This window comes from Spinacia oleracea, chromosome 6 (genome assembly GCF_020520425.1).
Source record: "Spinacia oleracea cultivar Varoflay chromosome 6, BTI_SOV_V1, whole genome shotgun sequence".
In the NCBI taxonomy this organism is placed as follows: Eukaryota; Viridiplantae; Streptophyta; class Magnoliopsida; order Caryophyllales; family Amaranthaceae; genus Spinacia; species Spinacia oleracea.
Window position 1 is genome coordinate 4242929 of NC_079492.1, and position 72089 is coordinate 4315017.

The 72089-nt window shown below is 35.8% G+C and overlaps 1 long non-coding RNA gene across 1 annotated transcript; it reads left to right on the forward strand.

The window, feature by feature from the left end:
- Window positions 1-25063: 25063 nt before the first annotated feature.
- On the forward strand, window positions 25064-26567 carry LOC110794154 (uncharacterized). Its single transcript, XR_002534948.2, has 3 exons — window positions 25064-25282; window positions 25571-25649; window positions 26190-26567. It is a non-coding gene; the product is annotated as an uncharacterized lncRNA (long non-coding RNA).
- Window positions 26568-72089: the final 45522 nt, after the last annotated feature.

The following is a 72089-nucleotide window of genomic DNA, read 5'->3' on the forward strand; positions in this document are numbered from 1 at the left end:
AATCTTGCACCGTTGATTAGGATCCTTCATCACCCATATATCAACACCATATTTTGGGTAAATGTAAATTATACAAAGAGATCCTTTTAAGAGCTCCATGCTCATGTGGAAGTAAATGTCATCATATTTTGGTTGTTGCACTTCTCCAATATTTTGTTTTGAAACCATAAACATAAGGTTCAAAGAAAGCAAAATCGTCACTTTCAGGGTCCATGATTCCAAATTTATCGTAACCAGAATAATAACAATACTGCAAAATTTGGATAACCATGTAGTTGTCATTAATAGTATCATTTGTAATGGTATGAGACGCAGCGGATGCGAAATAATGTAGATAAAATGCAAAAAAAAAAAGAACGATAAAATGAACCGAGACGAGTATCCGTCCCATTTATTTTAAAAAAAAAATTAGCAAATTACACGCCTTATTTGTACCTATGTTTAAATGCCTAATTATTTTCAACATTGATTAGGATCCATCATTACCCATATATCAACTTCATGTTTTGGGTAAGTGCAAATTATACAAAGAGGTCCTTCTAATTTAAGAGGCCTAAGCTCATGTGGAACTAAATGTCATCATATTCTGGTTTTTGCACTTCTCCAATATTTGGTGGTCAAACCATAAACATAAGCCTTAGAGAAAGAAAACTGCTTTATTTTTACCTATGTTTATATGCCAACTTATTTTCGTTTACAAGTTATACCAGATAAAGTTCTCATAGTCTAATTCCAACTGAATTTCACTTTCATTCCTCGACTATACCAATGGTTTTATAAACTCAAAGCAAAATTTGTGTTCGTTGAGTAATTGAAATAACCTTGCACCGTTGATTAGGATCCTTCATCACTCATATATAAATAACATGTAATGCGTAAATGCAAATTATACAAATAGATCCTTTGAAGACCCCCAAACTCATGTGGAAGTAAATGTCATCATATTCTGGTTGTTGTACTTCTCCAATATTTAGTATTCGAACCATAGACATAAGCCTCTGATAAAGAAAAGTCTTCAGTTTTAGAGTCCATGATGCCAAATTCATCATAACAAGAATAACAGTAAATACTACAAAATTTGGATAACCTTGTACACATCATTATTAATATCATTTATAAGGGTATGAGAAGCAACGACTATGAAATAATCGAGAAATTAATGTAGATAAAATGTAAAAAAAAAAAACAATAAAATGAACCGGGTCGGGTACCCCTGCCCATTTATCTATATATTATACTAAAAGAGAGGAAATCAATGTGGAGCTGACAAATGTCGCTCTCTGATTTGCCTCTCTTTTAATTAAAATAAATATATTTTTTAAAAATATTCTCTGATAAATATAGAATAATATCAAACTCTTAATTAAAGAAAATAAAATTATATCGTCATATATACTCAATACTCATATTCATCTTTAACTTTATACTAATTTATACGAAGTACTACGTATATATTAACTAATGTGTGTAGCTTACCATATAGCAACAATCATTTTCATATTAATGTTTAATATGGAATATGGTTTTTCTAAGCTAATAACCTATATACACCTAAATGCATATGATAAGAATGATCCATTATTGAAAAAAGAAATGCCTAAATAAGCAATTACACCCCATAGACTTGACGAAGTTAATTTTATCAGTTGTGTGAAAATTGTATTTTTGGAACTTACCGAAAACAATGCAAAGAAAAATACATGTGGGATATTTATCCTTAAATAGATATTATTTCCATGGATGCCATCATTGGTAAAATCAATCTAGCGTAGAGCAACAAACTCAACAAGATATTACTCCCTCCATTTCTTTTTGATGTATCCATTTCAGAAAGTGGGGAGTTTTTAAGAAAATTGGAATCTTAGTTTGTATTGGTATAAGTGTAATGATTGAGTGTAAGAAAAATGATTGTATGTAAGAGATTATAATAAAAAAAGAAGAGAGAAAATAATAAAGAAATAAGGTAAGAGAGAGGAGTGATAATGATGGGTGATAAAGGAGGTGAGAGAGTGGGTATATGGGGAAGGGAAAAGAATTAAATAATAGGGGTGGGGAAATTTAGGTGGGAATATGGGTAGAATCTTTAGGTATTTTGGTAATTAGATAGAAATATAAGGGTATTTTAGGATAAAATGTATGTCCAAAAATAGAAACGGATACAACAAAAAGAAACGCTTAAAATGGAAACGGATACAACAAAAAGAAATGGAGGGAGTACACTCTTTAGTCTCCAACTAATCAACACCAGACATACGCGACCATCGCAATTTATTGTCTTATTGAGACAGATGCTAACCGCCATGAGTCCATGACTATTGAGAGAAATTAAGTAATGATTTTGAAACGGACTAAAAAGAAAAGTGATATTGAATTTGAAACGGAGGAGAATCAATCTCCCATAGTCCATATATACGATATTGTCGACATTCTTTAACATTGACATCATTTGAGAGCAAAGAGAAAATCAATGTGGAGTATATAAAGGAGATCGATGGCGGTTGTGTGATTGTGTTTGTGCATAGGTTAGAAATATCGGAAAAATAATTAAATAAATATTTTATAGGCTCGCATGAAAATTGAAATATTAATATGGGAGTACATATTGTATAACGAGTATCAATATGAATGGCAATAAAATTTTAAAAAATAAATCGCAACAATCTTTGACATAAAATATTTCACATGATCCAAACATATATATTTTCCCACATACAATATTATGGAAAACGTGTATATTCTCTAATCTATATTAACAAATTGAACAAAATGTGTACTAAGATGTACTACCTACGTTTCAAATGATCTTTACGGGTTACTATTTGCATAAATATTAAAACAAATATGGAAAGTGTGTAAAAAGTTGAGTGCATATAATAAAATATGGATAAAGTAAGGTAGATGTGTAGAAATGTGGGTAAGAGGGGTAAGATAGTAAATTTTTATGTCATAAAATAGAACAAAGAACAATTTAAAAAACATTTATGAAACAGACTAAAAAGAAAAGTGTAAAAATCATTTTGAAACGGAGATAGTATATTAATATTGAAATATGTTTTTGTATGGATATTTTGTTACAATTACACCCAATAAAAATAGATTAAATCGTAGTCTATTACATTTTTCACTCTTTGATTTAATCACTTGATTAATATATAATTATTTTTGGTGAGAATCGGTCACAAGAGAAATATAATTACAGAAGGAGGAGTGAAATTCGAACCTCGGATATATAAAAAGAAAAGAACCGCAATAAAACAAATAATGAGTATGATAGTAAGAGTAAGAATTAAACTAATAGACAATACATACGAAGTAGATCACAATGTATGTAGTACATAGTTAAACAGTATATAGATTGTGTTTTATCTTACACAGACCCTAAAACGTTTAGAGTAAGATTTGAACTCGAGACCACAACTAGGTTAAAGAAAAATGTTTTAAATTTTAAAGATTTAAAAAAAAAAAAAGTAATTGGTATAACAATTACTCTTCTCTTCATATGAAAAATTACAATGAGAATAAGTCAAAGGGATTAAGACAATATAATTGCATCAATATGATTAATATCAAATATTTTTAATAGCCCTTTTTCTTTGGTATGACTACTTTTAAAATTGTCTTAAAATGCTCATGCGTAATACCTGGCCTATATTGACAAAATGATTATCTAAAATATATAGATATCAATATTTTAAATTACTACAAAATTAGTAAATTTGTGGATTGGAGCGGGTTAAATGAACAACTGTTTGTATCCACCCTAATTAGATGAGAATTTTGTTGGTGGAGGATTTAGGAAGTGGCGGCAGAAAGGACCGATGATAAAAATTGCATTCGTCTAAGTATTTAATCTCCTTGCAATAAGTTTCATATGCAAAGATTGATAGTTTTTGTTTTTGTTTTTTACACCTATGTATAATATTAACTCCTACATAGTGTTATTCAAAATTCCTATTCAAAAATTTAGTGATGAAAATAGAAACATTGCAGTATAGTTCATCATCCAAACAAGAGAAAATAATTTGTTCAAGTATTACTTAGTCGTATCGATGTTGGACATCTGCCCCCAACTTGTATTATATATTATGTTTTATTCAAAATTATATTCTTCAATATCACTAATGATTCATCAACCTTAGTCTCTTATATTTTGAATCCTAATTAATATACTAATAACATATTCTATGAATTCTTACTCATAATAATAATAAGTGGTATTTGAATGGAGTATGAGATTGTTTTGAAACAATGTTAACAGTTGATCAGTAATGGCTAATTGTTTGAAAAATAATTATTTCTGATTTTTAATATTGTGTAAGATTTCTATTTAGACCAACTTTTGTAGATTGTCTATCATAAATAAACTTTATTTGGAAACTTGACTTAAATCGATTATTGCCTTTGATTATAATTTCTTATGTTTTTTCTGCTTGATATATTTTTCAAATGAGACTATAGTAAATGGGTCGGGTTGACAGGTATACTGGGTTACATCATGTTCAAGTTTATATTGGTTCAGTTTTTTAGTGTTTAGGCTCAAACAATGTGGATAAATCAATAGCGTGATAAAATGGGTAAAGGGTTGTGCTTCGGGTCATGTGAATTTGGTTTCAAATTATGAAATCACAATTTCTAATATATTGAGGCCTTGATTAGGGGACGGCAAAGTCAATAACTAACTTTTAGAAGTGTTAACAATTTAAGATCAGTAGCGGGAGTAGCGGGATTAAACGGGCTATAGGTTATAAACGATTCGAATTAAATGGGATACAAGTTGTAAATGGTTCGGATTAAGTGGGTTACGGATTAAAACAATTCGGGTTGTACGTACACAGGTTTTCCCTGGGTTCATACGGTTCGGATTGAAACAGATTGGGTCATTAACGGATTTTGAATCCATTCGGCTCGGATTCTAACGGATAGGGTTGCTGCGGAACGGTTTATTATCGGGTTTAGGATCTTAATCGGGTTAATATTTTCCGGTCGGTTTGGGTTGAATATAATCGGGTCGGGTTTGCGTTCCAACTCGCGAGTTATTAACGGTTCAGGTTCTAAACGATCGGACCAACCCAACGGGTTCAATGGTTCAGGTTGAGAATTTACATCTCTTATAGTATAGGATGATACTTGTTTGTTATACCTAACATGAAATTATAGGTGATGCATGAGAAGGAATAAAAAAGATCTACGTATTTTTCTATGTTTCTTTTCTAAATTAATTTAACTTTGCACTTAATATTAAAATATATAAATCGTGCATCGCACAGGTCCTATATTAGTTTTAAAATAAAATAGCAAATTACACGCTTTATTTGTCTCTATTTTTACATGCCTAATTACTTTGTTTTTAAATTTATACCAGATAAACTTCTCGTAGTGTAATTCCAACTGAATTTCACTTTAAATCCTCGACTATACCAATGTTTTAATAAATCAAAGCATTTAATTGGTGTTCGCTGAATAATTGAAATAAGCTTGCACCATTGATTAGGATCCTTCATCACCCATATATCAACACCATATTTTGGGTAAATGTAAATTATACAAAGAGATCATTTTAAGAGCTTCACGCTCATATGGAAGTAAATTTCATCATATTTTGGTTGTTGCACTTCTCCAATATTTGGTTTTCAAACCATAAACATAAGGTTCAGAGAAAGCTAAACCGTCACTTTCAAGGTCTTTGATGCCAAATTTATCGTATCCAGAATATTAATAATATTGCAAAATTTGGATAACCATGTAGTTGTCATTATTAGTATCATTTGTAATGGTATGAGACGCAGCGGATGCGAAATAATGTAGGTAAAATGCAAAAAAAAAAAAAACGATAAAATGAACCGAGACGAGTATCCGTCCCATTTATTTTTAAAAAATTAGCAAATTACCCTCCTTATTTGTACCTATGTTTACATGCCTCATTATTTTCAACATTGATTAGGATCCATCATCACCCATATATCAACACCATGTTTTGGGTAAGTCCAAATTATACAAAGAGGTCCTTCTAATTTAAGAGACCTAACCTCATGCGGAAGTAAATGTCCTCATATTCTGGTTTTTGCACTTCTCCAATATTTGGTGTTCAAACCATAAACATAATCCTTAGAGAAAGAAAACTGCTTTATTTGTACCTATGTTTACATGCCAACTTATTTTTGTTTTCAAGTTATACCAGATAAACTTCTCATAGTCTAATTCCAACTGAATTTCACTTTCATTCCTCGACTATACCAATGGTTTAATAAACTCAAAGCAAAATTGGTGTTCGCTGAGTAATTGAAATAACTTTGCACCGTTGATTAAGATCCTTCATCACTCATATATCAACACCATGTTATGGGTAATTGCTAATTATACAAATAGATCTTTCTAAGAGCCCCAAACTCATTTGGAAGTAAATGTCATCATATTCTGGTTGTTGTACTTCTCCAATATTTAGTTTTCCAACCATAAACATAAGCCTCTGTTAAAGAAAAGTTTTCAGTTTCAGAGTCCATAATGCCAAATTCATCATAACAAGAGTAATAGAAAATAATTCAAAATTTGTACAACCTTGTAGTCATCATTATTAATTGATAAGGGTATGAGACGCAACGACTTTGAAATAATCGAGAAATTAATGTAGATAAAATGCCAAAAAAATTTAATAATAAAATGAACCAGGTCGGGTACCCCTGCCCATTTATTTTAAAATAAAATAGCAAATTACACGCTTTATTTGTCTCTATCATGCCTAATTATTTTCCTTTTTAATTTATACCGGATAAACTTCTCGTAATCTAATCCAAACTGAACTTCACTTTAAATCCTCGACTATACATATGGTTTAAAAAAATCAAAGCATTTAATTGGTGTTCGCTGAATAATTGAAATAAGGTTGCACCGTTGATTAGGATCCTTCATCACCCATATATCAACACCATATTTTGGGTAAATGTAAATTATACAAATAGATCATTTTAAGAGCCCTACGATCATGTGGAAGTAAATGTCATCATATTTTTGTTGTTGCACTTCTCCAATATTTGGTTTTCAAACCATAAACATAAGGTTCAGAGAAAGCTAAATCGTCACTTTCAGGATCCTTAATTGATGCCAAATTTTATCGTAACCAGAGTAATAATAATACTGCAACATTTGAATAACCATGTAGTCGTCATTAATAGTATCATTGGTAAAGGTATGAGACGCAGCAGATGTGAAATAATGTAGATAAAATGCAAAAAAAAAAAAAAAACACGATAAATTGAACCGAGACGAGTATCCGTCCCATTTATTTTTAAAAAATTAGCAAATTACCCGCCTTATTTGTACCTATGTTTACATGACTAATTATTTTCAACATTGATTAGGATCTATCATCATCCATATATCAACACCATGTTTTGGGTAAGTGCAAATTACACAAAGAGGTCCTTCTAATTTAAGAGGCCTAAGCTCATGTGGAAGTAAATGTCCTCATATTTTGGTTTTTGCATTTCTACAATATTTGGTTTTCGAACCATAAACATAAGCTTTAAAGAAAGAAAACTGCTTTAGTTTTACCTATGTTTACATGCCAACTTATTTTCTTTTACAAGTTATACCAGATATGAAGGAAATAATGCCCTTGGTCCAAGTATGCATTCTATGTTAAGTCTAATAAATGCGGTTCATTATTAATTAACAAGTTAATAATTCAGTGAGATCAAGTGAGCTGAATGCCTAGCTAGAGGCCGCTTCAGTTCAAGTGGAATTAATGATATTAATCCACAGCTTACTCTTGACTGAACCCGTAGGGTCACACAAATAGTACGTAAACGGATCAAGTATTTAATAGCATTAGATACTCCATCTATGGATATTCGGAATCGACGGATCTTGGTTTCAGTGGGAGCTGAGATCGTCACAGGCAAGAAATGAATACTCCGGAAACGATGATATTGCCGGAAACGGAAATATGGATCGTATCGGAAATATAAATATTATCCAAGTCGTAGATGTTGCCGGAAACGGAAACATGGTACGTATCGGAAAGTATTATCGGAAATGGAAATATTACCAGAATCGGAAATATTGCCGGAAACGGAAATATTGTCAGAATCGGAAATATTATCGGAATCGGAAAATAATTCCGGAATCGGAAATATTAAATATTGTTCGTATCGGAAATGAATTCCGGAACCGGGAATTTAATCGGAAGCGTATCGTACGAATTAGCATCGGACGAGGCCTGCCGGACGAAGGCCCAGCACGAAGTCGGGCCATCGCCCAGGAAGCCAAACGCGCGCCCAGCCAAGGCAGCGCCCAGGCCCACCGCAAGGCAGGCCCAGCGCGCGCCTAAGGCCATGGGCCTCGCTGCGTGGGCTGCTGCTCACACGCACGCATGGGCGGCCCTCGTGGCTGCCGTGTGTGTGTGTGAGTTTGTGTTCATGCACGATTCCTAAAACTATTAGAATTAGTATATGATTAAACTCCTATTCCTAAAAAGATAAATTAATTAATTAGAGTTCGTATAGGATTCTAAGTTTAATTAATTCGTATCCTACTAGGATTCCAATTCCCTTTCCATAACTCTATAAATACGTGCCTAGGGTCACATATTTTCAGAGATTAATTCAAGTATTCAAAGTGAGTTTTGAGAGAAAAATTCAGTCATATTTCTTACCTAAGAGTGCCGAAAATTCTAGTACCTTAAGGGCGATTCTAGTTGGTCAATCTTAAGGCGGATCCGGACGTGCTGTGGACTATCTACGGAGGGACGACACTTGGAGTCCTAAAGACTTGTTCTTGTTCGGTTCGGGCGCAGCTAGGGAAGGCACGCAACAAAGAGTATGCATCTAAATTATGCTATATGATTATGTGTAAATAATATGTATTCCTGGCTAAATGGTTTTTCCGCATGATTTATGAATTGTCATATGTATCATAACCTAACAGTGGTATCACGAGCCCCTTATTATTTTCATAATCTAAATTGCATGAACATCGTTAAATATTACAAATTTGCAAGAATTAAAAGGGGTGATTAATTTTCGTAATTGTTAATTAATTGCAAATTGCGTTTATTTAATTATACGTACGCAGTTTTTCGGCAGTTTCTTCGTTACTCATCCAAATCGAGTGATTTTTGTGTCAATTCCGCATGTAAAAGGCATTCTAAAATTTTGACAAAAATATTTTTTTTCTGCCGAACCCAGAATTCTCAAATTCGAAGCCTAACTATGACTTTTCGAAGGTTTTAGTTTTTCGAATGCAAAATTTCGTAAATTTAAGATGTTAAATTAAATATTTGCGTTTCTTGTTGATAAATCTTGAATTTTTGATTGACCTACTGTATATGTTTAACAAGTTTGAATGCCTAGCCTTGTTAATTATGCAATCTAATTTGTAATTATGATTAATTTGTTGAAAATTAGAATAATTTAGAATTAATTTGATTTTCATAATTAATTATAATTTAATTAGAAACCTATGATTAAAAACCACCATAAAAATTGTAAATTTATGATAAATTTTAAATTTTTATGACCTAGGCTTGAATCCATAATAATCGGAAATCAATTGAATAATAAATTTTCGATTTTTCGCCCTAAAATTATGAAATTAATATTATTTATTAATTTGTCATTAATTTTAAAAAAAATAAATTTTAAATTTTTATGCGATTCGTTCATATAACTTGCACGCACAAAGCAATGGACGCTTCGTGTTACCCTTAAGGGGTGTTGTATAGTGCGGGCATGCGACGACGAGCAAGGGAGCTCGTCGCCCGTGCGGCACGAATGCAATGAGCAAGGCATGATGCACGAGCACGAGGCAGCAGCCCTGCCTTGTGTCGTGGGCCACGAGCTATGGACGTATGGGCATGGGCGAAAGGCAAGCCATGGCAGTCGCGTGTGGGCAGCAAGCGAGCTGCGCCACAACGCGCACTGCCTCGCGCAAGCGCGCGCAGCCTCGCGCGCAGCGAGCGCAAGCTCGCGTGCCACGAGCGCTGCGCCCAAGCGATGGAGCGCGCACAGCGTGCGCTGGCGAGCGCGCACAGCGAGCGATGGCTCGCGTGCGTCGAGCGCTGGCGCGCGCGCAGGAAGCACCACAGCGTGCGATGGCTTGCGATGGAGATGCAGCAGCTATGCGACGAGCGCATGGGCTGCGCGCACATGGCCAGCGATGGCTGTGTGCGTGCGGCCCATGGGCGTGCGATGCGTAGGGTGTTTGCGTTGCGATTAGATCGTTTTGAATGTTTAATTTGAAATCTTTCAGTTTACGTAATTTTAATTAATTTTAAAATTAATAATTTAAATTATTTTCTTGGATTTTGATTTTGAATATTGTAATTATAATAAATTTTATTTATTCTAATTATTTTACTAAAATTAAAATCATGAATTGATTTAAATACGACTGAAATTAAATTAAACTTTTGGATTCAATTATAAATTTATATGAGCTTTAAATTTTAATTAAATTTGTATGTTTCCGGTTAGACTAGAAATACATTTTTATGTTTAAAATTAGTAAAGCATATGAATTTATTGGTTTAAGTGGGAGCCCTTTTAGTCATAAACTCTTGATTAGGTCTACAAATCCTTAAGGTTAAAACAACTTGATTAGAATTAATAAGGACTGAATAATTGGTAGATTATTGGTGCCCTTGATTAATTGCTGCAAATGTTTACGTGATGCATAATGTGTTTTACTAACCAGCTATGTGGGCCATTCATGATAATGAATGGGTGAATGGTATATATTGTATATGTACTGTTTTGCAGGTTATGAAGTGACTAGTATGGCCCAAATAGGATAGAAAATATGGTCTGCGTACCATTAATTTGAATGTAATTGGTCTAAAGTACCAAAGTTGTTTTTCAATTCAAATATGGTCTGCGTACCATCAAATAGTTGTAATTAGTTATAGCTTATCCTATTTGAAGAAAATGGTGCCTCCCACGGAGATTTTCAAGACGGACTTTGAAGTCAAAGCTTCAAGATGAAGTCGGGCCATACTAGATCACATTTATCTTATGCATGCTTTAAGTTATTTATTGCTTTAAATATGTCTTAATTATGCGTAAGATTGTGGCTTGATTATGTTGCATGATTAAGGATTTTAGTTCACTTAAAATCTAACCAACATAGTAAGAGCCTTAAGTTCCAAACTTAAAAATTGAGTTAAAAGGTGCCATGCCAAAATATACACTTGCTTGGATATCCTTTACATCAATCTAGTAATAGTTTTCGCTCAGCGAGGTGTTACTTATTGGTCCTAAAGGGGCAAGGTACACAAATAATTGTGAGTACATGTTAGTTTTGGTGAAACTCAACGATATAAGTAAGGAGTCCTTTTATGTCGTGGCAAAATCGATAGGTTTACCTAATAAGTTCTTAGACGTACCTATCAACCAAGAATAGTTTCTAGACTATTAGCAAAAGGCTTTTGCTTACCTAAGATGTTCTAGGATTAAGTCGACAAACTGTGCTTAGTTCTTCAATGATTTTAGGATCTTGGAATCATTTTATTCACACCTGCCGGAACAATAAATTCGAATAAAATGCTAATAACTTGTTGAAATTGCATGATTGCTTTAATTTTCAAGTTATTACTCATGATAAATGTTTAGACTTTGCATGCTTCAATGTATGTTTTAATTATTGTTTATAATTAAATATCTTACACTGCAGTAAATCCTTTTAGAAAGGTAACAGTAAATTTCCTCGATTGGTAGTGAATCCAAGAACGATTCACGGAAATGAGAGAAAGTGAGAAATTTAAAATGTACGTTTCTTTTAGCGACTTTTATGGTTGTTTTCGAATATCAAAATCGAATGGCAAACCAATTGGTGCTTGTGAATTCAAAATACAATGTAGTTTTGAGATCATAAAGCATTGAGTTTAATACGCTCAGCTTTACCAATGGTTAACAACCTAATATCTTTGTCCATTTAATTCTCGAATGAGTCTAGTCCCTAGACATTCGAATAGATCGATGATTAGAGAACTTTAGAAGCTTCTGGTAAGATCATCTAGTTGAAACATAATATTCAACATAAATTAAAATGGTAAAGAACCTTGTTGGTGACATTGGACATGTCTAACAAAGTATAAAAGTCAACACTAAAGAAATTCAATTTTTAAGACTATAAGAAAGGGTACAAGAAATAGGAAAACGAGGAACAAATGAAAGGAATTTACGATTCCGTTTCTACCTATAAGTTTATGTTTAAAGAGAAGTGACCTAGCAATCAAACTTCCTTGGTATCATATACCGCTTGAGGTTTTTACTTCGGTAATAACTCAAATAATGGAAGCTAGGCTACACTAATGACCTACAAGTGGGAAATGAAGCATGGCAATGCTACATTAGTTGTAGGGTCATCTAGTTTGTTTCAAGTCCTTTAAAAGGCTGGAACTTAATGGCTATTTTGTTCCATAATCAACATACCTAAATTTCTGTTTTCAAACACAGAAAGACTCACATTCAAGAAAAACAAAAACAATGTTTGTTTGTTTATTTGAATGAAATGGTCAATTACAGGTTGAGTCAATATGCTTGATTAAAACAAACAACTCTTTAAAGAACTTTACTAGGTTCAAATCAACCCCTTGATTTGAGTTCCACTAATCTTTGGCATTGTTGCTTAGACCATATCAACAAGTTAACATTCAAAAACTCTATTTTTATGGACTTTTGAAAGTTCATTGATTTCTAGATCAATTTAAGACGACTAGTCTTACTTGTTGAAAGTAACAAAAGATATATTGTTAGAACGCCTAGACAATAGAGTTCAAAACTAAAGAAAGATTTTATGACTTTATTATTTCACATAGATTTGAGTGAATGTAGGTTTATTTACTCAAATGTGATATAAGTTGAATCTGTTTGGCTAGTTCAAAGATTCAGAAGTATAAATCCCACTTGGTAAGAAATCACAAAGATCTAGGTTAGATCATGTTGATGATTACTTAAATCAAGAATGATCATCAATGATTGTTAGTAAAATTCACAATCTAGCTCCATAAGATATGGCATATCTAAATTGGAATGATCGAAGTCGATTATTACTTGATTCGATCAATGATGGATCATAAAGACTTTTCCTTTAATTTCTAAAACAAAATGCTCAACTACCACCAAACTAAACTAAATTCGTCAAAGCTATAGAAAAGAAATTTCAGAATATCTTTTCGATAATATATATCTAGAGAGTTGCTAAACTCAGTGGGAGCTTAGTGTTTGTTATTCAACAAACTAAGGGCCAAGTCTAGATATATGTTTCATTATGATTTATTCAAATGAGACACAAGGGTATTGTTTCTACCACGAATTCTTGAGAACATAATGTTTGTTTGCTCGAAATAATGTCCTTTTGGAGATTCGTTTCCAAAATGACAAGTGGGAGAAAATAGACCTCGAAAGTCTTCGAGGCGAACAACAAACATAAACGGACATTCCGGAGGCTTTTCGAAGTGCTTCAGAAAATCCGAACTTATTCTTTAAGGACTTTAGAAGTGGCTTTAAAGAATAGACATCTCTTAGAAGACTTTACAAGTGCTTCAAGGAGAACAGAATATTCAAAGGACTTTCAAGTCGCTATTGATATTCTATTGTTTGATGTTCTATACCCAAGTAGGCATAGAGTTCAAATCACTGAAACTATGAGATTCTTCTATTGGATAGTGAAGAAACATGGAGTTCAGGTCACTGAAACTATGCAATTCTTCTATTAGATAGTGAAGAAACCTACAACTTGCAGTCAAACTATTATAATGTAGATTAATGAGTTTGTGACTTGTAAGAAAGCTATGACGAAACCCAGATTCCCTAAAATGGTTAGAGGCCATATATAGACTCAAATGTTTTAAATGGTTAGAGGCCATAAAACATACTCAATGTTTTGATGACAAAATTGAAATTTTGTTGATTTGCAAGAATAGTTTCACACCTATTGGTTGCAAGGATAAAAACCATCAAACCTGAAATTGTGTTCACACACTAAGCTAGATTAGTTGCTAAAGGTTACAAGCAAATTCACGGCGTGGATTGTATTGAAACCTCATGCATAATCATAATGCTCAAGTCTATAAATCAAGCAATGATTGCATATTGGTACATATGGCAATTGGATAACAAAACATCTTCCTCAGTCAAATGTTGGAAGAAACTATATACATGGTATGTCATAGGATTTGTGGATCCAAATAAATGCTTGAAAAGGAATGCTAGCTTATGAAATCTAAGTACAGATTTAAGCAAGCAATTGGGAATTGGAACTGTATTTTAGTGAAGCTAATAAGTATTTTAGTTTCATAAAATGTACATGATTCTTATAGATATATAAGAAGTTTAGTGGGAGTACATAAAAACTTAATTGGTCCTATATGTATCACACACATATCTCTCTATTGTAAAATAACATTCAAATGCTAATGACTTAGATTTGAGATTATTCATCAATGATGGACCATGGCGAAACTTAGTACATACTGGGTATTAAGATCTATTTACAAAGATCTTATGATATTGTTTTGGATTAAGTAATGGCATTTACTAAATCAAACACGAAAGTCTCCATTGGAGATATTCGACCCATGTGAATAAATCTAAGTAAAGGATGTTTGAACTATGTATAAGCATTTACTAAGTTAAATATCAAAGAGTCTAAATGAGATTCTTAACCTATATTATATGTCAAAGAATTTAGCTAGATTTAGTATCTACTGAAACTAGATGAGCTAAAGTTACAAGAATAGAATTCAATTGGGAATTATTCTGCAAAAGAATTTATCATGTATGATATAATATGAGGATCGCCAAAAACGTATTGTATGACTTTAGGCATGACGAACATATACCAATCTCTATTGATCTAAGTAAAGATCAACTAGATTGAGATCAAGAATACTTATGGTACTTGAAAAGGTACATAGGAATAGTTCTTGATTCAAGGAAATAAAGATATGCTAAATATTGATGCTACACGCATAAACACTGGCAAAGGATCAAGCAAGACCCTTTGGAGTTAACCATTGATAAGGACGAGCTATAGAGCATCGTGTTTTGAAATGGCAACATGGATTGGAGACCATGAGTTGTTGCGTGGGAAATTAAAATAATAATTTCTATGTTCTAAGATATAGTTGGAGAGTCTTCCACATATCTATGAACTGCTTGGATAGGTAAATCCAAACAAAGCATCACTAGCAACCTATACAGTTGAAGTAAAAGTGATTATTGCCTAAGAAGCAATAAAACAGGGTTGTTTATGTTAAAGAGTTCTTCACTGAACTTGGGAAGATCACCTATCTGTTGGCTTGATGGTTCTTCATTGAAAAATGCGTAGGACCACTCTTGAAGCAAGAAAAACGTCTGCTAACTTGATGGTTCTTCATTGCAAAATGAGTAAAACCACCATCGAAGTAAGAAAGACTAGATCACATAATAAACAAACTCGAAAAGATCTTATCATCATATCTCGAAGAACATTCGATAAAAAGGATATTAAGATTGGCAAAGCATGATAACTAAACCTATGCAACAAGTGAGAAGCAACACTCACGTTGTAGCACTGGAAATCAAGCATAGCTTTGAATTCCATGAATTGTTTTAAAGATGGGTTCGAGGCCCATGGTTGTAAAACATTGGGGTTGAACATTTATCATATATGAAATGTATTTTCATATTCCATTTAATCTTGGTTTAGTATTAAATGATGAGTCCCTTCAATTTGACGATATATTCAAGATAGACTGTCAGGACCAGTCCTGTGACTAAGAAATGTCTATCAAGTGAACTTGAATGTCAAAGGTTGAAAATGGTCCCTAGTCGGAGTTTTCTATAAAATTGGACGCATAGAAAACGTTAGACGATTAGAATGCAAGATGACTAGTAGTTCTGTTTCTTGAACTATGTGGACATGGCAATGTCATAATCATTTGCATAGATACTTACTTTGGGAAGACTAGTATCGGACAACACCTATGAAACTTTACTGTAAGAGATGAAAATCTGTCATAAGTAAATTTCATTAAAATTATTAGACACTAAATCCTCAATACCTGAGTGATTTGAGATTACTTGTTTGAGAACTGGTTGCTTTGACGTTGACCAACCGTCGCACCGTAAAAGGAGGCTATAAAGGCAACGCTCAGGTAATCACCTATCAAACGAAGTCTAATCTCAAGATCGCAAGATTGGGATTGTCCTCCCATAAATCGGGATGAGATGCTTAAAAGTTGTACAAGGCCACTCGGAGAGCTAGAAACTGTGAAATGCATGGCCGTGCTCGGATGAATCATAGGCTATGATTATCTGTTTATTTGATCAGTTGAACTCTGAAACCGAGGAACACCTCTGGACATAATAAGGATGACGACTCTTACCTTATGTTCAAGAGCAAGCATCGAGCGACAAAGGAATTAGGAAATGCACACTTGTCCCTAAGGACAAGTGGGAGACTGAAGAAAATAATGCCCTTGGTCCAAGTATACATTCTATGTTAAGTCTAATAAATGCGGTTCAGTATTAATTAACAAGTTAATAATTCAGTGAGATCAAGTGAGCTGAATGCCTAGCTAGAGGCCGCTTCAGTTCAAGTGGAATTAATGATATTAATCCACAGCTTACTCTTGACTGAACCCGTAGGGTCACACAAATAGTACGTAAACGGATCAAGTATTTAATAGCATTAGATACTCCATCTATGGATATTCGGAATCGACGGATCTTGGTTTCAGTGGGAGCTGAGATCGTCACAGGCAAGAAATGAATACTCCGGAAACGATGATATTGCCGGAAACGGAAATATGGATCGTATCGGAAATATAAATATTATCCAAGTCGTAGATGTTGCCGGAAACGGAAACATGGTACGTATCGGAAAATATTATCGGAAATGGAAATATTACCAGAATCGGAAATATTGCCGGAAACGGAAATATTGTCAGAATCGGAAATATTATCGGAATCGGAAAATAATTCCGGAATCGGAAATATTAAATATTGTTCGTATCGGAAATGAATTCCGGAACCGGGAATTTAATCGGAAGCGTATCGTACGAATTAGCATCGGACGAGGCCTGCCGGACGAAGGCCCAGCACGAAGTCGGGCCATCGCCCAGCAAGCCAAACGCGCGCCCAGCCAAGGCAGCGCCCAGGCCCACCGCAAGGCAGGCCCAGCGCGCGCCTAAGGCCATGGGCCTCGCTGCGTGGGCTGCTGCTCGCACGCACGCATGGGCGGCCCTCGTGGCTGCCGTGTGTGTGTGTGAGTTTGTGTTCATGCACGATTCCTAAAACTATTAGAATTAGTATATGATTAAATTCCTATTCCTAAAAAGATAAATTAATTAATTAGAGTTCGTATAGGATTCTAAGTTTAATTAATTCGTATCCTACTAGGATTCCAATTCCCTTTCCATAACTCTATAAATACGTGCCTAGGGTCACATATTTTCAGAGATTAATTCAAGTATTCAAAGTGAGTTTTGAGAGAAAAATTCAGTCATATTTCTTACCTAAGAGTGCCGAAAATTCTAGTACCTTAAGGGCGATTCTATTTGGTCAATCTTAAGGCGGATCCGGACGTGCTGTGGACTATCTACGGAGGGACGACACTTGGAGTCCTAAAGACTTGTTCTTGTTCGGTTCGGGCGCAGCTAGGGAAGGCACGCAACAAAGAGTATGCATCTAAATTATGCTATATGATTATGTGTAAATAATATGTATTCCTGGCTAAATGGTTTTTCCGCATGATTTATGAATTGTCATATGTATCATAACCTAACAGTGGTATCACGAGCCCCTTATTATTTTCATAATCTAAATTGCATGAACATGGTTAAATATTACAAATTTGCAAGAATTAAAAGGGGTGATTAATTTTCGTAATTGTTAATTAATTGCAAATTGCGTTTATTTAATCATACGTACGCAGTTTTTCGGCAGTTTCTTCGTTACTCATCCAAATCGAGTGATTTTTGTATCAATTCCGCATGTAAAAGGCATTCTAAAATTCCGCATGTAAAAGGCATTCTAAAATGCCGAACCCAGAATTCTCAAATTCGAAGCCTAACTATGACTTTTCGAAGGTTTTAGTTTTTCGAATGCAAAATTTCGTAAATGTGTAAAGACTTCTCATAGTCTAATTCCAACTGAATTTCTCTTTCATTCCTCGACTATACCAATGGTTTAATAAACTTAAAGAAAAATTGGTGTTTGCTGAGTAATTGAAATAACCTTGCACCGTTGATTAGGATCCTTCATCCCTCATATATCAACACCATGTTATGGGTAAATGGAAATTATACAAATAGATTTTTCTAAGAGCCCCAAACTCATGTGGAAGTAAATGTCATCATATTCTGGTTGTTGTACTTCTCCAATATTTAGTTTTCGAACCATAAACATAAGCCTCTGATAAAGAAAAGTTTTCACTTTCAGAGTCCATGATGCCAAATTCATCATAACAAGAGTAATAGTAAATACTACAAAATTTGGACAACCTTGTAATCATCATTATTAATTTCATTTGTAAGGGTATGAGACGCAACAACTATGAAATATTCGAGAAATTAATGTAGATAAAATGCAAAAAAAAAAAAACAATAAAATGAACCGGGTCGGGTACCCCTGCCCATTTATTTTAAAATAAAATAGCAAATTACACGATTTATTGTTCTTTAAGATTACATGCCTAATTATTTTCTTTTTCAATTTATACCGGAAAAACTTCTCGTAGTCTAATTCCTACTGAACTTCACTTTAAATCCTCGACTATACCAATGGTTTAATAAAATCAAAGCATTTAATTGGTGTTCGCTGAGTAATTGAAATAAGGTTGCACCGTTGATTAGGATCCTTCATCACCCATATATCAACACCATATTTTGTGTAAATGCAAATTATACAAAAAGATCCTTTTAAGAGCCCCACGCTCATGTGGAAGTAAATGTCATCATATTTTGGTTGTTGCACTTCTCCAATATTTGTTTTTCAAACCATAAACATAAGGTTCAGAGAAAGCAAAATCGTCACTTTCAGTGTCCATGATTCCAAATTTATCGTAACCGGAGTAATAATAATACTGCAAAATTTGGATAACCATGCAGTCGTCATTAATAGTATCATTTGTAATGGTATGAGACGCAGCGGATGCGAAATAATGTATATAAAATGCAAAAAAAAAAACGATAAAATGAACCGAGACGAGTATCCGTCCCATTTATTTTAAAAAATTTAGCAAATTACCCGCCTTATTTGTACCTATATTTACGTGCCTAATTATTTTCAACTCTCATTTAAGAGGCCTAAGCTCAGGTTGAAGTAAATGTCCTCATATTCTGGTTTTTGCACTTCTCCAATATTTGGTGTTCAAACCATAAACATAAGCCTTAGAGAAAGAAAACTGCTTTACTTGTACCTATGTTTACATGCCAACTTATTTTCGTTTACAAGTTATACCAGATAAACTTCTCATAGTCTAATTCCAACTGAATTTCACTCTCATTCCTCTAATATACAAATGGTTTAATAAACTCAAAGCAAAATCGGTGTTCGCTGAATAATGGAAATAATCTTGCACCTTTGATTAGGATCCTTCATCACTCATATATCAACACCATGTTATGTGTAAATGCAAATTATACAAATAAATCCTTTTAAAAGCCCCAAACTCATGTGGAAGTAAATGTCATCATAATCTGGTTGTACTTCTCCAATATTTAGTTTTCGAACCATAAACATAAGGTTCTGGTAAAGAAAAGTCTTCAGTTTCAGAGTCCATGATGCCAAATTCATCATAACAAGAGTAATAGCAAATACTACAAATTTTGGACAACCTTGTAGTTATCATTATTAATATCATTTATAAGGGCATGAGACGCAACGACTATGAAATAACTGAGAAATTAATGTAGATAAAATGCAAAAAAAAAAACAATGAAATGAACCGGGTCGGATACCCCTGCCCATTTATTTTAAAATAAAATAACAAATTACACGCTTCATTTGTCTCTATGTTTACATGCCTAATTATTTTCTTTTTCAATTTATACCGGATAAAGTTCTCGTAGTCTAATTCAAACTGAATTTCACTTTAAATCCTTGACTATATCAATGATTTAATAAAATCAAAGCATTTAATTGGTGTTCGCTGAGTAACTGAAATAAGCTTGCACCGTTGATTAGGATCCTTCTTCACCCGTATATCAACACCATATTTTGGGTATATGTGAATTATACAAAGATATCATTTTAAGAGCCCCACGCTCACGTGGAAGTAAATCTCATCATATTTTGGTTGTGGCACTTCTCCAATATTTGATTTTCAAACCATAAACATAAGGTTCAGAGAAAGCAAAATCGTCACTTTCAGTTTCCATGTTGCCAAATTTATCGTAACCAGAGTAATAATAATACTGCAAAATTTGGATAACCATGTAGTCGTCATTAATAGTATCATTTGTAATGTTATGAGACGCAGCGGATACGAAATAATGTAGATAAAACGCAAAAAAAAAAAAAAAAAACGATAAAATGAACCGAGACGAGTATCCGTCCCATTTATTTTAAAAAAATTAGCAAATTACCCGCCTTATTAATACCTATGTTTACATGCCTAATTATTTTCAATATTGATTAGGATCATCATCGCCCATATATCAACATCATGTTTTAGGTAAGTGCAAATTATACAAAGAGGTCCTTCTAATTTAAGAGGCCTAAGCTCATGTGGAATAATGTCCTCATATTCTAGTTGTTGCACTTCTCTAATATTTGGTTTTCAAACCATAAACATAAGCCTTAGAGAAAGCAAATTGCTTTATTTGTACCTATGTTTACATGCCAACTTATTTTCGTTTACAAGTTATACCAGATAAATTTCTTATAGTCTAATTCCAACTGAATTTCAATTTCATTCCTCGACTATACCAATGGTTTAATAAACTCAAAGCAAAATTGGTGTTCGCTGAGTAATTGAAATAACCTTGCACCGTTGATTAGGATCCTTCATCTCTCATATATCAACACCATGTTATGGGTAAATGCAAATTATACAAATAGATCCTTCTAAGAACCCCAAACTCATGTGGAAGTAAATGTCATCATATACTGGTTGTTGTACTTCTCCAATATTTAGTTTTCGAACCATAAACATAAGCCTCAAATAAAGCAAAGTCTTCAGTTTTAGAGTCCATGATGCCAAATTCATCATAACAAGAGTAATAGTAAATACTACAAAATTTGGACCAACTTGTAATCTTCATTATTAATATCATTTGTAAGGGTATGAGACGCAACGACTATGAAACAATCGAGAAATTATGAAATAACCATGTAGTGGTCATTAATAGTATAGTTTGTAATGGTATGAGACGTAGCGGATGCGAAATAATGTAGATAAAATGCGAAAAAAGAACGATAAAATGAACCGAGACGAGTATCCGTCCCATTTATTTTTAAAAAATTAGCAAATTACCCGCCTTAATTGTATCTATGTTTACATGCCTAATTATTTTCAATGTTGATTATGATCCATCATCACCCATATATCAACACCATGTTTTTGTTAAGTGCAAATTATACATAGAGATCCTTCTAATTTAAGACGCCTAAGCTCATGTGAAAGTAAATGTCCTCATATTCTGGCTATTGCACTTCTCCAATATTTGGTTTTTAAACCATAAACATAAGACTTAGAGAAAGCAAACTGCTTTATTTGTACCTATGTTTACATGCCTAATTATTTTGTTTTGCACGTTATACCGGATAAACCTTTCATAGTCTAATTCTAACCGAATTTCACTTTTATTCCTCTAATATACCAATGGTTTAATAAACTCAAAGTATTTAATTGGTGTTCGTTGAGTAATTGAAATAAGCTTGCACCGTTGATTATGATCTTTCATCACCCATATATCAACACCTTATTTTGGGTAAATGCAAATTATACAAAGATATCTTTCTAAGAGAACCAAGCTTATGTGGAAGTAAATGGTATCATATTTTGGTTGTTGCACTTCTACAATATTTGGTTTTCATACCATAAACATAAGGTTCAGAGAAAGGAAAGTTGTCATTTTCAGGGTCCATGATGCCAAATTCATCATAACCAGTGTAATAGTAATACTGCAAAATTTGGATAACTTTGTAGTCATCATTAATAGTATCATTTGTAAGGGTATGAGACACATCGGATGCGAAATAATCGAGAAAGTAATGTAGATAAAATGAAAAAAAAACAATAAAATGAACCGGGTCGAGTGTCCTACCCATTTATTTTTTAAAAATTAGCAAATTACCCTCTTTATTTGTACCTATGTTTACATGCCTAATTATTTTCTTTTGTAAGTTATATTGGATAAACTTCTCATAGTCTAATTCCAACTAAACTTCACTGTTATTCCTCAACTATACCAATGATGTAATAAACTCAAAGCATTTAATTGGTGTTTGCTGTCTAATCCAAAGAAGATTTCAACGTTAATTAAGATCCTTCATCACCCATAAATCAACACCATCTTTTGGGTAAGTGCAAATTAGACAAAGAGATCCTTTTAAGAGGCCTAATCTCATGTTGAAGTAAATTTCGTCATATTTTGGTTGTTGCACTTCTCCAATATTTGGTTTTCAAAACATAAACGTAAGCCTCAGAGAAAGCAAAGTCGTCACTTTCAGGGTCCATGATGCCAAATTCACCATAACTAGAGTAATAGTAATACTGTAAAATTTTGACAATCTTGTAGTCATCATTAATAGTATCATTTGTAAGGGTATGAGACGCAGCGGATGCGAAATAATCGAGAAAGTAATGTAGGTAAAATGCAAAAAAAAACGATAAAATGAACCGGGTCGGGTACCCGACTCATTATTTTAAAAAATTTAGCAAATTACTCAACTTATTTGTATCTATGTTTACATGCCTAATCATTTTCTTTTGCAAGTTATACCAGATAAATTTCTCATAGTCTAATTCCAATTTAACTTCACTTTCATTCCTTGACTATACCAATGGTTTAATAAACTCAAAGAATTTAATTGGTGTTCTCTGAGTCATTGAAATAAGCTTGCAGCATTGATTAGGATCTTTCATTACCCATATATCAACATCATGTGGAAGTTATACAAAGAGATCTTTCTAAGAGCCCCAAACTCACGTGGAAGTAAATGTCATCACATTCTTGTTGTTGCACTTCTCCAATATTTAGTTTTCAAACGGTACATAGGCCCCATAAAAAGAAAAATCGACACTTTTGGACAGCCCCGGCCCTGAACCGGCCTAAAATGGGACACGGAACAGGGCCTCGAGATGTAAGGGGCTCCAAAAATCCAAAATTGGGTTAGAAATTTTAATGAAAGCCCAAAAAGTTGAAATAAAAAATTAAACTGCTCAATTTTTTGCCTATTTCTTTAGTTTACCCTCCCACTTTTCCATGCTTTCTTGACTTCACGTATTGGTGTAGGCAGTAGGCCCTACCATTTTCTTAATTTTTTTTCAACAAAATTGTACTTTGTAGTTTGTACTGTCTATAAGACTATAACTATCACTTGCATATGGAGTACTCGGTAGAAAATTTTCTTTTTTCATTATTGCTTCTTTAAAGTTTATAAAGTAATTTTTTTCCTAGGCCTATTTTTTAACTCTAGCACAGGGCCCCATATCGTTTGGGCCGGCCCTGCTTTCGGGTTCCAGGATGCCAAATTCATCATAACCAGAGTAATAGTAATACTGTAAAATTTGGACAACCTTGTATTCATCATTGATAGTACCATTCATAAGGGTATGAGACGCAACAGATGTGAAATAATCGAGAAATTAATATAGATAAAATGCAAAAAAAGTCCATAAAATGAACATGGTATTTAACGTGGGAAAAATCCTCAAATCGAGTCATAACCTTGGCTCGAATTATATTATAATACAATATAGGTTCTAAAGCTACATCAACGTATCAAATTTGGATCTTAAAATTTAAATATATGAGATATTATATAGCTCTTATGTTTCTTAAATTTAACCTTTTTTTCTTAAACATAATTTTTCTTCAATTTTTTCCGAATAAAGTGAAAAAAATGTTAAAAGTAACAAGATCTATATGTGTTTTGTACGTCCATAGTACACCATGCACCATACTTGTCAAATTAACTAATGATGTTTTGTACAAATTTAATATTTTACTATGGCGTTATTAATACTTTGTATCTAATTCTTTGGTTTATATGTTTCAGTTCTGCCTATCAAAGACCTTATGAATTACTGCCATTTTAATCTCAATGATTCTGGTTATATATTGAGTTGGATTTATTAACTCCAAACGAAAGACATTGTTGTTTGTACATGGAAGAAAACAGACACAGAAAATTCGAAGGAATATTACTAGCTAGGTTCAGCCGAAAGAAAGTTTTACACGATGGTTATATCGAATATCCTCGAGTAACCAGAAGCCAGAGTTACTCAGATGTTTGATTCAATTTTTTTATATTTGTCATTGTAGCGATAATTTTGTATAGGAGATCGAGAAATACGTGAAAATATTTGCGCTGTAAAACTAGTAACACGATCAAACTACTCATGGTGGGATTTTATAACTCACCTGTAAATTTAGCACGATGTTCGTCGTTTTAACTAATTTCTGTTCTAGAACTTCGTCTATACATTACTTCATTTCTGATAAGATAATGGGACGCATTATACGCACGTGCAGGCTGCTATGACATATGATTAGTGGCCTATTAACAACCTTTCCGAGATGAAACCCCACATTCAAAAATTAGAACAAAGTCCAATCATTTTCTTCATCGTTAGTTGATTTTTTATACCCATGTGAGGGGTGCAAGTTGCACCCAGGTGCATGTATATTGTTCTATAATTACTCAACCACCGTCAATGTTTCACCCTTACTCATTTTTTTTATTGAGGCTTAATCTAGGAAAATAATAATTGTACAATTATAAATGAAGTAATCACTCCCTTTGTTTTTGCATCCCCAATTAGTAGAAGGTACAACCGGTTGCGTGTAGCTCTACATGCAACCGGGTTAAAACTACATCGTTTTGAAGCTTCAAAAGAGTCTGACAGTTATTTCAAAAAGGAATAAATTTAAAATTCAAAAACCTGGCAAAAAAAAGGCAAACAAAAAGGAAATCAAAAAAGGAAAAAAAAGTTCCTCGTTGAAATCGTCATAACATAAAAGAAATTAAAGGGACAATAAACCACCCTAAAGCTATTAAAAGAAAAGGAGCAGCCACAATTGCAGAAATCCGTGAACACCAAATTTGATACGGAGTATTCTTCATATATTCAAGTAAGTGTACATTTATGTTCCTTTGCCAGGCAATTTCATTCTTTTGATAATTTTGTGTAATTAGTATAAAGTTTCATTTTTAGTTGTTTATAGAATTTGGTAATTAGAATGCTTGTTCTTTGATTTTTATTATGGTAATTCAGACTATATATTTAACAAGATTTTTTTTGTAATTCGTAATAATGTTCTTCTAGTTACTTGAAAATTTATGTGCTTTCATTGTTTGTTTGATTTTAGTTAGATTTTTTTTACCTCTTATTCCTAGTTTTATATATTTGGGTTTTGCAGAAGATAAAGGGAAAAGGATTGTAAAGAAGAAGAGTGCAAAAGGGGTTAATCTATTCCTCAAGAACAAACGTTGGATCAAGTGATTCGTTCGCCATCAAAATATTTTTTTTAATAGATGTGTAGTATAGTTGATGTCGTTTTTTTTTCCCTTCGAATAGTCTGTTGTTGTGCTTTTCCATGTTGAACATGTGCTTTTAGGTGGTTATGTGCTTTTGATAGTCATAATATGTCAATATGATATTTGTTTCATTATAATATATTTATGTTTTGGATTGTATTTTTCGACTTATAATGTGTTAGTTGTGAATATTTTTTAACCATGATATGAGGAGATGATACATACTGGAGTATTTCTTAGAGGTTTAATGGGGTTTCCTTTGGCTAGAAGTGATTTTTTCATTGGGCAAATAATGTAGTTTTGTTTAGGTAAATGTATTTTTGGGTGAGTCAATGTATTTTTTGACCTACAATGTATTTTTTGACCTATAATGTGCCTTTTGTCATACAATTTATTTTTTATATATATTGCAATGTACTTTTTTTATTTATTAAAATATGTATGTGCTTTTAATAATCTGAAAATGTTATTCTAGTGCTAATCTTTAACTTCTACTTGCAGATGGATACCATGAGGAAATTGAGATTATATTATTGTGCGGAGATAATACTTAGCAATAATAATTCAAAGTTGGACGAGGTCATCAAAAAGAAAATAAAAAGGAAAAGGACAATGCAAAACAAGGAGCTGATCATGAGAAGAAGAGAAAGTCTTAGTGTTAACTTCTAGTGTATTTTTTTTTTTTTAATTTACTTTGCTTAATTTCGAACTTTGATTTTGGGTTATTTGTTATCTCATTTTGTAGGCAACAATTTATCTTATCCTTTTTCATTAAACTAGCACTTCAAGATCACGTCCATTGCGATGAAATAGTCATTTTGTAGCCAGGTTCTTTCTTGGTTTACTAGTATTATAAATGATCAAATACATTTCTTGGAATAGTAAGTTTGCAGCCATTGTGTAAGGGATTTAGTGAATGTTATACGAAGCTCTACGCACCTTGTAATTATGAAAAAACACATTATACCAAACAAAAGCACAAAATATGACTAAAAGCACCTCAAGAGGAACCTAAATACATTTCAAGAATAAAAGCACATGATGTTAAATAAAAGCACATAACACAGTTTAGCGCTAAAACACATCATGTTGTATGTATTTGTATCAGTGAAGGCAACCGTAATGGTTGAGATTAAAAACTAACTAGGGCAAAAAGGCAAAAATGGAGTAGGGATAAAACAATGTAAATTTTTTAAGATATTGATGGAAATAATAAAATAGAATCTTTGACTTTTTATAATATTTAAAGTAACTGATTTTTTTTTAAATTAGATTAGATCCCGTGCATGCACGGATTTGATCATTTTTTTCACAAAATATTTAACTGAATATCTCCCAAACTACTGCATGGTTATAACATTTTTAACATTCTCTTTTAAATTTATTCATCTAACGTGCATATTTAAAATGCTGATATGGTAATTCGACCAAAATATGGAGTGATATATTTTCCATTATTGATATAGCGATTTGACTAAAATATTACCAATTTAGAATAATTATTATTACGTATATCTATTATTGCCATAATTTATAAACTAATTTGTTTCCATACATAAATAATTTATTAAAAAAGGTAGAGAATAAAAATAAAATAAAACAGATACATTTTTTTGGAAAAGTGGTTTTTGGCGGGAAAAATCACACCAGGATTTGACACGTGTCATTCCTGGTGTCTCTTTTAGTATATAGTAATAGATTTCAAACCATAAACATAAGGTTCAGAGAAAGCAAAATCGTCACTTTCAGGGTCCATGATTCCAAATTTATCGTAACCGGAATAATAATAATACTGCAAAATTTGGGCTAAACGACGTAGTTTCAACCCGGTTACGTGTAGCTCTACCACGCAACCGGGTGTACCTTATCATTTGCGATTCACTTTTATTCAATTTGTTGTTTGTTGTAAAAAAAATTAAACATTTTACGCAATATTCTTTGAACATCAATGCAAGATAAATTAATAAAAACAACTAAATTAAAATCAAGAGATCGAAGAATAATCACGATAGTAATATGTACAATTACGATGATTGGAATTAAAAGATTATAACCATTACAGTTTACAAATTTCTTTTTACATCCTAGCTACGGGGTATAATAATAAATTATCCGAATAACATCTAGCGATTTCTTTTCTTTTTTTTTTTTGACGGGAAAATGCAATTTTGCTTCTTATTCAATAGCCAATTTGTCCCTGATTACAGAAGCTAATACCTCAGGTGGACACTCTTCCAACCAAACCTTCACCTCATTAAAGGAAAGTGACAGTTTTGCAATAGAGTGGGCCACTGAGTTGCATTCTCTACGAGCATAAACAAAGGAAACCAAATTAAAATTCCTGGTCTTAGCCAGGATATCCTCTACCACAACTTGAGTGCTTGATCTCTCCTTCACTTGTGTATTCAGAAGCTTCACCAGGGGGAGACAATCAGATTCAACTATCACAGACCTGTACCCTGCATCATAGGCATAAGCTACTGCGAACCTCACTGCTTCTGCTTCAGCCTTAACGGCCTTCATCGATACATCCATCCTCTTTGCTGCGATCATTACCACGTCTCCCACGTAGTCTCTTAATTACCACCATTCCCAACTCCACCGCAGAGTCCGTTGTAGCTGCATCAGTGTTCAACTTAAAAGAGCGATTTCTCATCTTTATTCAACTCCGGATTAACACAAATTGGAGATTGTTACGTTAAAGTCGCACGTCAAAACTCGTACCATGTAATAATCTTACTTAGAATCTTTACTAATGTATAAATTAAAACAAAATCCTACATTATATGCGTGACAAATTAAAACATATATTACGCAACACTCTTGAAACAACAATGCAAGATAATTGTCCCGGTGTTGTAAAGATGGAAACAATGGGCTTCTAATGAAGGCCCTTTCGTGTGTGTTGAAGATCTTGCTTGATTGAATGAGTTGAGTCCGAATTCACCTGCACAAGAGCAAAGTCACTAGCCTCGGGGGTGTTTCCGAGGAAAGCCCCTCCGATGCCTAAGTAAAAACGATGCTCGGATTCTAGAGAGAAGTTCTCTAGAAGAGTAGTCTTAAGGCGATAAATTGGACGTACCTTGAGGTGTGAGCTTTGGCGGCCTATTTTGTGATACCCCAATATTTTATGATTTCGTAAAATATATTTATATAGAAAATGAAGTTATAAATACTATTAAATTATTTTCCGTATTTAATTAGTCTCTTTAATATTTTCGGAAAATTAAAATAACAATTTTAAATCTAGTAGGATTCTTATTGTGAACAACTATAAGTACTACTTAAACCCTATTTAATTGCGGCAGCCCTAATTATATTTTCTTATTCTTAACTTTGTTCTGCCGTTTTCATAGCTTCGTTCCCACTTGTGCGTGAGTTGAACCATCAGCATCAAATCCATTCCTCTTCGCCTAATCATCAAAACCATTATGGTGCCATAGCATGCAAAAACACAAAACCACCAATTCCATTATACCCATTATCATGTATTTAACAATCCTTATCAAGCCTAAACGTTGTTCTTCGGTCGTACTGAGCAATGAGCGCTTCAACGCCCATTCGTCTTGTTCTCAATAAGTAGCGTATTGTATTTAATACATGGAATTATCATCTCGGAAGGTAATCACGCTTAGTCCTTCTAATTGTTCGTGTATATTATTCGTTGTAATCACGCACACTTAGTCTCTTTAAATTATTCGTAATTAAGTATTGATTATTATATATAATCATGTATAGGACTTTGGAGTTGTTTGTTATATATAGTATAAATCTTATGTCTAATTATAAGTGAATAATGTGATAACGTGTATTAGATAAATGCTCAACTCATGGATAATATTGTTGAGTTAGATTTCTTATTATATTAATCACTATTATTTTGTATATGTGTAGATATCTAAGGGTCTAGTTTATTTGTGGATTGATATTGGAAATTTGGATTGGGTCAATCTATATATTCTAGAGTTTTAGATCGTTATAGAGTTTCTTGGCTTTATTAATTAATAGTTAGTAATCACACTTAGTCCCTTCTAATTGTTCGTGTATATTATTAGTTGTAATCACATGCACCTAGTCTATTTAGTTATTTATATATATTAATTACTGAGTTATTTATATATATATTAATTATTATGTGTACTCTCGTAATGTTAGAAGTTGTTACATATATTATATGTGAAGTTTGCTTAATTGATTTATCAATGAGATCTTTGTACATGACTTAGATTATTTTGCCTTTGATATATGCTTATATGGGTTACAGCTGCATTGTTTATATGTTAACTTCTAATACTTGATAAAGTGAATTAGCATAGTAGCCGTATAAGATTGAGACTGTAATGCTACAAGTGTTTTATATTGTACCATACGTCTAATTCTATTAATCTCCGAGCTTAACGCTATATAACATTATTTTTATGGAAGTTTAGATTAATCATTTTGGGATGATAATTGATCATCTTGTAGTACAATTTCTCTTAAGATAATATATGAACCGGTTGGAAAGCACATTGTGCTTTATTATTTGGTCGGAGCTATAAGCACGACCCTAGGCTTAATCTACTCTATTGAGTTAAAAACACTCAATGGGGGGTGTGCACACTTAAAGACTAAGACCTGTTTGGTGGTTACATCCAATAGTCCAATACTATTGGGTGGTGGACTAGATTCACATTTTTCTGGTGGTTACATCCAATAGTTTAATATATACTAATGGGTGGTGGACGCGATCCACATCTCTCTGGTGGTTACATCCAATAGTTCAATATATACTATTGGGTGGTGGACTCGATCCACAATACTCAAATGGTGAACTTATAAGAAATTAAAAATAAACCCTTGTTACTTATGGTTATATGTACTAGTTTTATAAGAATTGTTTATCAATTTGTACTTATGTGTTTGTTAAATTATTATTATTATTATTATTATTATTATTTATTATTATTATTATTATTATATGTCTGCTTATTCAATAAGCGTTGATTACTCAGCTTTTGCTGACGTGTGTGTTTATTTGTTATGTGTGTTAGCGGCCATGTCTTTTTCTTATGGTGGCCCTGCGACGATCCTTTTGGAATTTGTCCACTATGGTGAGCAGTCAAGATTGACTGGAGCAGATGGATCGTGAAAGATGCAATTACAAGTTGAAAGAGCTCAATATTATCGTTTTGTCTTGTATGACCGTTTAATACTTCTAGTTTAAATAGACCACCTAGTAATCGAGTTGTAATAGTTTGAGTATTGTAAGCCTTAGCACTTGACAATGTGATCAAGTGTGGCGGTGATACCTCCGATTTAGGTGTAAGTTTCCGCAAATTTATTATAAAGTCTGTTATATTCTTATTTCTTTCTAGTTAGTAAATCGGGGGTGTTACAAAATGGTATCAGAGCCAAATCGCTCTTTGGGATTGACGCAGAGATCTTCACATCTCAGCGTTTGAGTTGTCTATGATAAAAATGACTAATTAAGAGTGAAGTTAAAAGTTATAGGACAAGCCGTTTAATTGAAGAGACTATCTCTTTTTACTTGTTAGTATGTGATTCTCCTTACATGATTATGTGACTAGTGTAATTAGAGTTCGGGGACGAACTCCTTTTTTTTAAGGGGGATAGAATATAATATCCTTAATATTTTATGGTTCAAAATGTTGCAAAATTTTATTGATTTTATTTTAGAAAGAGTTTCAAAGTATTAAATTTTCCAAACTTTAAGTTTCAGGACGAAACTTCTTTTAAAGAGGGTAGATTTTAATACCCTATATTTTTATAACTAAAAGTTTCCGAACAAACCTTCTTTTAAGGAGGGTAGATTTTAATACCTATATTTTTCTAACTTTAAGTTTCGGGACGAAACTTCTTTTAAGGGGGATAGATTGTGATACCCCAATATTTTATGATTTCGTAAAATATATTTATATAGAAAATGAAGTTATAAATACTATTAAATTATTTTCCGTATTTAATTAGTCTCTTTAATATTTTCGGAAAATTAAAATAACAATTTTAAATCTAGTAGGATTCTTATTGTGAACAACTATAAGTACTACTTAAACCCTATTTAATTGCGGCAGCCCTAATTATATTTTCTTATTCTTAACTTTGTTCTGCCGTTTTCATAGCTTCGTTCCCACTTGTGCGTGAGTTGAACCATCAGCATCAAATCCATTCCTCTTCGCCTAATCATCAAAACCATTATGGTGCCATAGCATGCAAAAACACAAAACCACCAATTCCATTATACCCATTATCATGTATTTAACAATCCTTATCAAGCCTAAACGTTGTTCTTCGGTCGTACTGAGCAATGAGCGCTTCAACGCCCATTCGTCTTGTTCTCAATAAGTAGCGTATTGTATTTAATACATGGAATTATCATCTCGGAAGGTAATCACGCTTAGTCCTTCTAATTGTTCGTGTATATTATTCGTTGTAATCACGCACACTTAGTCTCTTTAAATTATTCGTAATTAAGTATTGATTATTATATATAATCATGTATAGGACTTTGGAGTTGTTTGTTATATATAGTATAAATCTTATGTCTAATTATAAGTGAATAATGTGATAACGTGTATTAGATAAATGCTCAACTCATGGATAATATTGTTGAGTTAGATTTCTTATTATATTAATCACTATTATTTTGTATATGTGTAGATATCTAAGGGTCTAGTTTATTTGTGGATTGATATTGGAAATTTGGATTGGGTCAATCTATATATTCTAGAGTTTTAGATCGTTATAGAGTTTCTTGGCTTTATTAATTAATAGTTAGTAATCACACTTAGTCCCTTCTAATTGTTCGTGTATATTATTAGTTGTAATCACATGCACCTAGTCTATTTAGTTATTTATATATATTAATTACTGAGTTATTTATATATATATTAATTATTATGTGTACTCTCGTAATGTTAGAAGTTGTTACATATATTATATGTGAAGTTTGCTTAATTGATTTATCAATGAGATCTTTGTACATGACTTAGATTATTTTGCCTTTGATATATGCTTATATGGGTTACAGCTGCATTGTTTATATGTTAACTTCTAATACTTGATAAAGTGAATTAGCATAGTAGCCGTATAAGATTGAGACTGTAATGCTACAAGTGTTTTATATTGTACCATACGTCTAATTCTATTAATCTCCGAGCTTAACGCTATATAACATTATTTTTATGGAAGTTTAGATTAATCATTTTGGGATGATAATTGATCATCTTGTAGTACAATTTCTCTTAAGATAATATATGAACCGGTTGGAAAGCACATTGTGCTTTATTATTTGGTCGGAGCTATAAGCACGACCCTAGGCTTAATCTACTCTATTGAGTTAAAAACACTCAATGGGGGGTGTGCACACTTAAAGACTAAGACCTGTTTGGTGGTTACATCCAATAGTCCAATACTATTGGGTGGTGGACTAGATTCACATTTTTCTGGTGGTTACATCCAATAGTTTAATATATACTAATGGGTGGTGGACGCGATCCACATCTCTCTGGTGGTTACATCCAATAGTTCAATATATACTATTGGGTGGTGGACTCGATCCACAATACTCAAATGGTGAACTTATAAGAAATTAAAAATAAACCCTTGTTACTTATGGTTATATGTACTAGTTTTATAAGAATTGTTTATCAATTTGTACTTATGTGTTTGTTAAATTATTATTATTATTATTATTATTATTATTTATTATTATTCTTATTATTATATGTCTGCTTATTCAATAAGCGTTGATTACTCAGCTTTTGCTGACGTGTGTGTTTATTTGTTATGTGTGTTTGCGGCCATGTCTTTTTCTTATGGTGGCCCTGCGACGATCCTTTTGGAATTTGTCCACTATGGTGAGCAGTCAAGATTGACTGGAGCAGATGGATCGTGAAAGATGCAATTACAAGTTGAAAGAGCTCAATATTATCGTTTTGTCTTGTATGACCGTTTAATACTTCTAGTTTAAATAGACCACCTAGTAATCGAGTTGTAATAGTTTGAGTATTGTAAGCCTTAGCACTTGACAATGTGATCAAGTGTGGCGGTGATACCTCCGATTTAGGTGTAAGTTTCCGCAAATTTATTATAAAGTCTGTTATATTCTTATTTCTTTCTAGTTAGTAAATCGGGGGTGTTACAAAATGAGGCAGAAGACAAACCCAGACTGTGATCTGAAATCATCTTTGTCGGTTTGGAAACTTGCGTCCGTATAGCCTTTAACAATTAATTCATCATCTCCACCATAGACCAGGAAGTCATCTTTGTGCCTTTTCAGGTACTTCAGAATATTCTTGGCAGCAGTCCAATGCGCCTCTCTTGGGTCTGACTGGTATCTGCTCGTAGCACTGAGTGCGTACGCAACATCCGGGCGTGTACATATCATAGCATACATTATTGAACCAATCAATGATGCATATGGAATCCCATTCATTCGTCTACGCTCATCAAGTGTTTTTGGGCACTGAGTCTTGCTTAGAGTTATTCCATGAGACATGGGTAGGTAGCCTCGCTTGGAGTCTGCCATCTTGAACTTATCAAGCACCTTATTGATATAAGTGCTTTGACTAAGTCCAATCATCTTTTTAGATCTATCTCTGTAAATCTTGATGCCCAATATGTACTGTGCTTCTCCTAGATCTTTCATTGAAAAACATTTCCCAAGCCAAATCTTGACAGAGTTCAACATAGGAATGTCATTTCCGATAAGTAATATGTCGTCGACATATAATACTAGGAAAGCAATTTTGCTCCCACTGACCTTCTTGTATACACAAGATTCGTCTGCGTTCTTGATGAAACCAAAGTCACTGACTGCTTCATCAAAACGTATATTCCAGCTCCTGGATGCCTGCTTCAATCCGTAGATTGACTTCTTTAGCTTGCATACCTTTTTAGCATTCTTTGGATCCTCAAAACCTTCAGGCTGTGTCATAAACACAGTTTCTGTTAAAACGCCGTTTAAGAAAGTAGTTTTGACATCCATCTGCCATATTTCGTAATCGTAATATGCAGCGATTGCTAACATTATCCGAGACTTTAGCATTGCAACTGGTGAAAAGGTTTCATCGTAATCCACACCGTGGACTTGCCTGTAACCTTTTGCAACCAATCTAGCTTTGAAAACTTTAAGTTTCCCATCCTTGTCCTTTTTTAGTTTGAAAACCCATTTGCTTCCAATGGCTTGGTAGCCATCTGGCAAATCGACCAAATCCCATACTTGGTTTTCAGACATGGAGTCTAATTCAGATTGCATGGCTTCTTGCCATTGCTTGGAGCTAGGGCTCGTCATAGCTTGTTTGTAAGTCGCAGGTTCATCACTTTCAAGTAATAGAACGTCATAGCTCTCGTTCGTCAAAATACCTAAGTACCTTTCCGGTTGAGATCTATATCTTTGCGATCTACGCGGGGTAACATTTCTAGATTGACCATGATTCTCACCAGATTCTTCTAAAGATCTCTGAGTTTCATCCTGAATGTCATCTTGAGCATTCTCTAGAGTTTGTTGTTCGACTCGAATTTCTTCGAGGTCTACTTTTATCCCACTTGTCATTTTGGAAATGTGATCTTTCTCCAAAAAGACACCATCTCGAGCAACAAACACCTTGTTCTCAGATGTATTGTAGAAGTAATACCCCTTTGTTTCCTTTGGATAGCCCACAAGGATACATTTGTCAGATTTTGGATGAAGTTTGTCTGAAATTAATCGTTTGACGTATACTTCACATCCCCAAATCTTAAGAAAAGACATATTTGGAGGCTTTCCAAACCATAATTTATATGGAGTCTTTTCGACAGCTTTAGACGGAGCTCTATTTATAGTGAGTGCGGCTGTATTTAGTGCATGTCCCCAAAATTCTAATGGAAGTTTGGCCTGACCCATCATTGACCTGACCATGTCTAGCAAGGTTCTGTTCCTCCGTTCCGACACACCGTTCCATTGTGGTGTTCCAGGAGGAGTCAATTCTGATAGAATTCCACATTCTTTCAGATGGTCATCAAATTCATAGCTCAAATATTCACCGCCTCTGTCAGACCGCAGTGCCTTAATCTTCTTGCCTAATTGATTCTCTACTTCACTCTGAAATTCCTTGAATTTGTCAAAGGATTTAGACTTATGCTTCATTAGGTAGACATAACCATATCTACTGAAGTCATCAGTGAAAGTGATAAAGTAGCTGAAACCACCTCTAGCATTTGTACTCATTGGTCCACATACATCTGTATGGATTAAACCCAATAGTTCTTTTGCTCTTTCTCCAACTTTAGAGAAAGGTTGCTTTGTCATTTTGCCAAGTAAACATGATTCGCATTTACCATAATCCTCTAAGTCAAATGGTTCTAGAATTCCTTCCTTTTGAAGTCTTTCTAAGCGTTTCAAGTTTATATGGCCTAATCGACAATGCCACAGATAGGTGAGATCTGAATCATCCTTTTTGGCCTTTTTGGTATTTATGTTATATACTTGTTTGTCGTGATCTAATAAATAAAGTCCATTGACTAATCTAGCAGATCCATAAAACATCTCTTTAAAATAAAACGAACAACTATTGTCTTTTATTAAAAAGGAAAATCCCTTAGCATCTAAGCAAGAAACAAAAATGATGTTTTTAGTAAGACTTGGAACATGGAAACACTCTTCCAGTTCCAAAACTAGCCCGGAGGGCAACGACAAATAATAAGTTCCTACAGCTAATGCAGCAATCCGTGCTCCATTTCCCACTCGTAGGTCGACTTCACCCTTGCTTAACTTTCTACTTCTTCTTAGTCCCTGTGGATTGGAACATAAGTGTGAGCCACAACCTGTATCTAATACCCAAGAAGTTGAATTAGCAAGTATACAGTCTGTAACGAAAATACCTGAAGATGGAACGACTGTTCCGTTCTTCTGATCTTCCTTTAGCTTCAAGCAATCTCTCTTCCAATGCCCCTTCTTCTTGCAGTAGAAGCATTCGGATTCAGAAGTGGGTTGACTGACCTTCCTCTTTACAGATTTGGCGCCAGTTTGCTTAGTTGGGCTGGCCTTGTTGCCACCTTTCTTAGCATTCCTCTTCTTTCCAGATTTCTTGAACTTGCCCCCACGCACCATAAGCACATCCTGCTTATCAATTTTGAGCGTCTTTTCAGCGGTCTTCAGCATACCAGCTCAGTGAGCGTTTTGTCCAAACTATTCATACTGTAGTTCAGTTTGAACTGATCATACCCGCTATGAAGAGAATGGAGGATGGTGTCTATAGCCATTTCCTGACTCATATTCTCAATGAGTCCAATCATTTTGAGAACATGTGGACTTACGGGCTCGCCTTTCTGAAGCTTGGTCTCAAGAATTTGCCTATGAGTCTCAAATCTTTCGACTCGAGCCAGATCTTGGAACATGTTCTTCAACTCACTCATGATTTTGAAAGCATCTGAGTTGATGAACGTTTTCTGCAGATCTGCACTCATGGTGGCGAGCATTAGACATTTCACATCCTTGTTGGCATCAATCCAACGATTGAGGGCTGCCTGAGTGACCCCGTCGCCTGCGGCTTCGGGCATGAATTGTTGTTTGCCATATTTAAAACTACAATTGAAAAGAATAAACAAATAAATAACCATTCACAGTTTCTCTTAATAAACTTAAATTCTAGCATACATGCATAATTCAATGTTCATTAAGCATTTTATTCAAGTTATGTGTTCCGGCAGGTGTGAATAAAATGATTCCAAGATCCTAAAATCATTGAAGAACTAAGCACAGTTTGTCGACTTAGTCCTAAAACATCTTAGGTAAGCAAAAGCCTTTTGCTAATAGTCTAGAAACTATTCTTGGTTGATAGGTACGTCTAAGAACTTATTAGGTAAACCTATCGATTTTGCCACGACATAAAAGGACTCCTTACTTATATCGTTGAGTTTCACCAAAACTAACATGTACTCACAATTATTTGTGTACCTTGCCCCTTTAGGACCAATAAGTAACACCTCGCTGAGCGAAAACTATTACTAGATTGATGTAAAGGATATCCAAGCAAGTGTATATTTTGGCATGGCACCTTTTAACTCAATTTTTAAGTTTGGAACTTAAGGCTCTTACTATGTTGGTTAGATTTTAAGTGAACTAAAATCCTTAATCATGCAACATAATCAAGCTTTTGATCTCATGCATTTTAAGACATATTTAAAAGCAATAAATAACTTAAAACATGCATAAGATAAATGTGATCTAGTATGGCCCGACTTCATCTTGAAGCTTTAACTTCAAAGTCCGTCTTGAAAATATCCGTGGGAGGCACCATTTTCTTCAAATAGGATTAAAACTAATTACAACTATTTGATGGTACGCAGACCATATTTGAATTGAAAAACAACTTTGGTACTTTAGACCAATTACATTCAAATTAATGGTACGCAGACCATATTTTCTATCTTATTTGGGCCATACTAGTCACTTCATAACCTGCAAAACAGTACATATACAATATATACCATTCACCCATTCATTATCATGAATGGCCCACATAGCTGGTTAGTAAAACACATTATGCATCACATAAACATTTGCAGCAATTAATCAAGGGCACCAATAATCTACAAATTATTCAGTCCTTATTAATTCTAATCAAGTTGTTTTAACCTTAAGGATTTGTAGACCTAATCAAGAGTTTATGACTAAAAAGGGCTCCCATTTAAACCAATAAATTCATATGCTTTACTAATTTTAAACATAAAAATGTATTTCTAGTCTAACCGGAAACATACAAATTTAATTAAAATTTAAAGCTCATATAAATTTATAATTGAATCCAAAAAGTTTAATTTAATTTCAGTCGTATTTAAATTAATTCATGATTTTAATTTTAGTAAAATAATTAGAATAAATAAAATTTATTATAATTATAATATTCAAAATTAAAATCCAAGAAAACAATTTAAATTACTAATTTTAAAATTAATTAAAATTACGAAAACTGAAAATTTCAAATTAAAATTTTTAAAACGATCTAATCGTAACGCAACAACCCTACGCAATGCATAGCCATGGGCCATACGCACACAGCCATCGCTGGCCATGTGCGCGCAGCCCATGCGCTGCGTCGCATCGCTGCTGCTCACCATCGCAAGGCGCGCCCCAGCGCTCGTCGCAACAAGCACGCTGCTCACCATCGCTGGGCGCAGGCGCTCGTCGCACGCGCACGCTGCTCACCGTCGCTGGGCGCAGCGCCAGCGCTCGATCCATGCGAGCGATGCCATCCTTTCCCGCACGTGAGCTTGCGCTCATCGCACGAGGCAGCAGCATGCGAGCTGGCGCTCGCTGCGCGCGAGCCATCGACGCTGTGCGTAGCGCTCGTGGCACACGAGCTTGCGCTCGCTGCGCGCGAGGCTCCGCATGCTTGCGCGAGGCATTGCGCGCTGTGGCGCAGCATGCTTGCTGCCCACACGCGACTGCTCGTGCCTTGCTCTCGCCCCTGCCCACACGCCCATTGCTCACAGCCCACGACACAAGGCAGGGCTGCTGCCCTGTGCTCGTGCACCATGCCCTTGCTCGCTGCATTCGTACCGCATGGGCGACGAGCTCCCTTGCTCGTCGTCGCATGCCCGCACTATACAACACCCCTTAAGGGTAACACGTAGCGTCCATTGCTTTGTGCGTGCAAGTTATATGAGCGAGTCGCATAAAAATTAAAAATTTATATTCAAAATTAATGACAAATTAATAAATAATATTAATTTCATAATTTTAGGGCGAAAAATCGAAATTTATTATTTTATTGAGTTCCGATTAACATGGATTCAAGTCTAGGTCATAAAAATTTAAAATTTAACATAAATTTACAATTTTTATGGTGGTTTTTAATCATAGGTATCTAATTAAATTATAACTAATTATGAAAATCAAATTAATTCTAAATTATTCCAATTTTCAACAAATTAATCATAATTACAAATATTGCATAATTAACAAGGCTAGGCATTCAAACTTGTTAAACATATACAGTAGGTCAATCAAAAATTCAAGATTTATCAACAAGAATCGCAAATATTTAATTTAACATCTTAAATTTACGAAATTTTGCATTCGAAAAACTAAAACCTCCGAAAAGTCATAGTTAGGCTTCGAATTTGAGAATTCTGGGTTCGGCCGAAAAAGAATATTTTTGTCAAAATTTTAGAATGCCTTTTACATGCGGAATTGACACAAAAATCACTCGATTTGGATGAGTAACGAAGAAACTGCCGAAAAACTGCGTACGTATAATTAAATAAACGCAATTTGCAATTAATTAACAATTACGAAAATTAATCACCCCTTTTAATTCTTGCAAATTTGTAATATTTAACCATGTTCATGCAATTTAGATTATGAAAATAATAAGAGGCTCGTGATACCACTGTTAGGTTATGATACATATGACAATTCATAAATCATGCAGAAAAACCATAAAGCCAGGAAAGCATATTATTTACACATAATCATTTAGCATAGTTTAGATGCATACACTTTGTTGCGTGCCCTCCCTAGCTGCGCCCGAACCGAACAAGAACAAGTCTTTAGGACTCCAAGTGTCGTCCCTCCGTAGATAGTCCACAGCACGTCCGGATCCGCCTTAAGCTTGACCAACTAGGATCGCCCTTAAGGTACTTAGAATTTTCGGCTATTGTAGGCAATTATATGACTGAATTTTTGCTCTCAAAAATCACTTTTAATACTTGAATTGTATCTATAAATTATGACCCTAGGCACCTATTTATAGAGGTATGGAAAAGGAACTGGAATCCTATTAGGATACGAATTAATTAAACTAGAATCCTAATAGAATTCTTATTTAATTAATTCATCCTTTTAGGTTTAGGAATTTAATCATATGTCGAAACCTGATAGCTTTCGGATTCGTATAGCACACAAACACACACACGCACGCACAGCAGCCCACGAGGGGCGCCATGCGCGCGCGCGCAGCCCGCGAGCTCGCAGCCCATTGCCACGAGGCCCACACACTGCCGCAGCCTTGGCGTGCGCTGGGCCTGCCTTGCGGTGGGCCTGGCGCAGCCTTGGCTGGTGCGTTGTGGCGCGCTGGCTTGCTGGGCGATGGCCCGGCTTCGTGCTGGGCCTTCGTCTGGCAGGCCTCGTCCGATGCTAATTCGTACGATACGCTTCCGATTAATTTCCCGATTCCGGAATTCATTTTCGATACGAACAATATTTAATATTTCCGATTCCGGAATTAATTTCCGTTTCGAACAAATATTTAATATTTCCGTTTCCGGAATTATTTTCCGATTCCGATAATATTTCCGATTCTGACAATATTTCCGTTTCCGGCAATATTTCCGATTCCGGCAATATTTCCATTTCCGATAATATTTTCCGATACGTACCATGTTTCCGTTTCCGGCAACATCTACGACTTGGATAATATTTATATTTCCGATATGATCCATATTTCCGTTTCCGGCAATATCATCGTTTCCGGAGCATTCATTTCTTGCCTGTGACGATCTCAGCTCCCACTGAAACCAAGATCCGTCGATTCCGAATATCCATAGATGGAGTATTTAATGCCATTAAATACTTGATCCGTTTACGTACTATTTGTGTGACCCTACGGGTTCAGTCAAAAGTAAGCTGTGGATTAATATAATTAATTCCACTTGAACTGAAGCGGCCTCTAGTCAGGCATTCAGCTCACTTGATCTCACTGAATTATTAACTTGTTAATTAATACTGAACCGCATTTATTAGACTTAACATAGAATGCATACTTGGACCACGGGCATTATTTCCTTCACCAGGCATACAACAGGTATGATGGACTCCAAGGAGAAAGCAACAACCAACTTCTGTCTGAAGCTCTCGACCTACTAGATGAAGCTCGGAACGATGCAAGGACACTCAACGCAGCTTATTTGCAAAGGGTAAACAAGCATTACAATCGAAGAGTCAACGCCAGACCCCTAAAAGTCGGCGATCTAGTACTCAGAAACGCCGCCTCGGTTCAGAAAGGACGGATCCATGGCAAACTCTCAGCCACCTGGGAAGGACCATACATCATCCATTCCGAAAAAAGGCCAGGCACGTTTATGCTGAAAAAGTTAGATGGAACAATCTTGAAGAACCATTGGAATACCGATGTTCTCAAGAAGTATTTTGTATGATCTCTGTCTGTAAACCAAGTAATTTGTTTAATGAGAAGAGGAAAGCCGTTTGGCGCCATGTGTTTCATTAAACCTATCTCTATATTTCAAATTCATTGTCCTGTTATATATACATGCAGCCTCGGATCTGATCAATCCGAGACTAAAAGCAGGTTGACTTTGCCCATTCCTTGATAAAATGCAAGAAATGACCAAATCATACACTTCGGGGAATCGTCCAGAATCCTCGGATTCGCGATACCCAGATAAACCTTGTTCGCAACAAACAGTCGCTCGAATCAAGTTATAAAACTTCGGCTCAGATCCACGGATCGCCAAAGTCATAACTAAGAGGCAGACTAGCGATCTCTTGCCCAGGTTTCCGAACCACAAGAGATCGGAAGAACAATTCAGACCTCTGAGCAGATCGACGGATTTGAAGAGTCTGGAAATTAAAGAGTCTCTTAGCAGATCTACGGATTTGAAGAACTCGCAAAATTAAAGAGTCTCTTAGCAGATCTACGGATTTGAAGAACTCGCAAAATTAAAGTCTCTTAGCAGATCTACGGATTTGAAGAACTCGCAAAACTGAAGAGTCTTTTAGTAGATCTACAGGTCAAAGGATCCCTCAGCAAGTCCACAAAGAAAAGCTCGATAGTTACAAGTTCAAAGGCAGACTTAAAACTTCGGAAAGCACAAAAAATAATCGAAAAGAGACAGCCAAGTAACGAACATTCATTTTTTATTCAATATTCGGGGGAAGTACAAATACATCAAACCAACTCGGGACACACCCGAGGACCCTCAAAAATTGAAAAGAAAATGAAACAGTTAAAATCGGCAGCCATCAACAGATAATACCGGCCTACCAAAGTACTAAAAAGCAAAAAGAAACAAGTACAACGCAGCGCCGAGGCAAAAGGGGGAAAGGCAAGCACACATTCGGAAGTCCTCAACTGGAACCGACCGACTCTGAAGAAGACGACTGCCCGAATCCCTAACTCTTGGGAGTCTCAGGAGCAGCCCCTAGGGGAGCATCCTTCGAAGAACCCCCGGCAGTAGTGTCACCTTCGGAATCCGCCTTCTGGGCCAGATCCACTGCAAGAGCAGCTTGGCGTTCGGCTTCAGCTTCGTCTCGGTCAGCCTGGCATTCCACTAAATGATCCTGGTCCCGCATCCAGAGAGGAACTTTCTCATTCCAAGGGAAATGAGGCATGTGCTTCGCAAACATGCGCCGAGCACCCAGGATACCATTCCAATACTGCTCTCTACACTGATCAGCAGTATAGAGGTCAGCTCGCTCTTGCTCCAGCTTCCGAATGGTCTCATCCTTCTCTCGGATCGTCAGCTTAAGAACAGGCACCTTGTCAGCTTGGTTCTGAATCATGTCCCGATTCTTGACGAACTGCTTAAGCCTCACCTCCGCATCCTTACTCTCCTTATCAGCCGCCTCAAATTTAGACGTCATCTCCTTGAGAAGTCTGTCTTTTTCTTCAAGTTTGCTCGCAAACTTGGCGGCCATATCCTTCTTCTCCCTGTCGAAGGAAGCTATTTTTTCAGCATCCTCTTCGACTCGGAAGGTAAGTTTACCAACCTCGGCCCCGATCTTCTCAGCGGTAGCTCTAGCCTCGCGACTGTACTTAAGGTACAACTGCTTGACTTCCACAAGCTCGGAGAGGAGCTGCCCAGCCTTCTGGTCCAAGATAGGAATATCACGAGCATAAGCCTCCTGATATCTCCTCAATTGTCTCTCCTCAACCGAGCTACACTCGGAAGCGAACGAGGACCAGAAGACAGCCTAGGAGCGAAAGAAAGATGAGAAAGAGTAGGAAAAACATAAGACAAAGACACAAATCAAAGAGCAAAACAACAATTACCTCATTCAGGTAGTACTGGGCCATCATAGCCGGATTCCTCTCTTCAGCTCCAGGAACCCTCCACTGCGGATTGGCCCGAAGAAGATTCTCCCGAGCATCTTCGGGACCCACTAAAGATCCCACATGAGCCAGGGGATTCTCTCCCAAAACCGGAGCCCTAGCAAACCGAGCCATCGCCTCCCTTACTTCGTCGGGGATCCGTTTCAGCGGAACATCCGAGCAAGGGTCAGCATGGATCAACCTGTCCAGGGCCGAAGTCGAAGTAGACCCCAAAGTTGAATGACGCCTTTTTCTCGTCAGACCCTGTTCGGGCTGCTCCTCTTCAGCAGAGAGAACATCCTTCTCAGCCTCGGGAATCTCAACATCGGGGCCTGTGAGATCCACCATCTCCTTATCTGGACTTCTTTCTCCTTCGAGAGGAACGTCAGCAGATTCCTTCTTCTCCTCGGCCACGATAGGGACATCCGAGCCAGGAACAGAGTCGTTTTGAATCGCCTCCACCACCTTGGTGATATCCTGGACCTCGATCCCTAAAGCAGTAGACGGCTTCAGCGGAGAAGGGATGGTATCTTCCTCGGCCAGCGGTTGATCCACGGGTGGTAGTTCCGCAACCACCACGCTTTTTCACTTCTGCCCTGGCAAGGGCATGAAGTGAAGAAGGTTCTTAGGAGGAGGCATGTCTTCCGAAGCCGTTTCCTACCAAACAAGCGTTCAAAGATCAGCTTCGAAAAAAAAAAAAACGGACTACAAGAAAGGTCCTATGTCAGAGCAAATACCTTCTCCGAGGACTGAGAAACCTTCGCCTTCTTCAGATGCGCAGAAGACTTCAGAAGAGTGCTACCCTTCCTTTTTCTTTGATCCTAAGAAAAGGAGACAAAGGATCAGTAAATTCAGAAGAAGATAAAGGAAAATAAAGGAAAAAGGCGAAGTACCCGGTTCCTAGATAAAGAGATATCTATCCGAGCCGGGGATGAAATCGAAGGTACGGCACGCGGCACAGTGTCAGTCCCAGGACCCTAGAAAGATGGTCCAGGACCAAGACGTTAGCCAACGGCCAACCAAAGAGAAAGAAAAGACAAACAAAAACCGAGCCGATAGAAACACTCACCGGATCCGAAGTTGTCCTCAAAACAGGAAGCACGACCTTTACTGGAAATAATGCCCTTGGTCCAAGTATGCATTCTATGTTAAGTCTAATAAGTGCGGTTCAGTAGTAATTAACAAGATAATAATTCAGTGAGATCAAGTGAGCTGAATGCCTAGCTAGAGGCCGCTTCAGTTCAAGTGGAATTAATGATATTAATCCACAGCTTACTCTTGACTGAACCCGTAGGGTCACACAAATAGTACGTAAACGGATCAAGTACTTAATGGCATTAAATACTCCATCTATGGATATTCAGAATCGACGGATCTTGGTTTCAGTGGGAGCTGAGATCGTCACAGGCAAGAAATGAATGCTCCGGAAACGATGATATTGCCGGAAACGGAAATATGGATCGTATCGGAAATATAAATATTATCCAAGTCGTAGATGTTGCCGGAAACGGAAACATGGTACGTATCGGAAAATATTATCGGAAATGGAAATATTGCCGGAATCGGAAATATTGCCGGAAACGGAAATATTGTCAGAATCGGAAATATTACCGGAATCGGAAAATAATTCCGGAAACGGAAATATTAAATATTTGTTCGAAACGGAAATTAATTCCGGAATCGGAAATATTAAATATTGTTCGTATCGGAAATGAATTCCGGAATCGGGAAATTAATCGGAAGCGTATCGTACGAATTAGCATCGGACGAGGCCTGCCAGACGAAGGCCCGGCACGAAGCCGGGCCATCGCCCAGCAAGCCAGCGCGCCACAACGCACCAGCCAAGGCTGCGCCAGGCCCACCGCAAGGCAGGCCCAACGCGCGCCAACGCTGCGGCAGCGTGTGGGCCTCGCAGCAATGGGCTGCGAGCTCGCGGGCTGCGCGCGCGCGCATGGCGCCCCTCGTGGGCTGCTGTGCGTGTGTGTGTGTTGGTGTGCTATACGAATCCTAAAGCTATCAGGTTTCGACTAATGATTAAATTCCTAAAACTAAAAGGATGAATTAATTAAATAAGAATTCTATTAGGATTCTAGTTTAATTAATTCGTATCCTAATAGGATTACGATTCCCTTTCCATACCTCTATAAATAAAGGCCTAGGGTCATTATTTTGTATAGAGAATTCAAGTATTAAAAGTGATTTTTGAGAGCAAAAATTCAGTCATATAATTGCCTACAATAGCCGAAAATTCTAAGTACCTTAAGGGCGATCCTAGTTGGTCAAGCTTAAGGCGGATCCGGACGTGCTGTGGACTATCTACGGAGGGACGACACTTGGAGTCCTAAAGACTTGTTCTTGTTCGGTTCGGGCGCAGCTAGGGAAGGCACGCAACAAAGAGTATGCATCTAAACTATGCTAAATGATTATGTGTAAATAATATGTTTTCTTGGCTTTATGGTTTTTCCGCATGATTTATGAATTGTCATATGTATCATAACCCAACAGTGGTATCACGAGCCTCTTATTATTTTCATAATCTAAATTGCATGAACATGGTTAAATATTACAAATTTGCAAGAATTAAAAGGGGTGATTAATTTTCGTAATTGTTAATTAATTGCAAATTGCGTTTACTTAATTATACGTACGCAGTTTTTCGGCAGTTTCTTCGTTACTCATCCAAATCGAGTGATTTTTGTGTCAATTCCGCATGTAAAAGGCATTCTAAAATTTTGACAAAACTAGTATTTTTCGGCCGAACCCAGAATTCTCAAATTCGAAGCCTAACTATGACTTTTCGGAGGTTTTAGTTTTTCGAATGCAAAATTTTGTAAATTTAAGATGTTAAATTAAATATTTGCGATTCTTGTTGATAAATCTTGAATTTTTGATTGACCTACTGTATATGTTTAACAAGTTTGAATGCCTAGCCTTGTTAATTATGCAATCTAATTTGTAATTATGATTAATTTGTTGAAAATTGGAATAATTTAGAATTAATTTGATTTTCATAATTAGTTATAATTTAATTAAATAATAAATTTTCGATTTTTCGCCCTAAAATTATGAAACTAATATTATTTATTAATTTGTCATTAATTTTTAATATAAATTTTAAATTTTTATGCGATTCGCTCATATAACTTGCACGCACAAAGCAATGGACGCTACGTGTTACCCTTAAGGGGTGTTGTATAGTGCGGGCATGTGACGACGAGCAAGGGAGCTCGTCGCCCATGCGGTACGAATGCAATGAGCAAGGCCATGGTGCACCAGCACAAGGCAGCAGCCCTGCCTTGTGTCGTGGGCTGTGGGCGATGGGCGAATGGGCGAGGGCGAGAGCAAGGCACGAGCAGTCGTGTGTGGGCAGCATGCGAGCTGCGCCGCAGCGCGCACTGCCTCGCGCAAGCGTGCGGAGCCTCGCGCGCAGCGAGCGCAAGCTCGCGTGCCACGAGTGCTACGCCCAAGCTTCGATCTCTCGCGCGCAGTGAGCGCTATTGTGCGTGCGACGAGCGCTGCTCCCAGCGATGGCGTGCAGCGTGTTTGTTGCGACGTGCGACGAGCGCTGCGCCCAGCGATGGCAAGCAGCTTGCTTGTTGCGACGTGCGACGAGCGCTGCGCCCAGCGATGGGCTGCGGCAGCATGCTCGTTGCGTCGGGCGCTGGCGCGCGCAGCGAGCACCAGCTCGCGTGATGCCTTGCGATGGTGAGCAGCAGCGATGCGAGGCAGCGCATGGGCTGCGCGCACATGGCCAGCGATGGTTGTGTGCGTGTGGCCCATGGGCGTGCGTTGCGTGGGATTGTTGTGTTGCGATTAGATCGTTTTGAAATTTTAATTTGAAATTTTCAGTTTACGTAATTTTAATTAATTTTAAAATTAATGATTTAAATTATTTTCTTGGATTTTAATTTTGAATATTATAATTATAATAAATTTTATTTAATCTAATTATTTTACTAAAATTAAAATCATGAATTAATTTAAATACGACTGAAATTAAATTAAACTTTTTGGATTCAATTATAAATTTATATGAGCTTTAAATTTTAATTAAATTTGTATGTTTCCGGTTAGACTAGAAATACATTTTTATGTTTAAAATTAGTAAAGCATATGAATTTATTGGTTTAAGTGGGAGCCCTTTTTAGTCATAAACTCTTGATTAGGTCTACAAATCCTTAAGGTTAAAACAACTTGATTAGAATTAATAAGGACTGAATAATTTGTAGATTAGTGGTGCCCTTAATTAATTGCTGCAAATGTTTATGTGATGCATAATGTGTTTTACTAACCAGCTATGTGGGCCATTCATGATAACGAATGGGTGAATGGTATATATTGTATATGTATTGTTTTGCAGGTTATGAAGTGACTAGTATGGCCCAAATAGGATAGCAAATATGGTCTGCGTACCATTAATTTGAATGTAATTGGTCTAAAGTACCAAAGTTGTTTTTCAATTCAAATATGGTCTGCGTACCATCAAATAGTTGTAATTAGTTTTAATTATAACTTATCCTATTTGAAGAAATGGTGCCTCCCATGGAGATTTTCAAGACGGACTTTGAAGTTAAAGCTTCAAGATGAAGTCGGGCCATACTAGATCACATTTATCTTATGCATGTTTTAAGTTATTTATTGCTTTTAAATATGTCTTAAAATGCATGAGATCAAAAGCTTGATTATGTTGCATGATTAAGGATTTTAGTTCACTTAAAATCTAACCAACATAGTAAGAGCCTTAAGTTCCAAACTTAAAAATTGGGTTAAAAGGTGCCATGCCAAAATATACACTTGCTTGGATATCCTTTACATCAATCTAGTAATAGTTTTCGCTCAGCGAGGTGTTACTTATTGGTCCTAAAGGGGCAAGGTACACAAATAATTGTGAGTACATGTTAGTTTTGGTGAAACTCAACGATATAAGTAAGGAGTCCTTTTATGTCGTGGCAAAATCGATAGGTTTACCTAATAAGTTCTTAGACGTACCTATCAACCAAGAATAGTTTCTAGACTATTAGCAAAAGGCTTTTGCTTACCTAAGATGTTTTAGGATTAAATCGACAAACTGTGCTTAGTTCTTCAATGATTTTAGGATCTTGGAATCATTTTATTCACACCTGCCGGAACACATAACTTGAATAAAATGCTTAATGAACATTGAATTATGCATGTATGCTAGAATTTAAGTTTATTAAGAGAAACTGTGAATGGTTATTTATTTGTTTATTCTTTTCAATTGTAGTTTTAAATATGGCAAACAACAATTCATTCAACATTCGATCAATTCTCGAAAAGGAGAAGTTGAACGGGAAAAACTTCCTTGACTGGCAAAGGAACTTGCAAATAGTTCTTATGCAGGAAGAAATGGAGTATGTCCTAGAAGAGGCGATGCCCGAAGCCGCAGGCGACAGGGTCACTCAGGCAGCCCTCAATCGTTGATTGATGCCAACAAGGATGTGAAATGTCTAATGCTCGCCACCATGAGTGCAGATCTGCAGAAAACGTTCATCAACTCAGATGCTTTCACAATCATCAGTGAGTTGAAGAACATGTTCCAAGATCTGGCTCGAGTCGAAAGATTCGAGACTCATAGGCAAATTCTTGAGACCAAGCTTAAGAAAGGCGAGCCCGTAAGTCCACATGTTCTCAAAATGATTGGACTCATTGAGAATATGAGTCGGCTGGATCAGCAATTTTCTCAGGAAATGGCTATAGACACCATCCTCCATTCTCTTCATAGCGGGTAGGATTAGTTCAGACTGAACTACAGTATGAATAGTCTGGACAAAACGCTCACTGAGCTTCACGGTATGCTGAAGACCGCTGAAAAGACGCTCAAAAGTGATAAGCAGGATGTGCTTATGGTGCGTGGGGGCAAGTTCAAGAAATCTGGAAAGAAGAGGAATGCTAAGAAAGGTGGCAACAAGGCCAGCCCAACTAAGCAAACTGGCGCCAAATCTGTAAAGAGGAAGGTCAGTCAACCCACTTCTGAATCCGAATGCTTCTACTGCAAGAAGAAGGGGCATTGGAAGAGAGATTGCTTGAAGCTAAAGGAAGATCAGAAGAACGGAACAGTCGTTCCATCTTCAGGTATTTTCGTTATAGACTGTATACTTGCTAATTCAACTTCTTGGGTATTAGATACAGGTTGTGGCTCACACTTATGTTCCAATCCACAGGGACTAAGAAGAAGTAGAAAGTTAAGCAAGGGTGAAGTCGACCTACGAGTGGGAAATGGAGCACGGATTGCTGCATTAGCTGTAGGAACTTATTATTTGTCGTTGCCCTCCGGGCTAGTTTTGGAACTGGAAGAGTGTTTCCATGTTCCAAGTCTTACTAAAAACATCATTTTTGTTTCTTGCTTAGATGCTAAGGGATTTTCCTTTTTAATAAAAGACAATAGTTGTTCGTTTTATTTTAAAGAGATGTTTTATGGATCTGCTAGATTAGTCAATGGACTTTATTTATTAGATCACGACAAACAAGTATATAACATAAATACCAAAAAGGCCAAAAAGGATGATTCAGATCTCACCTATCTGTGGCATTGTCGATTAGGCCATATAAACTTGAAACGCTTAGAAAGACTTCAAAAGGAAGGAATTCTAGAACCATTTGACTTAGAGGATTATGGTAAATGCGAATCATGTTTACTTGGCAAAATGACAAAGCAACCTTTCTCTAAAGTTGGAGAAAGAGCAAAAGAACTATTGGGTTTAATCCATACAGATGTATGTGGACCAATGAGTACAAATGCTAGAGGTGGTTTCAGCTACTTTATCACTTTCACTGATGACTTCAGTAGATATGGTTATGTCTACCTAATGAAGCATAAGTCTAAATCCTTTGACAAATTCAAGGAATTTCAGAGTGAAGTAGAGAATCAATTAGGCAAGAAGATTAAGGCACTGCGGTCTGACAGAGGCGGTGAATATTTGAGCTATGAATTTGATGACCATCTGAAAGAATGTGGAATTCTATCAGAATTGACTCCTCCTGGAACACCACAATGGAACGGTGTGTCGGAACGGAGGAACAGAACCTTGCTAGACATGGTCAGGTCAATGATGGGTCAGGCCAAACTTCCATTAGAATTTTGGGGACATGCACTAAATACAGCCGCACTCACTATAAATAGAGCTCCGTCTAAAGCTGTCGAAAAGACTCCATATAAATTATGGTTTGGAAAGCCTCCAAATATGTCTTTTCTTAAGATTTGGGGATGTGAAGTATACGTCAAACGATTAATTTCAGACAAACTTCATCCAAAATCTGACAAATGTATCCTTGTGGGCTATCCAAAGGAAACAAAGGGGTATTAGTTCTACAATACATCTGAGAACAAGGTGTTTGTTGCTCGAGATGGTGTCTTTTTGGAGAAAGATCACATTTCCAAAATGACAAGTGGGAGAAAAGTAGACCTCGAAGAAATTCGAGTCGAACAACAAACTCTAGAGAATGCTCAAGATGACATTCAGGATGAAACTCAGAGATCTTTAGAAGAATCTGGTGAGAATCATGGTCAATCTAGAAATGTTACCCCGCGTAGATCGCAAAGATATAGATCTCAACCGGAAAGGTACTTAGGTATTTTGACGAACGAGAGCTATGACGTTCTATTACTTGAAAGTGATGAACCTGCGACTTACAAACAAGCTATGACGAGCCCTAGCTCCAAGCAATGGCAAGAAGCCATGCAATCTGAATTAGACTCCATGTCTGAAAACCAAGTATGGGATTTGGTCGATTTGCCAGATGGCTACCAAGCCATTGGAAGCAAATGGGTTTTCAAACTGAAAAAGGACAAGGATGGGAAACTTGATGTTTTCAAAGCTAGATTAGTTGCAAAAGGTTACAGGCAAGTCCACGATGTGGATTAACCTTTTCACCAGTTGCAATGCTAAAGTCTATTCGGATAGTGTTAGCAATCGCTGCATATTATGATTACGAAATATGGCAGATGGATGTCAAAACTGCTTTCTTAAACGGCATTTTAACAGAAACTGTGTTTATGACACAGCCTGAAGGTTTTGAGGATCCAAAGAATGCTAAAAAGGTATGCAAGCTAAAGAAGTCAATCTACGGATTGAAGCAGGCATCCAGGAGCTGGAATATACGTTTTGATGAAGCAGTCAGTGACTTTGGTTTCATCAAGAACGCAGACGAATCTTGTGTATACAAGAAGGTCAGTGGGAGCAAAATTTCTTTCCTAGTATTATATGTCGACGACATATTACTTATCGGAAATGACATTCCTATGTTGAACTCTGTCAAGATTTGGCTTGGGAAATATTTTTCGATGAAAGATCTAGGAGAAGCACAGTACATATTGGGCATCAAGATTTACAGAGATAGATCTAAAAAAATGATTGGACTTAGTCAAAGCACTTATATCAATAAGGTGCTTGATAGGTTCAAAATGGCAGACTCCAAGCGAGGCTACCTACCCATGTCTCATGGAATAACTCTAAGCAAGACTCAGTGCCCAAAAACACTTGATGAGCATAGACGAATGAATAGGATTCCATATGCATCATTGATTGGTTCAATAATGTATGCTATGATATGTACACGCCCGGATGTTGCGTACGTACTCAGTGCTACGAGCAGATACCAGTCAGACCCAGGAGAGGCGCATTGGACTGCTGCCAAGAATATTCTGAAGTACCTGAAAAGGCACAAAGATGACTTCCTGGTCTATGGTGGAGATGATGAATTAATTGTTAAAGGCTATACGGACGCAAGTTTCCAAACCGACAAAGATGATTTCAGATCACAGTCTGGGTTTGTCTTCTGCCTCAACGGAGGTGCAGTAAGCTGGAAAAATGCTAAGCAAAGCACCATTGCGGATTCTACAACTGAAGCGGAGTACATTGCTGCACATGAAGCAGCAAAGGAAGCTATATGGCTAAGGAAGTTCATAGGTGAACTTGGTGTAGTCCCCTCCATTAAAGGACCAATAGCCCTGTATTGTGATAATAACGGAGCTATTGCACAGGCAAAGGAGCCTAGACACCACCAGAGAGTCAAGCATGTACTTCGTAGATTTCACCTTCTACGAGAGTTCGTTGAAAGAAAAGAAGTCGAGATAAACAAGATTGGAACTGATGACAACATATCAGATCCATTGACTAAACCTCTGCCGCAGGCGAAGCACAACTCGCACACTGCAGCTATGGGAATCAAGCATATTGGAGAATGGCTTTGATATCCCTGTTTAATGTTTTAAAGTTTTAGAGTTTAAATCTTTGTAAAACATTATTGGTTAATCATTCACAATAAATTAAAAGAATTCATTTTTCCATTTAATTTGTGGTTTATTAGATGATGAGTCCCTTCAATTTGACGATATATTCAAGATAGACTGTCAGGACCAGTCCTGTGACTAAGAAATGTCTATCAAGTGAACTTGAATGTCAAAGGTTGAAAATGGTCCCTAGTCGGAGTTTTCTATAAAATTGGACGCATAGAAAACGTTAGACGATTAGAATGCAAGATGACTAGTAGTTCTGTTTCTCGAACTATGTGGACATGGCAATGTCATAATCATTTGCATAGATACTTACTTTGGGAAGACTAGTATCGGACAAGACCTATGAAACTTTACTGTAAGAGATGAAAATCTGTCATAAGTAAATTTCATTAAAATTATTAGACACTAAATCCTCAATACCTGAGTGATTTGAGATTACTTGTTTGAGAACTGGTTACTTTGACGTTGACCAACCGTCGCACCGTAAAAGGAGGCTATAAAGGCAACGCTCAGGTAATCACCTATCAAACGAAGTCTAATCTCAAGATCGCAAGATTGGGTTTGTCCTCCCATAAATCGGGATGAGATGCTTAAAAGTTGTACAAGGCCACTCGGAGAGCTAGAAACTGTGAAATGCATGGCCGTGCTCGGATGAATCATAGGCTATGATTATCTGTTTATTTGATCAGTTGAACTCTGAAACCGAGAAACACCTCTGGACATAATAAGGATGACAACTTTTACCTTATGTTCAAGAGCAAGCATCGAGCGACAAAGGAATTAGGAAATGCACACCTTGAAGGAAATAATGCCCTTGGTCCAAGTATGCATTCAATGTTAAGTCTAATAAATGCGGTTCAGTATTAATTAACAAGTTAATAATTCAGTGAGATCAAGTGAGCTGAATGCCTAGCTAGAGGCCGCTTCAGTTCAAGTGGAATTAATGATATTAATCCACAGCTTACTCTTGACTGAACCCGTAGGGTCACACAAATAGTACGTAAACGGATCAAGTATTTAATGGCATTAAATACTCCAACTATGGATACTCAGAATCGACGGATCTTGGTTCCAGTGGGAGCTGAGATCGTCAAAGGCAAGAAATGAATACTCCGGAAACGATGATATTGCCGGAAACGGAAATATGGATCGTATCGGAAATATAAATATTATCCAAGTCGTAGATGTTGCCGGAAACGGAAAACATGGTACGTATCGGGAAATATTATCGGAAATAGAAATATTGCTGGAATCGGAAATATTGCCGGAAACGGAAATATTGTCTGAATCGGAAATATTATCGGAATTGGAAAATAATTCCGGAAACGGAAATATTAAATATTTGTTCGAAACGGAAATAAATTCCGGAATCGGAAATGTTAAATATTGTTCGTATCGGAAATGAATTCCGGAATCGGAAAATTAATCGGAAGCGCGTCGTACAAATTAGCATCGGACGAGCTTGCTAGACGAAGGCCCAGCACGAAGCCAGGCCCACGTCCAGCAAGGGAAACGCGCGCCACAACACGCCCGCCCAAGGCTGCGCCAGGCCCACCGCAAGGCAGGCCCAGCGCGCGCCCAAGGCTGCGGCAGTCGTGGACTGCGTTGCTCGGGCTGTGCGCGCGCGCGCATGGGGCCCCTCGTGGGCTGCTGTGCGTGCGTGTGTGTTTGTGTTCACATACGAAACCTAAAACGTACAGGATTCGTTTAATGATTAAATTCCTAATCCTATTTGATAAATTAATTAAATAAGAGTTTCATTATGATTCTAATTTCATTAATTCGTATCCTAATAGGATTCCGATTCTCTTTCCATACCCCTATAAATATGTGGCCTGGGTTCACAATTTATAACGAGATTATTCAAGTATTCAAAGTGAGTTTTTGAGAGAAAAATTCAGTCACATACCTTGCCTAAAAGTGCCGAAATTATTAGTACCTTAAGGGCGATTCTAGTTGGTCAATCTTAAGGCGGATCCGGACGTGCTGTGGACTATCTACGGAGGGACGACACTTGGAGTCCTAAAGACTTGTTCTTGTTCGGTTCGGGCGCAGCTAGGGAAGGCACGCAACAAAGAGTATGCATCTTGTAATCCCCCGTAAATTTATAAATTTTATTAATATATTTTAACGTATATTATTTATATTTAAATAGAATTTATGAATTTTAGTAATAAATATATATTTAACGTATATTTATTTTATTTTAAGTACGTTCTGAATATTTAACGATTTTTGAACTTTATTATATTTATATATTTAATGTATATTTAATTTTATTTAAATATATTCTAAATATTTTAACGATTTGTGCAATCAGAAATAATTTTAGAATTTAAGTTCGAAAGAATTTGAATTACGAGAATTGATTGAATTTAGAAAACGACCCTATTCAGTTTTGGATTCGAATTACAAAAAAACCAAATCCTATCTCTAGCCCATTGTTGCAAGCCCAAACAAGAAACCCATACTCCCTCTCCACCTCTAATTCACTTGGAAATAAACAAGACCCAACACTCAAACCCTCACCCAAACAAATTCACGTAAAAATCAAAAACCCTCATCCTCTCCCCTTGCACTCACGTGAAACCCTCCTTCACGTTCGATTGCTCCAGCCGTCAACCGGCACCTCTCGCCGCCGACCACCTCTCGCTGCCGCGAGCACGGTAACTCCTCCTTGCTCTCCTTCTTTGTTTCTCCTTCCTCCCTTTCGTTTTCTCCCCTCCTCAAGTTTCTGTTTTCTTGTGCAGCCGCCGCGGCCCAGCCGCGGCCACCAAGCCAGCAACGCCGGCCACCGTCGCGCCGCAAGCTTCCACCAGCACTCCTCCTGTTCTTCCTTCCCGTTCGCGCACTTCCTCCCCCTCCTCCACGCGCAGCAACGCTGCTATTCTCTTCCTTGCTCCACTCTCGGTGTCCAGCCTCCGCGAGTCTCCTCGCCACCGCACAACACCACCTTCGTCAGCCCCTCCGCCTGGTCCCGCTGCCGCGCCGCCGGCTTTCTCTCTCTCTCCCTCACTTTTGGTTATTTCTTAAACCCTAAGTTATTTAAATGTTTTAATTAAGTTTATTTATTTTTGTTTATGTTTCTTGAATTAAATTATTTATCTTTATAGTTAAATTATAATTTTCAGATTTGGTATTGATATTATAAATTAATTATTTTCAGTTTTGGTTGATTAATATATAAGTTAGGGTTTAAATTAGTTTAGTGATTTGATTCATGTTTATTGAATTTAAATTATAAGTTATTATGATTAAATTATATTTTCAGATTATATATGATGTTTAAATAATAAATTCAATTTTCAGATTATGCGATTGCATTGAAATAACGATTTTTAATTATTAAAGCATGAATTTTTAAGGTTTTAATAGTTTTAAAATCATGGTATGATGTTTATGAGTTATTAAGGTTATTGTTTTTATGATTTTAAGCATATTAATTATGGTTTGGCGAAGTTGTAAACTATTTTATATTGCTGGAATTTTAAAAAGGGATGCTTTATTGGAGTTTATGATAATTGGTGATCATTAGTGTAGTAATCACTATTCTAGGAAGTTAATTAATTAAGTTTCGATGTTAGGGAATGTTCTAAATATGTTTAGGATGTGTTTAGAATACGTTAGTGTTGCTGTAAATTATTAGGAATTGATTTGGGTACGTTTCTTGATTATTTTAGGCGGAGAATTCTTTGTGGGTGACTTTTGAATTCGTTAAAGTGGCCTATCAGTTTGTTTACACAAGGTACGTACATACCTGTGTGCTTGGAATGTGTGTGATTTGTTGAAACCATATTGAAATGATTGATGAACTTCGTTATGTTGAAACGATTGAGGAACTTGGTTATGTTGAAATTGTTGATGAACTAGGTTATGTTGGAAATGCATGTTTAATATTGTTGGATGGACATGTTAAGCATATATATTTCGTTATGAGAATTATAGCATGTTGGTATGGATGATTGATGCGAACATGTTGGTTGGGAACATTAGATTATTATATATTGATTCAGATCGATTGTTCATTGTTCCCTTCTAGCTTTTCACTACTTTATAAGGGCCGAGGACCTTGTTTAGTAAGTTGAAACCTTATACCCATATAGAGGGGTTGATCAGTATTAAAGGAAAGGTTGAATTAATTGGAATAAGTCTTGTGTGACATCCCTGTGATCACTTGTTTAATTCAAAGATAAAAGAAGTTGTGTTTACTTGTTGAATATAATATTTATGTTTGATGAGTCATAACCGAGTATTAAAAGTTAAGTCATGTAAAGTGAAACTGAGTAGTAATAGCTTTAGACTGTGCACGTCTAAAGTGACGGACAATCAGGAGTTGGGGTCATGGGTCGCCTATGGCTTTTTCTGGGGCCGGATTGATCACCGGTTGTATTTTTATTTAAAAGTCCCTCGATATCGCAGGTCATTGGGGTTTACGGAGTCGCGCCCGTACCTCGTCTTCCTTAGTGAAGAAGAAGAAGTTTTTAGTAGACAACTCAGTCCATTGACTATTTCAATTAAAATAATACTCTTGTTATAAAAGTCTAGTCCAGTCTAGCTTAGTCTAGTCAAGTGTGGTATTCAAATTAATATGTGTTGTTTTCCCTTACTTATGTTTCATCAGCATCATGTTATGATTGTTCGTTTAATAGAATCATGTTAGGATTATTATTGATTTAGTATGTAGTACTCAGCTTTGCTGATTACGTGCTTTTGCTTGTGCATGTTGATCATGGCTATGCCTTATTGATCCTGTGATGACCCAATCTTTGGTGAGCAGTCTCTAAATATCAATAAGCATTGTCCATGGTTTGAAGATGTTGCATCATTGGGATCGGGAATAGAGAGCTTGTATTTAGTTTTGATTTGCTAAGTTGACTTGGGTTTGTTAATTGGGACTTTAAACTTGTCGTATTATTTATATTTCCTTATTTTCGTTGGATGATTTTTGGGATTAAACCTGTAATCGATTATTTACAAACCTAAAGTTAGTTTTATGTTTTCCGCTGCAAAATTCTGAATAAGCCGTTACGTTTTCACACGGGCGATAATGCCTTGATAATTCTCTACGTTTTATATTAAAATGTTGTTTTAGAAAAGAGAGAATTGTCGGGGTGTTACAAAGTGGTATCTAGAAGCTAAGGTTTTATTTTAATAAATTTTTAGGCGCCTAACTATCTAGTTATTTAAAATAAATTTCTTAAAAATCGAGATTCTACGCATTATAGTGATAAAAAATTGGTACTTTTTTTTGGGGGGGCCGATTTCCTTTTACCTTGTTTGAAGTATACGATATTCCTTATTTACGTTCGAAATCAAATTATTTTTCCAAGTTAAAGTGATACTTTCGACATTTTTATTTTTCTTATTATTTATTATTCAAACAAATAAATAAAAATAATATGAATACATTTTTCTTAAAAAGGAGTTCAATTTTTTTTTAGTTGTTTCAAGAGTTAGAATTCGTTAATTAGGAAATATAAATCTTTTCGAATTTTTTTACTTTATTCTCGAATTTATTCGCTACGCATTTTCTTAACTTATTTCATTTTATTTATTTTATATTTTTATTTATGTTATTATTCTATGTTATAATTTTCTTATATTATCGTCCTTTTACTTTGCTATTTAAATTATTCTATTGCTTTAGTTTATGAGAGATGGGTAATATAAGAAGGGCATATAAGATAGAATTATATGCGCATTAGTAGCTAGTCAATGATAAGAAATTGATTGTTATGTATGTGCATGTGCTAATTGTTTAAGTGTTACATTTACATGTGCATAAAGAATTGTTTGATTCCACCAAACTTATTGATTATTGAACCTTGTTTATGTTTTGGCTGGAAAATCGTTAGTGAGACCTTGAATTGTTTATTTCAGGAATAAAATGTTTCTTTCCAAGTATACCAACATAGGATCCTTCGAGAAACTTGATATAGAAACCCCTGATATTTACGTGAAGAAAATTGTGTTTGGATGTGAATATTATGCTAAAGTTCAAGGGCAACCTATCTTAATGAGAAAGGATATCATAGCAGCCACTATCATTAATTGCTTAGCTAACAAATTTCCATACCTAGAACTCAAGGAAAGGTTTAAAGACATGCATTCTGATAATGGAACTCCAAACTTGGTTAAGTATGGAACTTGGGATGGTAGATGGAAATACGATTCAGAAATTCTGACCACCATTATTGAAGCAGCAGAAAGTGGGTTTAGAGACGGTAAAATCGTAGGGAGTCATGTTGGGGATTCAGTTACAGAAGAACCTATGGGAATTAGTGTAAATAATAACCTAGAGGAAAATGATGTAGCTGTGGAGAATGAGAATGTAGGTGTTGAGGCAGAGAATCCTAACCCAGCGGCTCATGAGCCAACCATTGAGATCTCTAGTGATTCGGATGCAGAGCTCGAAAGTGAACAGGAGATGGCAAGTGAGCCTAATCAAGATGAAGACATGGGTGAAGATGCAAAGCCTGAGGAAGACCCTGATGAAGACCTTGAAGAAGAGTTCGATGATCTTGAGATCTAAATTTCACTTCGCAAGTTTCAGGAGCAATGGATAGGCAAGAGGCCACCAAGATTTTGAAGTCATAAATAGTTAGTTAGCTCTTTTATGTTTTAAAGAATAAGTAGCAATGCTACAACTGTTTAAGGTTTAAGTTTATTGAAGTTTGAAATATTCTTTATTATTTTCAAAGATGTAATAAACCTCTATGGAGTTAGCAATAAAAGTTAAAGTTTTCAAGGAATTGTTCTTTATTCTATTTTGAGGATTCCATAATACCCCAACCTCTAGGTAGTACGTCGTGGATTAATCTTCCTATTGGTTGCATGCTCAGTGTGAATTGTGGATCAATTCAATTGCCACAAAAATATTAAATGATTTGAGTAAATAAAGGAAGTGAGGGCCAATCTAGACCCTCATAACCAATATGATTCAAAATGTTATGTCTTATGTGCAGTGTGTGAATGTCTTTCGTGAATTATGGAGGATGATTACTTTTCAATGATTATTGCATCTTGTAGACGATCGTTGCACCTTCGTAAACGATTGTCGTGCCTTCGTAAATGATGTTTATGAATGTGAACATTGTTGGTTGATGCGATCCTTATGGTCAAGTCAAAAATTAAATTGTATGGGATAACGTAAATGTGATATTTCAAACCTAAAGTAGGGTATACTAATTGCAGGTCGCGTTCTAGAATGGCCAACAACAATGATTTAGCTGCTGCGATTCGCCTCTTGGCGGAAAAGCTAACCCAGGAGAGGACTGAGCGCCCTGATTCTGCAGGGGAAATGTTTGAAAGACTTTCTAAGGTTAAGCCACCGTATTTCAAGGGGCAAGCAGATCCAACCTTCCTGGAAAACTGGATTAGGGAATTTGAGAAATTATTTGAGGCTGTGAGTTGCCCAGGGAGTATGAGAGTAAGTCAAGCTGTCCTTTACCTGAAAGATGAGGCCGACCTTTGGTGGAAGGAAAATGGAACTAGAATAAGTGCTGCTGAGGGATTTAATTGGGATTCATTTATTGCTACCTTGAGGGGGAAGTTTTATCCTCCTTTTATGAGAAAGCAGAAAGCGCAGGAGTTCATCAACCTTAGGATGGGGAATATGACTATTGCTGAATACTATAGCAAGTTTATAGCTTTATCGAGGTTTGCACCTGAAGTGGTAGCTACTGAGGAGCTAAAGGCTCAAAGGTTTGAGCAAGGGCTGACTGATGAAATTCAATTGGGATTAGGTGGAGAAACCTTTACATCCTTAGACATAGTATATGGGAGAGCTGCTCATATTTATGGTCTGCAGTCTAGAAGGGACAAGAAAACTGTGGTAATTGGGGAAAAGAGGAAAGATTTTAATGCTGGGGGTAACCAAGAAAACTTTAAAAGGAATAGAAACAGAAATGGGAATGGAAATGGAAATTTCCAAGGAGGAAACAATCAGGGGCACCACAACAACTCGAACCCATCTGAGAGAGTGCATCATTGCAAGATGTGCAGTAACAATCACCCTGGTAAGAACTGCAAAGGAGAATTAGTGACCTGCAACTATTGTCAGAAAAGGGGGCATAGGGAATACGAGTGTTTCACTAAGCACAGAAAGGAACAAAATAGTAATGGAGGTGAAAACCAAGTGAAGTTTAACCAGTCTGGAGGTCAAAATTCAAAGCCAGGAGGGGCACAAAACAATCAAGAGAACTATAATAAGCCTGCAAATGATAACAACAACCCGAATAAGGCTCCAGGAAAGTTGTACATGATGAATCAGAATGAAAATGAACGATCTGCCGATATAGATTCTGGTACTTTTCTATTAACTCTGCGCAAGTTAAGCATTATTTAATTCGTGGCGACTTGTCCTTTTGTTTCGTCATCTGTTGTGAAAAGTCTAAAGTTAGTAGTTTTAGTGAAATAGGAATTTTGAGGATAGAATTCGTCGAAAGAAAATTTTGGTTGGCTATTCCCTGAGGTGAGTTACGAGGGCGTAACTCGTTTTCTTTAAGGGGGTAGAATGCGATAGAAATTCGCGCTTTTTACCTATTTCATGGCATTTTTATGCATTTTTATGCTCATTTTAGCAAATTTTACAAGTTGATGATGCAAAGCAAATAGATTCTCCGCATAAGAAAAGGTGTTCATTAGTAACACAAACAACTTTGAGTTGGCAAAAGAGTGCACATAGGTGGCACAAGTACTTCTCTAGTAAGAATAAGTTAAAAGCTTTTGGGGAAAATGTGGGAAATTTCGTGCCAAGTTTCGGGACAAAACTTCTTTTAAGAGGGGTAGATTGTAATCCCCCGTAAATTTATAAATTTTATTAATATATTTTAACGTATATTATTTATATTTAAATAGAATTTATGAATTTTAGTAATAAATATATATTTAACGTATATTTATTTTATTTTAAGTACGTTCTGAATATTTAACGATTTTTGAACTTTATTATATTTATATATTTAATGTATATTTAATTTTATTTAAATATATTCTAAATATTTTAACGATTTGTGCAATCAAAAATAATTTTAGAATTTAAGTTCGAAAGAATTTGAATTACGAGAATTGATTGAATTTAGAAAACGACCCTATTCAGTTTTGGATTCGAATTATAAAAAAACCAAATCCTATCTCTAGCCCATTGTTGCAAGCCCAAACAAGAAACCCATACTCCCTCTCCACCTCTAATTCACTTGGAAATAAACAAGACCCAACACTCAAACCCTCACCCAAACAAATTCACGTAAAAATCAAAAACCCTCATCCTCTCCCCTTGCACTCACGTGAAACCCTCCTTCACGTTCGTTTGCTCCAGCCGTCAACCGGCACCTCTCGCCGCCGACCACCTCTCGCCGCCGCGAGCACGGTAACTCCTCCTTGCTCTCCTTCTTTGTTTCTCCTTCCTCCCTTTCGTTTTCTCCCCTCCTCAAGTTTCTGTTTTCTTGTGCAGCCGCCGCGGCCCAGCCTCGACCACCAAGCCAGCAACGCCGGCCACCGTCGCGCCGCAAGCTTCCACCAGCACTCCTCCTGTTCTTCCTTCCCGTTCGCGCACTTCCTCCCCCTCCTCCACGCGCAGCAACGCTGCTATTCTCTTCCTTGCTCCACTCTCGGTGCCCAGCCTCCGTGAGTCTCCTCGCCACCGCACAACACCACCTTCGTCAGCCCCTCCGCCTGGTCCCGCTGCCGCGCCGCCCTGCCGCCGGCTTTCTCTCTCTCTCCCTCACTTTTGGTTATTTCTTAAACCCTAAGTTATTTAAATGTTTTAATTAAGTTTATTTATTTTTGTTTATGTTTCTTGAATTAAATTATTTATCTTTATAGTTAAATTATAATTTTCAGATTTGGTATTGATATTATAAATTAATTATTTTCAGTTTTGGTTGATTAATATATAAGTTAGGGTTTAAATTAGTTTAGTGATTTGATTCATGTTTATTGAATTTAAATTATAAGTTATTATGATTAAATTATATTTTCAGATTATATATGATGTTTAAATAATAAATTCAATTTTCAGATTATGCGATTGCATTGAAATAACGATTTTTAATTATTAAAGCATGAATTTTTAAGGTTTTAATAGTTTTAAAATCATGGTATGATGTTTATGAGTTATTAAGGTTATTGTTTTTATGATTTTAAGCATATTAATTATGGTTTGGCGAAGTTGTAAACTATTTTATATTGCTGGAATTTTAAAAAGGGATGCTTTATTGGAGTTTATGATAATTGGTGATCATTAGTGTAGTAATCACTATTCTAGGAAGTTAATTAATTAAGTTTCGATGTTAGGGAATGTTCTAAATATGTTTAGGATGTGTTTAGAATACGTTAGTGTTGCTGTAAATTATTAGTAATTGATTTGGGTACGTTTCTTGATTATTTTAGGCGGAGAATTCTTTGTGGGTGACTTTTGAATTCGTTAAAGTGGCCTATCAGTTTGTTTACACAAGGTACGTACATACCTGTGTGCTTGGAATGTGTGTGATTTGTTGAAACCATATTGAAATGATTGATGAACTTCGTTATGTTGAAACGATTGAGGAACTTGGTTATGTTGAAATTGTTGATGAACTAGGTTATGTTGGAAATGCATGTTTAATATTGTTGGATGGACATGTTAAGCATATATATTTCGTTATGAGAATTATAGCATGTTGGTATGGATGATTGATGCGAACATGTTGGTTGGGAACATTAGATTATTATATATTGATTCAGATCGATTGTTCATTGTTCCCTTCTAGCTTTTCACTACTTTATAAGGGCCGAGGACCTTGTTTAGTAAGTTGAAACCTTATACCCATATAGAGGGGTTGATCAGTATTAAAGGAAAGGTTGAATTAATTGGAATAAGTCTTGTGTGACATCCCTGTGATCACTTGTTTAATTCAAAGATAAAAGAAGTTGTGTTTACTTGTTGAATATAATATTTATGTTTGATGAGTCATAACCGAGTATTAAAAGTTAAGTCATGTAAAGTGAAACTGAGTAGTAATAGCTTTAGACTGTGCACGTCTAAAGTGACGGACAATCAGGAGTTGGGGTCATGGGTCGCCTATGGCTTTTTCTGGGGCCGGATTGATCACCGGTTGTATTTTTATTTAAAAGTCCCTCGATATCGCAGGTCATTGGGGTTTACGGAGTCGCGCCCGTACCTCGTCTTCCTTAGTGAAGAAGAAGAAGTTTTTAGTAGACAACTCAGTCCATTGACTATTTCAATTAAAATAATACTCTTGTTATAAAAGTCTAGTCCAGTCTAGCTTAGTCTAGTCAAGTGTGGTATTCAAATTAATATGTGTCGTTTGCCCTTACTTATGTTTCATCAGCATCATGTTATGATTGTTCGTTTAATAGAATCATGTTAGGATTATTATTGATTTAGTATGTAGTACTCAGCTTTGCTGATTACGTGCTTTTGCTTGTGCATGTTGATCATGGCTATGCCTTATTGATCCTGTGATGACCCAATCTTTGGTGAGCAGTCTCTAAATATCAATAAGCATTGTCCATCTGCAGGTTTGAAGATGTTGCATCATTGGGATCGGGAATAGAGAGCTTGTATTTAGTTTTGATTTGCTAAGTTGACTTGGGTTTGTTAATTGGGACTTTAAACTTGTCGTATTATTTATATTTCCTTATTTTCGTTGGATGATTTTTGGGATTAAACCTGTAATCGATTATTTACAAACCTAAAGTTAGTTTTATGTTTTCCGCTGCAAAATTCTGAATAAGCCGTTACGTTTTCACACGGGCGATAATGCCTTGATAATTCTCTACGTTTTATATTAAAATGTTGTTTTAGAAAAGAGAGAATTGTCGGGGTGTTACACATCTAAACTATGCTATATGATTATGTGTAAATAATATGTATTCCTGGCTAAATGGTTTTTCCGCATGATTTATGAATTGTCATATGTATCATAACCTAACAGTGGTATCACGAGCCTCTTATTATTTTCATAATCTAAATTGCATGAACATGGTTAAATATTACAAATTCGCAAGAATTGAAAGGGGTGATTAATTTTCGTAATTGTTAATTAATTGCAAATTGCGTTTATTTAATTATATGTACGCAGTTTTTCGGCAGTTTCTTCGTTACTCATCCAAATCGAGTGATTTTTGTGTCAATTCCGCATGTAAAAGGCATTCTAAAATTTTGACAAAAAAGTGTTTTTCGGCCGAACCCAGAATTCTCAAATTCGAAGCCTAACTATGACTTTTCGAAGGTTTTAGTTTTTCGAATGCAAAATTTCGTAAATTTAAGATGTTAAATTAAATATTTGCGATTCTTGTTGATAAATCTTGAATTTTTGATTGACCTACTGTATATGTTTAACAAGTTTGAATGCCTAGCCTTGTTAATTATGCAATCTAATTTGTAATTATGATTAATTTGTTGAAAATTAGAATAATTTAGAATTAATTTGATTTTCATAATTAATTATAATTTAATTAGATACCTATGATTAAAAACCACCATAAAAATTGTAAATTTATGATAAATTTTAAATTTTTATGACATAGGCTTGAATCCATGTTAATCGGAAATCAATTGAATAATAAATTTTCGATTTTTCGCCCTAAAATTATGAAATTAATATTATTTATTAATTTGTCATTAATTTTAAATATAAAATTTTAAATTTTATGCGATTCGTTCGTAAAACTTGCACGCACAAAGCAATGGACGCTACGTGTTACCCTTAAGGGGTGTTGTATAATGCGGGCATGTGACGACGAGCAAGGGAGCTCGTCGCCCATGCGGCACGAATGCAATGAGCAAGGCCATGGTGCACGAGCACAAGGCAGTAGCCCTGCCTTGCGTCGTGGGCTATGAGCGATGGACGAATGGGCAATTGGCGAAGGCAAGGCACGGCAGTCGCGTGTGGGCAGCAAGCGAGCTGCGCCACAACGTGCACTGCCTCGCGCAAGCGCGCGCAAGCTCGCGTGCCACGAGTGCTGCACCCAGCGTCGATGCCTCGCGCAGCGAGCGCTGGCTCGCACAAAGCAAGCGCTGGCGAGAGCGCACAGCGAGCGCTAGCGAGCGAACGCAGCGAGCGATGGCTCGCGTGCATCGAGCGCTGGCGCGCGCGCAGCGAGCACCAGCTCGCGCGATGGCTTGCGAAGGGTAGAAGCAGCAGCTATGCGACGCAGAGCATGGGCTGCGCGCACATGGCCAGCGATGGCTGTGTGCGTGTGGCCCATGGGCGTGTGATGCGTTAGGTGTTTGCGTTGCGATTAGATCGTTTTGAAATTTTAATTTGAAATTTTCAGTTTACGTAATTTTAATTAATTTTAAAATTAATAATTTAAATTATTTTCTTGGATTTTAATTTTGAATATTGTAATTATAATAAATTTTATTTATTCTAATTAGTTTACTAAAATTAAAACCATGAATTAATTTAAATACGACTGAAATTAAATTAAACTTTGTGGATTCAATTATAAATTTATATGAGCTTTAAATTTTAATTAAATTTGTATGTTTCCGGTTAGACTAGAAATACATTTTTATGTTTAAAATTAGTAAAGCATATGAATTTATTGGTTTAAGTGGGAGCGCTTTTAGTCATAAACTCTTGATTAGGTCTACAAATCCTTAAGGTTAAAACAACTTGATTAGAATTAATAAGGACTGAATAATTGGTAGATTATTGGTGCCCTTGATTAATTGCTGCAAATGTTTACGTGATGCATAATGTGTTTTACTAACCAGCTATGTGGGCCATTCATGATAATGAATGGGTGAATGGTATATATTGTATATGTACTGTTTTGCAGGTTATGAAGTGACTAGTATGGCCCAAATAGGATAGAAAATATGGTCTGCGTACCATTAATTTGAATGTAATTGGTCTAAAGTACCAAAGTCGTTTTTCAATTCAAATATGGTCTGCGTACCATCAAATAGTTGTAATTAGTTTTAATTATAGCTTATTCTATTTGAAGAAAATGGTGCCTCCCACGGAGATTTTCAAGACGGACTTTGAAGTTAAAGCTTCAAGATGAAGTCGGGCCATACTAGATCACATTTATCTTATGCATGTTTTAAGTTATTTATTGCTTTTAAATATGTCTTAAAATGCATGAGATCAAAAGCTTGATTATGTTGCATGATTAAGGATTTTAGTTCACTTAAAATCTAACCAACATAGTAAGAGCCTTAAGTTCCAAACTTAAAAATTGAGTTAAAAGGTGCCATGCCAAAATATACACTTCCTTGGATATCCTTTACATCAATCTAGTAATAGTTTTCGCTCAGCGAGGTGTTACTTATTGGTCCTAAAGGGGCAAGGTACACAAATAATTGTGAGTACATGTTAGTTTTGGTGAAACTCAACGATATAAGTAATGAGTCCTTTTATGTCGTGGAAAAATCGATAGGTTTACCTAATACGTTCTTAGACGTACCTATCAACCAAGAGTAGTTTCTAGACTATTAGCAAAAGGCTTTTGCTTACCTAAAATGTTTTAGAATTGAGTCGACAAACTGTGCTTAATTCTTCAATGGTTTTAGGGTCTTGGAATCATTTTATTCACACCTGCCGGAACACATAATTCGAATAAAATGCTAATGACTTGTTTAAATTGCATGATTGCTTTCATTTTCAAGTTATTATTCATGATAAATGTTTAGACTTTGCATGCTTCAATGTATGTTTTAGTTATTGTTTATAATTAAATATCTTGCACTGCAATAAATCCTTTTAGAAAGGTAACAGTAAATTTCCTCGATTGGTAGTGAATCCAAGAACGATTCACGGAAAGTGAGCAATTTAAAATGTACGTTTCTTATAGCGACTTTTATGGTTGTTTTCGAACATCAAAGTCGAATGGCAAACCAATTGGTGCTTGTGAATTCAAAATACACTGTAGTTTTGAGATCATAAAGCATTGAGTTTAATACGCTCAGCTTTACCAATGGTTAACAACCTAATATCTTGTTAAGTTATGATACATATGATATTACATAAATCATGCGGAAACAACCATTAACCCAGGAATACATATTATTTACACATAATCATATAGCATAATTTAGATGCATACTCTTTGTTGCGTGCCTTCCCTAGCTGCGCCCGAACCGAACAAGAACAAGTCTTTAGGACTCCAAGTGTCGTCCCTCCGTAGATAGTCCACAGCACGTCCGGATCCGCCTTAAGATTGACCAACTAGAATCGCCCTTAAGGTACTAGAATTTTCGGCACTTTTGAGCAAGGAATGTGGCTGAATTTTTCTCTCAAAACTCACTTTGAATTCTTGAATTAATCTCTGAAAATATGTGACCCTAGGCACGTATTTATAGAGTTATGGAAAGGGAATTGTAATCCTAGTAGGACACGAATTAATTAAACTTAGAATCCTACAAGAACTCTAATTAATTAATTTATCCTTTTAGGAATAGGAATTTAATCATATACTAACTCTAATAGTTTTAGGAATCATGCATGAACACAAACTCACACACACACACACGGCAGCCATAAGGGCCACCTATGCGCGTGCGTGCGAGCAGCAGCTCACGCAGCGAGGCCCACGCAGCCGTGGCCCTGGCGCGCGCTGGGCCTGCCTTGCGGTAGGCCTGGGCGCTGCCTTGGCTGGGCTTGTGGCGCGCGTTTGGCTTGCTGGTCGACGGCCCGGCTTCGTGCTGGGCCTTCGTCCGGCAGGCCTCGTCCGATGCTAATTCGTACGATACGCTTCCGATTAAATTCCCGGTTCCGGAATTCATTTCCGATACGAACAATATTTAATATTTCCGAATCCGGAATCAATTTCCGTTTCGAACAAATGTTTAATATTTCCGTTTCCGGAATTATTTTCCGATTCCGATAATATTTCCGATTCTGACAATATTTCCGTTTCCGGCAATATTTCCGATTCTGGCAATATTTCCATTTCCGATAATATTTTCCGATACGTACCATGTTTCCGTTTCCGGCAACATCTACGACTTGGATAATATTTATATTTCCGATACGATCCATATTTCCGTTTCCGGCAATATCATCGTTTCCGGAGTATTCATTTCTTGCCTGTGACGATCTCAGCTCCCACTGAAACCAAGATCCGTCGATTCCGAATATCCATAGATGGAGTATCTAATGCCATTAAATACTTGATCCGTTTACGTACTATTTGTGTGACCCTACGGGTTCAGTCAAGAGTAAGCTGTGGATTAATATCATTAATTCCACTTGAACTGAAGCGGCCTCTAGCTAGGCATTCAGCTCACTTGATCTCACTGAATTATTAACTTGTTAATTAATACTGAACCGCATTTATTAGACTTAATATAGAATGCATACTTGGACCAAGGGCATTATTTCCTTCATATCTTTGTCCATTTAATTCTCGAATGAGTCTAGTCCCTAGACATTCGAATAGATCGATGCTTAGAGAACTTTAGAAGCTTCTGGTAAGATCATCTAGTTGAAACTTAATATTCAACACAAATTAAATGGTAAGAACCTTGTTGGGGTGACATTGGACATGTCTAACAAAGTATAAAAGTCAACACTAAAGAATTCAATTCTTAAGACTATAAGAAAGGGTACAAGAAATAGGAAAACGAGGAACAATTGAAAGGAATTTACAATTCCGTTTCTACCTAAAAGTAAATGTTTAAAGAACAGTGACCTAGCAATCAAACTTCCTTGGTATCATATACCGCTTGAGGTTCTTACTTCGGTAATAACTCAAATAATGGAAGCTAGGCTACACTAATGGCCTACAAGTGGGAAATGAAGCATGGCAATGCTACATTAGTTGTAGGGTCATCTAGTTTGTTTTAAGTCCTTTCAAAGGCTGGAACTTAATGGCTATTTTGTTCCATAATCAACATACCTAAATTTCTGTTTTCAAACACAGAAAGACTCACATTCAAGAAAAACAAAAACAATGTTTGTTTGTTTATTTGAATGAAATGGTCAATTACAGGTTGAGTCAATATGCTTGATTAAAACAAACAACTCTTTAAAGAACTTTACTAGGTTCAAATCAACCCCTTGATTTGAGTTCCACTAATCTTTGGCATTGTTGCTTAGACCATATCAATAAATTAACATTCAAAAGCTCTATTTTGATGGACTTTTGAAAGTTCATTGATTTCTAGATCAATTTAAGACGACTAGTCTTACTTGTTGAAAGTAACAAAAGATATGAACTATTGTTAGAACGCCTAGACAATAGAGTTCAAAGCTAAAGAAAGGTTTTATGACTTTATTATTTCACACAGATTTGAGTGAATATAGGTTTATTTACTCAATGTGATATAAGTTTGATTCTGTTTGGCTAGTTCAAAGATTTAGAAGTATAAATCCCACTTGGTAAGAAATCATAAAGATCTAGGTTAGATCATGTTGATGATTACTTAAATCAAGAATGATCATCAATGATTGTGTAGTAAAATTCACAATCTAGCTCCATAAGATATGGCATATCTAAGTTGGAATGATCGAAGTCGATTAGTACTTGATTCGATCAATGATGGATCATAAAGACTTTTCCTTTAATTTCTAAAACAAAATGCTCAACTACCACCAAACTAAACTAAATTCGTCAAAGCTATAGAAAAGAAATTTCAGAATATCTTTTCGATAATATATATCTAGAGAGTTGCTAAACTCAGTGGGAGCTTAGTGTTTGTTATTCAACAAACTAAGGCCCAAGTATAGATATATGTTTCATTGTGATTTATTCAAATGAGACACAAGGGTATTGTTTCTACCACGAATTTTTGAGAACATAATGTTTGTTTGCTCGAAATGATGTCCTTTTGGAGATTCGTTTCCAAAATGACAAGTGGGAGAAAATAGACCTCGAAAGTCTTCGAGGCGAACAACAAACATAGACGGACCTTCCGGAGGCTTTTCGAAGTTCTTTAGAAAATCCGAACACGTATTCTTTAAGGACTTTAGAAGTGGCTTTTAAAGAATAGACATCTCTTAGAAGACTTTACAAGTGCTTCAAGGAGAACAGAATATTCAAAGGACTTTCAAGTGGCTATTGATATTCTATTTGTTTGATGTTCTATACCCAAAGTAGGCATAGAGTTCAAGTCACTGGAACTATGATATTCTTCTATTGGATAGTGAAGAAACATGGAGTTCAGGTCACTAAAGCTATGCGATTCTTCTATTAGATAGTGAAGAAACCTACAACTTACAGTCAAACTATTATCATGTAGATTAATGAGTTTGTGACCTGTAAGAAAGCTATGACGAAACCCAGATTCCCTAAAATGGTTAGAGGCCATATATAGACTCAAATGTTTTAAATGGTTAGAGGCCATAAAACATACTCAATGTTTTGATGACAAAATTGAAATTTTGTTGATTTGCAAGAATAGTTTCACACCTATTGGTTGCAAGTCTGTTTTAAGGATAAAAACCATCAAACATGAAATTGTGTTCACAACACAAAGCGAGATTAGTTGCTAAAAGGTTACAAGCAAATTCATGGCATGGATTGTGTTGAAACCTCATGCATAATCGTAATGCTCAAGTCTATAAATCAAGCAATGATTGCATATTGGTACATATGGCAATTGGATGACAAAACATATTCCTCATGTTGGAAGAAACTATGTACATGCTATGTCATAGGATTTGTGGATCCAAATAAATGCTTGAAAAGAAAAGCTGGTTTATAAAATCTAAGTACAGATTTAAAGCAAACAATTGGGAATTAGAAATGTATTTTAGTGAAGCTAATAAGTATTTTAGTTTCATAAAATGTACATGATTCTTATAGATATATAAGAAGTTTAGTGGGAGTACATAAAACTTAATTGGTCCTATGTGTATCACACACATATCTCTCTATTGAGAAATAACATTCAAATGCTAATGACTTAGGTTTGAAATTATTCATCAATAATGGACCAAGGCGAAACTTAGTACATACTGGGTATTAAGATCTATTTACAAAGATCTTATGATATTGTTTTGGATTAAGTAATGACATTTACTAAATCAAACACGAAAGACTCCATTGGAGATATTCGACCCATATGAATAAATCTAAGTAAAGAATGTTTGAACTATGTATAAGCATTTACTAAGTTAAAACATCAAAGGATCTAAGTGAGATTCTTAA